Source organism: Suricata suricatta, chromosome 5 (assembly GCF_006229205.1).
Source record: "Suricata suricatta isolate VVHF042 chromosome 5, meerkat_22Aug2017_6uvM2_HiC, whole genome shotgun sequence".
Lineage (NCBI taxonomy): Eukaryota > Metazoa > Chordata > Mammalia > Carnivora > Herpestidae > Suricata > Suricata suricatta.
The window spans coordinates 48,633,419-48,705,507 of NC_043704.1; positions in this window are offsets into that span (position 1 = coordinate 48,633,419).

The window sequence follows — 72,089 nt, forward strand, 5'->3', positions numbered from 1 at the left end:
CTATAGATAGAAATCAGATCAGTGGTTAATCAGAGGCTGGGAGTACGGGGAAGAAACTGACTACAAAGGAGCATGATAGAATTTTCTGGGGTGATGACAATGCTTTATATCATGACAAAAATTGAGAAAATAAAAATGTTTATGAGATTGGATGAAACAAGGATAGACAAATAGAAAACAGAGACATTTTTCAGTGTGTTTAAATTTTGAAGGAAAGATGAAAGTTGCCTCTCCTCTAGTTACTTTTTTTACAGAGAGGGAGCATGCATGCAGGGGAGAGGACCAGAGGGAGAGAGAGAGAGACAATCCTAAGTAAGCTCCATGTTCAGCACAGAGTCTGACACAAGGCTCAGCCCCACTACTGTGAGACCGTGACCTGAGCTGAAAATCAAGAGTTGGATGCCCAACTGACTGAACCACCCAGACGCCTCATCTATCGTCTAGATTAAGCTATAACTATAGAAGAATATTTTCTTATTAGCTAAAGTAGTGTTAAAATGAGTCACATTTAGGTTTAGTGTACAGGATAGAACAACAGGTATTCCAAGAAAGGGGTACTCTGAAAAGTCAGACCTGCCCAAGATGATGTTTGAGATTCTCTCTCTAAGATACAACAGGTGAGTTGTTCCCAGACAGCCAATGAAAACTATTTCTTCTGTTTGATAAGAACTTAGTTACTTTTAATATGTTGATCTGAAGATTACTTAATGATTAGGTATATTAATAACGGTTAGGGAATTTCTTAAAGAATATGGTTATAATCATGTTACCTTAAAAAAAAAAGAGAAAGACACTGAGAAAGTCAAAATTTTTTTACATTTGAATGTAGATAAAAGCACTTAATCATTGAAAGTTGCTTCCCTATTTTGTTATACTGCAATAAAACACTGAAGCAAGATGACAAAATGGAACCTAAAAGCAATATACCCCCGCTTTTAATGAATGGCTCCAAGGAACAAAGTCACTTTAGGAGTGAGCACACTGTCGCCTTGAAGGAGAAGAGCTAGTGAGGATGAGGGGGTCCTCCACTTCCTGGGACAGAGTGGAAAAAGGATTCTAAAACAGCTGGTCTCTAGTCACAGTTGTGACCCCTCTAGTGGCAAGCTGCCTGTTTGAATGATGGTTTCAGATTTGTCTCAATGTTTTGGCCTTCCCTGACTTTTTTTGTCAAAGCATCCCTCAGAAGTAGAGTCTGCTTCAAAAGCCTGAATGCTTTGCTTAATTAAGTTTCTTCATTAACAGTTGATAAACGAGAGGTAGGGAATGAGCTGTTTTTACTGCTAAAACAGCCCTTCCTTGGCAACTACAATAAGATGCTCTGGGAAGGTCAAGTCCATGGTATCTTGAACCTGCATGAAAACAGGAGGCCACATGGAGCGTTGTAATTCCTTGAATGATGATAGATATTATTAAAAAAGACGGGATCTAGAATGGAATTTGGTTTGGGAAGAGGGGGTATGCAAGAAGACTGCTTATCCCTTGTGACCTATATCATCCAAGAGACACAGATATCGACTGGCCAAGGAACAGGCCAACCGGATAAAAACTGCTTACCCAATTTTATGTTTTGTTACATGCTTTGTTAATAAGGTCTTAGCAACTGATGTTAAGTGTCTGCGATTCTTCTTTGTAATCATTTTATAAACAATGATGTTTTTGAAGGGAGTAAATGAGTTCAGCTGAAGCATTAAACACAGACATTAAAGGAGCATACCATAGGTCAGATATAGCTTGAGCATTTATTACACTGTAGTATCCTGTTTAGTTCATCTATTTCTTTTGCTAGGTTATAGACTCCACATGAACAGTAACCATTATTCTTCTTTATATCTTTATTCCTTCCATTATAGCATTAGGTGCTTATAATGTTTTTCCTATAAGAGATAAGAAATTTCACGAATGCCTATCCTGGAGATATAATTACATTAAGAATGCTGTGGCACAGACTTTAGCATGAGGTCAAAGCTAAGGCCAAAGGCCAAGGAGACAAGACCCTGGCCTTATATAAGTTTGTCGCAGGAAGCCCATTTGTTCCTCAGGGGAATTCAGGGATGTAGGACAGCTACAGGCTGAATCTTGATCTACTTCTCTTTAAGCTATCTTGGGCACAGGTCGACTCTCCTAAATGATTGCAGAACCAATACAAACTCACCCTTGGCCTCAGACCAATCCTGAAATGGCCTCTGGAATGAAAGTCAAGGCCATCTATTAAGGCCTCAGAAGATCGGGTCTTTAAACTGCTCTAAACTATCAAACATTTTCTATGACTATTTTAAAAGGATATTCGTTTATATATTGTTTCCAATCTTCTTTGGTTAGCATTTACACCCAGTTTTTTTGTAATGGATCTAAAATTACCCTCCATAATTTATTTCCAGTTATCTTTTGCCTACAGGCAAAACTACATTTCCAAAGTCATGTGCCAATAAATAAAATTATCTGTATTTGTCACTCTATTTTTATTCCACATAAATCATCCTTTAAATTGTGATAAAAAGTCACTCACTCCCTAAGCTAATTATCTATTGTTGTAAAATAAATTAATCCAAAGCCTAGAGGCTTAAGCAACAAGCATTTATTATCCACATTGTTGCTATGGATCAAGAAGGAACTCGTTATAATTCAGAATTTCTCATGAGATGCAGTCAAGAGATTGACCAGAATTGCAATCATCTGAAGGCTTGACTGGGCTGGAGGATACGCTTCAGGAGGGTGCATTCATATGGCTAGCAAATTAGTGCTGGCTATGAGGAGGAAGAATCAGCTCTTTACCACGTGGAACTCTCCACAAGACTTTTCCAGACTGAGTGATCCATGGGAAAAAACAAGGTGTGAACTGCATTGTCTTTTATTACCTAGCCTCAGAAGTCACACATCTTTACTTCACTTTTTATCTATGCTAATGGAACACAGGCCAGCCATGATTCAGTGTGTGAGGGGATTCTATAAAGGCATGAATAACAGGGGTGAGGATCATTGAGGGTCATTTGAATACTATACATCCACATTTAATTTTTTGCACCACAACAAAACCAATTGCATAAAATGAACTATGTTCATATCTTAGTTGTGAATTTTGAGATTTTTCATGAACCATCTCAGAGCCCTTTCTGTGTATTCTATGCACATAGTAGTAAACCTTCCAGCCACTCACTTGATACATCTTAATTCTAACTTGGTATAAGACATCTGTCTAGATTTTTGGTTCTTAACTTTTACTGACTTTTAGACTTCTTTCAGGATCTCAATGTCCAAGGACCAATACCCTCTAAAGAGTATATACCCATAAGTACACTACTTTACATACAACTTCACAAGTTTTATGGATTCCCAGAGCTAAGAAAAGAAACTCTAACCTGAAAGCTACATACACAGTGTTTTCAGCTAGCTGCTAAACATAAATGTCATAACTAATGTTCAGTAATAGGAGCTGGATAACAATCTATGTAAGTCAAAATAACAAAGCACTTTTATAAAGTATCAAATTCATCTTTAGTTTCACAACTGTATTATTCTTTATTGACCCAGTAAACTGTTCATACTTTATAGTGGGATTTCTTAAGTTTGGGTTACACTTAACAGATGCTTCAGGCTAATATTAAGCATTAACTTTAACGTACATATACACAAGTGAATAACTCTCACCAATATGTCATAATGTCACCAAAAACTTTCCAGCCCCAGTTTTAAACAAACAAGGTTACATTAATGGTGCATGCTGTTCAGAGCTCCAGCCAGGTATGGGAAAGGTGGTTTCTAGGTATAAAAGCAGACAGAAGTTCATCACAAGAACTAGAGCCCTTACTATGCCAAACTATAATTTTTTGCAGCCTTGTATCATATACTGAACAATGAAAACCACAGATTTCTTCAAGTTTATAGAACTATAGTAAGCTAGCTAAATTCCTCTTATCCACTTTTTTCAAATTAGCGTCTCAGTGCTTGGTGCTGTTTATATAAAAAGATGAGTATTATTTTTCTATACACAGATAATCTCAGCAGAACCAGCAGTGATAGTTGCTAAAACCAGACCTACTACATTGGAATCTGGTATGAGTTCAGTGAAGGCTAGGGGCTGTGAAGGGTAAGGTTGGGGAAGGTAGGCTGTACATACTTAACAGATTCACTAAGTCAGTGGTTTGCAAAAATGTGGTCCCCGGGCCAGCAGGACCAGCATCTCCTGGAAACTTGTGAGAAATGCAGATTCCCTGGGCCACCTGATCTCTGATCTACTGAGTCAGAAACTCAGGGGATAGCATCCAGCACTTTGAGTTTTAAAAGACCCCCTAGATGATTCTGATGTTCACTTGAGCTTGAACACCACTGCACTTAGTGATTCCTTGCTCCTCAATATAGCCTGAGAATTATTATCTCCAGGTTTGCTAAACAGTTATGTCTAAATAAAAAAAAGTCATAGGTTTCTTTTCCTATTTCCCTCTTCTGGGTGGATGTAGGATACAAGTACCATAAAGGAGGAAGAACTGGTGGGAGACAGACTCTAGTTTCAGTGCAGATTAATGGAGGTACATGTTCCTATCCTTAAAAAAAAAAAAAAAAAAAGAAGAAGAAGAAACAAACACTTCCACAAAATAAGAAAGTGCCTAGAAAGAAATATCCCTAAAAAGATCTTGACTCTGCTAATGCTTATCCTTTAATGTCTTTTAAATTATTTGATAATATAATTTTCAGGAAGTTTATTTAGTGTTAACGTCTGTGGTCCCTTTGTGGCCTATGAACCTCTGGCTATGAAAAGGAATGTTTGAAATGGACGTTTCTGGGACACCACAAAAACCTTACAGATGACATGTAAGCATGGGTTATGACGACTTTGGAAAACAGTACAGTCAATACTTGTTGTCTTAATTTTCTGACATAAGTGAAAACAGATGCTTGGAATGAATGGCCGATTAAGAACAAGTGTTATATAATGCAATTCAGCTGACAAATTTAGGGGATTATAAAACTAAATTGCATTCTTTGTAAAGAGCTGAGAAAGGCACCTGAAAGTATTTGAAAGAGCACTGACATGTTGATGAAACATTGTGAAACTGAGCTTTCTTGCCAAGAGTATATGGAGAAGGAATTTTGACTAACCAGGACTATGAAGTATTGTTACTTCTTTAAGTGATTCAAGAATATTTTAAATGTGTCTTTCTGGTGATTGAGTTGTAATATCAATATTTAAAATTTGAGTTACTATTTCCAAAACAAGATAATAAAAATAAGTTGTTCCAGTAAAAGACTGTAAAGACTTTTTAGCTAGATTATTCCACATAAGAGCAAATCCCTACACCACAGTAATACCAGTATGCTGAACAATCAAAAGTCAGAAGTGCATCACAACAAGTTTTACCCATTTCTAGGTCTTTCATCTATTCCATATTTATTGGTTTTCGATTTGTAACTCAAGGAGAACCAGCACGATAATACAGCATGGCACACATGTGTGCAAGTACATGCACCTGAATCTGAAAACCTAATTCTACATATGTTTTTTTCACTAGTCCTTATTACTGTAGGTCATGGTTGGAAAAGTCTAAAAGCCAGTAGAACATATAAAGTTTCCATGGCAGAGATGGTGGATGTCTTCCAAGCACAAGGGCAAAGACTTGAAAAAAACATGAAAGTGAAAAAGAGGAGGTTGTAAAGAGTGAGAGAAAAATTTGGAAGTCATCTCTTGAGTATAGCAAAGCAAAGGCAGAGTGAAGAAACAGATCAAAGAGGGAGACTGGCACATTGAAGTAGTATTTATGGTTTCAAATGCCTGCAACTCTGATCCAATGGCTAATTCAAGATCACATTTTATAAGGGCCACTTAACACAGAAACTCCATTTCATGGAAATGTTGGATAATAATGAAATGGAGAGAAACATGACATTTGAACTTAAGATCCAACTCAATGAGCCCCTGGAAAACAGCAAAGTTCTCTGCAAACTCTTCAAAATATCAAACTCCAGCAATTACAAAGGAATAAAAATTCAGGAATAAATAGAAAAGTGACCTTACAAAATATCAGTGTGATATCTGGCTTTTGTCATGCTTATGTTGTTGCCATAATTCAAGAGATGTAATAACTTATGCCATCTTCAAAACCATTTAAGAATGAACTGTGGTGTTTATATATATATAAATATAATATATATATATATAAAATAATGAACTGTGGTTGTTCAGTCTGATATACACAGAGCTTATCAGATGAATGTAAATTTGTGCTCCTTGCAACCATCCTGATGCCAAGATAAATGAGTGGAAAACCATGATATTTTCAGTCAAGTGGAACATTTAGCAAGACATAGAAACACTCACTGGTGACTTGAAACAATTATGGAGTGTGCACTGTTTTTTAAAGGGGTGATTTCTACTGTACCCGAAGAGATGGGGAGTCAGCTGTGAGGTGAAAATGAGGGCCAAAATGTCCTGCAGAAGGGACTGGAGGTAGAAGCCAGGAGAATGTTCTGAGGACTCCTTTAGTGTTGACAGAAGAGAGAAAGAGAAAAGGAGGGAAGTAGGAGGAAAGGAGGGGAGAGAAGGAGGCTGAAAGGAAAGGAAGATTAGGAAGAAAAAGAGAGAGCAAGAAAAAAAGTTTCATTAGGCAGCTGATCAGACCAACACAATACCTGAGTGTCAGTTAGACAGTTGGTAGCGGACATCCAGGAGGAGTTCAAGTCACACAGAACTGCATCCCAAGGATATGTGGAGATACAACTGACCAAGGGTCCCAACTTGTGTTCCCAAATCTTTCACAATAACAGGTAAATCTACTCTGAGCTGGACCTTCCAACCCCCTGCAGAAAATTGGACAAAGGAACAGGAGCAGGAGGCTGATGGCAAGATTTATGCTTTAAAAAATCCACAGTGCTGTAGTTCTTCTCATTAGTCCCTGAGTCACTGTGAGGCTGACCTACTACAGACCAGGCACAGGAAACTGATATCCAGAACTCTAGCTGCCATGGGAGGTAGAGTTTTCAAAAATGCATCTGGTCATCGCATCCCCTTTTATTTAGGTTAAGAAGGTTACTACCAAGAAAAATCCGCTAAAGTCACCCTACTGCCATTTATTAGTGGAAGCTAAAAAATAACTGTTATTTTTATTATTCCCTTTTGTCAGGGAAGCAGATCTGATTTCAGCAAGGTCAGGTCACTTGCTCAGACTCACATTCACTTCTGCCCTTTGCTCACTAGCCCCCATTGCTGTTTTCCAATATTGGCCATTTCAATGCACGATGATACCATAAACTAAACTTCAATGGAAGGACATGGCCAGTCATTTTCTCTCTAATTCTGGTTAAAAAAAATGAGTAATTAGGTAATTATTCTGTGGCAATTGGATCATTGGGGTGTTTGAAGAGGCTGAGCCAGCAGAGGGAAGGAAGGGTTCTTCTTCCAATCATCTGACCCCTTGTCCTGCACTACTGGCTGGAAAGCCTTTAACTCCATCTTGGAAAATGAAACTCTGTCCTGTATCCCCTGCTGGCATATCTGTAACAGGACTGAATTCCAGAGTTCTCTGCCAGCATGACTTTGGCAGCTGCCCCAAACCCCTCCTTCTGCTGCTCTCAGAAAAGGAAGGCCTGTTAGGTCTCGCACGCCCACACACACGTGCACACAGTGGACTCTCAGCAGGGCCCTTGGAAAATCAGAATGTTTTCTTATAAGTTAACAGAATGGAAAAATCAAAGAATGGCATTTAAGGAGAAAGGAAATCTAAAACTTCATTTGGGCTTCTTGTCAGAAGCAAAGTCCTCTAAGCTTTGCTAGCAAGGGTTTATTCTCTACTCAGAGAGAAGAGATCTTTCATTTTATTGGAAATTCAGTGGAATACATTTCAAAGATGTTTTAGATTACAAACCATTCTATGGGCTCATAAATTATCCTTAACATGAAACAGAAAGGATATGAGCTGGAATGTATGTGGTAAATGTACACAATTAAAAGAAGTATGTCCAAAAGTGATTCCTATAACTAGCACCTTCTGAATAGGAAAATTTATTGAACATTAACTCAACTCCTGTATTTTGCATTAACTGGGATTAAGGGATACTTTGTTTTTCTTGATATATTATATTAATTCATTGTTTTCTTCTTTATGTATATCACTAGTGTGTGGCAACACAGTGGAAGAGCTTAACTCCTGAAAATTTTGTGTGTTAACTAAGAATAAGGAATTAGAGCACCAACAGTTTCATCTAAAAGAAAATTACATTTCTGTACAACTTTTTCAAACTACTCAAAGGCAGGAAATGTCTTACTCATCTTTATAATCCAATATTGTTTTTTAAAATAATGATAATTGAATGACCAAATGAATACATTTAAGTCCAGTCCTTAAAAACACAACCAACCACAGTTTCTCAGATCTAGCTTCTGACATTTTGTGAAAGGAGGACTGGCACTTACGTTCTAACACCAAAAATGAATGTTAATCTAAATTTTACACATTTCCTTATTCTATGTAGTCTGAGAAGGGAGTCTCAAAAACTTTCCAAATAAGGCTTTAAAATTCCAGAACAAAGCAGCCCAAAAAATCATCTTTGAATTGATGTTAAAACTTAAATAGCAAAATAGTTTACTTCAACTTTTAAGTTTTACTCTGCACGCGTCTAGAAGGATTTATCAAGTACTTATACATACAAATTTTCAAAACTGTAGATCAGTAGTTCTGAACTCTGGTCTTATTGGAACCACCTGAGAAAAGTTTAAAACCCTCCCACCTCACACCAATCAAATCATAACTGAGTAGGGAAGCAGAACAGCACTGATACTTTTGAAAACTTTCCAGTTACTCTAATGTGCAGTGAGGGTTACAACTATCAGAATAGATGTAATAGTATTTGTACTCAGAGCTAAACTTATTTAAAAAAAAACACACACACACACATTGAATTTTTATGTCATCTGTGAAGCTTGAACTGGACCTCACCTTTATGCAAAATTAATTTCTAATCTGACCAGCAGGTGCTTGGACTAGGTAGACTTGATCTGGTTTTCTAATGCATAGACTTTCATTGTACAGTCTGTTGACTAGAGAACAATTATGAACCTTCTATGAAGGCATCACATCTTCCACCTCCTTTTCAGGATTCCTCAGGGAGGAACATTAGCTGACTTCATAGCTTGCTATACCAAAAGAGCCTAAAAACCTCAGGTAGTCTTAAGTCTCCTAAATTTCTATCAAAATCACTTGGGATACAAGTCAGGATTTTGATAGATCAGGGAAATCTACAACATATTCTAAAATTCTCACTGTGGAAGATTCTTGGTTAGGGACCCCAAACCAACATGAGCAACAGAGTAAGCCCTGATTTAGCCTTCCTGTCCACAGGACTTCAACAAAGTGACTCAGATCATGAAGTTTATCCTTCTTACCATGTACCTCTTTGACCTTGGGGACAATCCCAACACAAGAAGAGACTGTGGGATAGAGAAGAAAAAGCTGCATAGGGTATTCTAGTATTAAACATTCTATAAGTTTCTGGATACCACATTAAGAATATATCCTGCATATAACCTAAGTTTTGTGTTTTGATTCCTAGAGCATATAGAAGAATTGTTTTATTAACAACAAAAAGGATCCAAAAAAAGCTCCTTTTGTTCATCCAGTTGTCTTCGTAACATCCACCAATAGAAATATACTTTCTTGGGGCACCTGAGTGGCTCAGACAGTTGAGCATCCAACTTCAGCTCAGGTCATGATCTCACCATAGTGCTTCGAGCCCCACGTCAGGCTCTGTGCTGCCAGCTAGCTCAGAGCCTGCAGCCTGTTTTCAGATTCTGTGTCTCCCTTTCTCTCTGGCCCTCCCCTGCTCACCCTGTCTCTCTCTCTCTCAAAAGTTAATAAAACGTTAAAATATATATATATACTTTCTTCCTCCTTTCTTATTTCAACCTGATAGTAACCCCTCCATTTACTGGAGGAACCATTCACTGATGTTTCAGAAGCACATTTTTGAGGACTGTGTCATCAACTCAATAGGGGTTACTTTATTAATATTTGTACATTTTGTTAAAGGCAATTTTTGCTTTGTCTTATGTTTTCTCTTTTTGGGTGCCACATGTAAGTCTTGCAATGAAAACTGACCACATTTGGTGTACCACAGAGGACCTCACAGAGGAAATCTAGGCATTAACTAGATTCTTGCACACATAAAATTGTACCCTAATTACTTACGTTGAGTCTTTGCACTCTTAATATATTTATCTCAATTCTCAGGGATTTCCTAGAATTGACCCTAACCATGGAGGGAGACAAATTGGCAGTGTGCCTATTCCAATATCCTAGGGATATTACACTAAAGGCTGAATTCTAGGGAAAGTAGATAGTTGTTAATACTCAGACAAGTATATTCTCCAGAGTTATATTTCCTATATTCACAGTTTCAACATATCACTTACTAGCAGTATGACTCTAGTAGCCATTGGCCATTTTGTAGTGAGTAGGCTCTAAGATAACTCCCAATAACCCCTATCTCCTGGTGTTAACTCCCTTGTGTAGTCACCTATGTGACAGGGCCTGTGAGTTGTTTCTAACCAATAGAATACAAAAAAAGGTCATAGGCTTTCACTTCCATGATTATGCTATATAAAATTATAATTTTTATCATGCCTGCAAATTAATCAGGGCTTGGACACTTTGATGAAGCAAGGAGACATAATAGAAAGACCCATGTGACAAAGAATGAGGTGACCTCTAGTCAATCACCACTCTTCCTCAAGGAACTGAATTATACCAACAACAACAAAAACTTGGAAGTAGACTCTTCCCCAGTCAAGCCCTCAGATGAGACCCTAGCCCTGACCAACTCTCTGTTACAGCCTGTGAAAGACAGTGAGGAGAGGCCCCAAGTAAGCCAGACTCAGTCTTATAACCCACAGCAACTGTGAAATAATAAATATGTGTCACTTTAAGCTGATGACTTTGTGGTAATTTGTTGTGCACCAATAGTTAACTAACAAACTAGGGGCACCTGGGTGGCTCAGTCAGTTGGACGTCCGACTTCAGCTCAGGTCATGATTTCATGGTTCATGAATTGAGTGCTGCGTCAGACTCTGTGTTGACAGCTCAGAGCCTAGAACCTGCTTCAGATTTTGTGTTTCCCTTTCTCTCTGCTTTTCCCCTGCTCACACTCTGTCTCTTTTTCAAAATAAATAAATATAAAATAATATTTTAAATAGTTAACTAACAAACTCTTTAGGCTTAGTTTCTCATCTGCAAAATGTGAAAAATAATAACATATCTTCATAGGTGTGAGGACAAAACCACAGCATTAAACACCATGCCCACTGTAGAGTAATATGGTTAATTGTTATCATATTTTTAAATGTCATTTTAACAGAATGTATGTAGTGAAACCATTGGTATTCTATTTATAATATGTTCCTTCTTTAGCTGATACCATTTATTTTTACATTTTTATTTTACTATTCTGATATCTTTCATTTTAGATTGTTCTATTTATTTTTTTAATTTTACATTTATTCTTAGATCACTTTTATAAGTTCATATATTTACTTTCAACATTCTTTCTTTTACACCTACTTTTATAATGGAAGCAAGAAACAAGCAAAAGGAAAGTCTTTCTGAAGACAGTGACCCAGATAGAACAGTGGGTCTCATCTCCTGAATGACCCTCTCTTTATTGGGTACCTCATTTTTGTCTTAGAGAAATCTGCCAAGTGACATTTAACTGACAAAAACATTTTAGCTGTCTTTTCTATAATACAGTATAGATAAAGTCTCCTACTGTCAATTATTTCCCTGTGAAAGAGGGAGAGAGAGGCTAAAATTCCTTACTGTTCCATATCTCACACTCTAATACAGCAGTCTATAAAATTGAGTGAAACTAGTGGATATATATTTAACACAGGAGAACTTAATTTTTAAACCTTCGGTTTTATACATGATTGTCTTAGCACCAAAAAATTATACCCAATCAATTCCTAACATAGCGTTATTTTATAACAAGGCCTAGATCTCATTTTTACCTAACAGGTGCTCAATAAACACTGCTTAAATAGATAAATCCATAAAACTTCTAAGAAATTTTTGTAGCTGACAAAGATGCTAAAATAATTCTCCTTTGGTTTTCAAATTCTTTCTTTCCTTTTAGTAGAGGAGCCATATTTTTTCAATATACTCTTATACAGTGACACCAGTCCATAAAAATACATCACTTATTAAAAGCAGAATCCTACCCAGTAGGCTTCTTTTGGACCTCCCACTATATCCTCCCCCCCAACTTTCCGGCCCTAAGATGGAAGAGATCTTCTCCAGCCCCTTGCAAATATCAATCACCTTTTGGAGAAATGGACTAGGCCACTGGAGTGACATATGAAATTTTGTCAAAGTAAGATTGGGAAGTATCCATGGAAAGTGAGAGCCAGACCCCTGGTGAGTGTCTGGAAAAGTTTACAGAGCAAGACATAGGGGTCCCCTCTCCAAAGACAAGATTCTATTTCCTCTTTCTAATCAATCTTGGGGAGTTAGTCAGTCTTGGGCAAACAGAGACAAGGAAGACACAGTTGCATCCTGTGTGGACTTCCCAGCCCTGGCCTCTTCTCTGAGTACTTTAAGAGTGCTGAGTGCTGGCTCTTGGGGATTGCCTGTGGTCTGGCCACACAGCTCAACCTCCTCTGTTGGGAAGGCCCCTCACCTCCCAGCTGTCCTCTTCCTTGCACCAACTTGTACTAGTCTCCCAGATCTCTACTTAAGTACTTTATCCTCTCCTAATTCTTGATCCCTTCTCGCTGGGGTAGGTCCTTTTGGCTGTTCTCAAAGCTCTGCGTGCTTCTCTTCAAGTGGAGAATAATCTCACTCTATTGTAATTATCCCTTTATAACCCTATCTCCTCCATTAACTGGTCAACTCTTTAAAGACGGATGCCACACTGTGTATTCCTAGCCTCAGTGCTCTGCATACACATGGAATATAATTTGTTACTTAAATAATCTAGCATACCTTCACACAAAGCAGGGAACTGATGTTACATGAAAATTAAGGATAGATATAGTCTTTTGCCACTTGCTGTGTGACTGTGTGTCTGTGTAACTTGTGTGACTTCGGGCAAATCACTTAAATGCTCTGGGCACAATTTTATGCTCTGTAAAATAGGAATAGTAAAATACCTGCCTTATAGGGGAGGTTTGAGAATTTATATTTTCCACATTAAAAATATTTAGCCTTAAATTACCACAGGCTATATGAGCTCAAAAAATGTTATCTCATAGTTATTAATAACTATGACAGTTATTGTTATTATTACCATCTGCCCCTGCTTTATGTCCTTGAAAACAGTGATTTCTATCTACTCTGTCAGGTAAGAACCTGAGGCTAAGAGCCAGCTGCCTCTTCCCTCTGCTACATGCCAAGAGTCACACCCAAGAGTCTTATGCCTTCAGGCCATCTGATTACACTAGTATCTTGGATGTTCCTCTGTGATTTTCCTCTCACGTACCTCAGGACTGATAGTGTCCTTCTAGAAATAGTAGCCTTTGCCTCCTGGCTGATCACAATCTTCCATACACAGGAGTTTCTGCAGAGGGCTCCCATTATAAGCTTTTGTTGGCTCCCTTCACTACATATTGTTCTCTGTGGTTTTTATCCTGGCTTGGTATGCAACGGGGGAAGAAAAGTTTTGTGGTGCCAAGAATAAAGATTCCAAGAGGTAGCTGGAGCGCAGGGACTTTCAAAGGTGTCAAACAATGTGGTAATTCTTCTTAGGGCCTGTATGTTATGGTTTAATTCTCTTCCTGAAAAACAAGTTCAAGGAGTCTCTCCAGGAAGCTCTGTAAGGTTTTACCAATCCCCAGGGAAAACTGATCCTAAGGCGAAGGTGCAGCTTTCCATAGAGAAGAGCAATGTTTGATCTTGACAATCAAACATCCATTGGGTTGGCCATGGTCAGCCTAGAGTGTAGAAGAGGTCTTCTCTCATTGTCTGTAAAGTAACACTTAACTCTCTTGCCCCACCTTTCTGCCAAGAACATGCCACCTAAATTTACTGCCCTCCAAGAATTCGTCTGACTGTTTGGACACAGTCACATATTGTGGTATACCTATTTTTTAATATTGATCTACTTTTCTAAGACTCAATTAACATGATACCTCATCTCATTTAATCCTAAAACACTAGGAGATAGTTATCATTATTCCCCTTCTGTAGATGAGAAAACTGGGCTTAGCAAAGACAAATGATTTGCCAAAACACACACTCATTAAGCTGTAGAGAGAAGAGATCCATTAATAATAGTCTCTAACTTTACTCTAAGCTTCTGAAAAGTAAGAAGGACTTTTCCAATATCTTATTTCTGTAGCCAACTATGTGGCTAGGTATGCAAATAGGTATAAGACAAATAACAAATGATATCTTATTTTAAAAATTTCTTTTTCCTATAAATACCCAACTACTTACATATATAGCATACACACACACACACACACACATACACATAAATATACACATATAGCATATAAATACACACATATATATCAATTTTATATATATACACATACATATATATATAGTGTGTATGTACATAGGCTATGTTATTGGGAGAATGTGAATATTAAGATAATGGTTATGATATTTGCAGGAAGAAACTTTATTCACATGAAAGGTAGCATTCACACACACACTGCACGATGTAACTCCCAAGGTTTGGAGCAGGGAAGCGTGATTACCAGGCAGGAAACAGGGTGGAACATGGCTTTCAAGTCAGAAGCCCAGGATCCAATCCTGGTCCTTCATCAATGGGGGAAAGTCACGAAACCTCCTGCCTTTGAGTGTTTTCATTTGTAAAATAAATAGTTAACCAAGGCCGTTAGTCTCAAATATTGGCCTGTGATGAAATATTCCTTCATTTATGGTGAAAAGAGAAAAGTAAAAACAACACACTTATTTGTGTAAATTCATTTATTTTTATGAATCTGTTAAAATGGCTTGCTTTTATGAACTCTGGGGATTTTGGTTCCTCTTTGAACATCCTCACACAATTCAAGTACGTCTTCTATAATGGAACAGTGATATTAAAAATATATGTGTATTTTTACTGGTCCATAAATGTAAAGGTCTGGGAACCACTCAATTAACCATTAATGTCATCTCTAGCTTCAAAATTCTGTCCTCTTCTTAAATCACAAATGATACAACTAACTCTAAAGTGGAAGGAAGAAAAGAAAACCTTTTTATCCCTACCTTGTTCTCATTTAGCTCAGCATTCCCCCCCGAATGTGCTCTGTGCAAGACATGCTCCTAGCAAGATATGATAGCTATTTCACTAGAAAAAAGGACTCTTTATTTTAGTCAAATGAGTTTGAGAAATGATGGGTTAAAAATGTTGGGCAAGTTTCTTTACTGAGTAATTTTCAGAACCGATGAAATTCTCATATCTGGTGTGACTCCCCAAAAGAAGACAAAACAGGAAGTCTTCTTAAGTGATTGGTGGAGAGCAGATGCCTGCCCAGCCCCCCTGTGTAGGACAGTACACCTATTTCTGAACACAGCTTGAGAAAAGTGACTTCAGCTAAAAGAAAGTTCCTCTGTGGCTTCCATAATAAAGAAAAAAAACAAGGGGAGTTGCCAGTTATTTTATAATAGAATTATTTTTAACAATTTTTTAGCAATTACCAACACTATGGATATTTCTTAAAATTACAAAGGAAACCTGGATGAAAATTCTTCAGATTAAAGTGCAAGGAAGAGACAAAAGTCTTGTGGCCATTTGGGGCAACTTTTTTTTTTTTAACTATAACAAATAAAGGAAAACTGTCAAGAGATTTGTATCTAATGATTGCAACATGACAATTAAAACATTTGGAATTTGCCGAAGTCTGCAGTAACACAATTATGGCTATCATCCCTACACAGTGAATAGGAGGTAAAATAAAACCATCTGTAGGTATTGAGCCTGAGAAAACCCCAGACTTCTCTCAAATGATGTATCCTTGTTAAATATTTCAGCAGGAAGAACAATTCATTCTAAATGGTTCTGCCTCGTGATTGGTTTACTTAAACGTTTTTACAATGATAAAGGAACAACATTCTTGCTAGAAGTGAAAGATCTAGCAGTGTGTTTTTATTTTTATTTTTTTAGTTTTGTATAATTATCTGATCAGAGTTAAGAAAGATAACTTAGCCCTTTTTATTGTTTTTTACATCACCCTGTGAAATATCAACTGACCCAACCCTTCAGCCTTCACATTCTGGATTCAAGTTTCACTTATCACACTGAGGAGAGAACAGTTTTCACTTGGGACACAATGATTTTGGAACACACAACCCAGAGGGAGGACCAGGCAAGATCTTTCGGATATTCTGACACTAACACCCTTTCTTTCTGACCCTATGCACACCAGGCTTTGGACAAGACATTACCCCCAATATTTTCCATCATAACCGTATAGTAAGTTCCAGCCTGTTTTTCATAATCCTGCTGACTACAGCAGTCTGCAGCCATAAAAAGCCTTCCCTGACCTGGAGCTGGCTTAGAAAGCGCCTCTGCAAAGGAACAAAAAAAGTACATGCAACATTCACGTTCAAAGATAGGAGAGAGGCAAGCTCTTGTTTTGGTGCTGACTCAAATATTGTTTTTAGGGCGTAAATTTAGAAATTTTAATTTTCTTTTGGTGGAATTTATTAAAAAAACAAAACAAAACACTAAAATGAGAGCAATTTAGCCAGGAAAGGGGGAGTGTCCCATCCCTCTGACTAAACCCTCTTCTAAACTCCTCTGGAGAGAAGGGTCTACAAATCAGCACATGACCCTACGGTGTGCCCTGCCTGGAGTCCCTCACACCCCAAATTAGCAAGCAAGTACGTGTGAGGTTTACACCATTCAAAGTTTCAGAATTAGCTTCTTTTAAACCTAAAGCCAGTACTCCTTTAGTCTCTGGGGAGGGGAATGAAAACACCAAACAACTCTTTTTAACAGACTAGAAAACCCATCCACATATGATTCAATATACAAATATTGTAGTTGGAATCCATAGCATTCAAGCTGCTGTGAACATCTGTTAAACCTAATAAGAAGTTGGTCTTCATTTTTTGCATTCAAGAGATCCAATTGAAAGATAAATAAAAGAGGGAGGGGAAAAAGTAAAAGTTTAAGCAACTCCTTCACCCATTTAAATTTTGACTCCACAGAATAACTATTCCTCCCACCTGGTAAAATAGATCACATTTAATATCGACATTTAAAAACTAGTATCTTAAAAATTATTTTTAAAACACAAAACATCAGAGCTACTTGCCTTTTGGCAATTTCTGTGCATTTCCCAGGGCTAGTGCAATACTTCCACAGAGAAGTAGACACCCCAAGCTGGAGAGCATGTTGCATTGGCCACCTCGCCCGGGGAGTTATGCTGGTGGGTGTCCCGCAGCCCTGAAGCTGCATTTAAGCGGACTGTCTCCCAGTGACAGAGGCGGCAGCCTCACTTAGCTGTGCTGTGGGCTTACTCACGGGGGTGGAGACAAAATGACGTCACACCCTTTCCCACACACACACCAAAAAAAAAAAAAAAAAGGGCACTACAGCAAAAACATATCATCACATTTCTCTCTGTTAGGTTGTAAGTGTCTCTTCTCTCTGTGAGAGAAAAATTGAAAGTTTGGTCAATCTATATTTGTCAGAGAAAAACTATTTGGGCAATTCTTAACCATTTGATGAACAATTTTTAAAAATCCAGAGAAGGCAAACCCAAAACCATTGGAAAAAAGAAAAACTTTATTAGGAAGGAAACTGTTTTTAATTATCAACTAAAGCAATCTAATTCTTCTTTTAAATGGGAGTAAACTTGCAAAAGTACACTTTGAACCATCCTGAAGTTCCAATATTATGAGGAAATTTTAAGAGTAAGTCATTGGCTACATAGCAATTCATTATATATAAAACACATAAGTTTATGTAAATGTATATATACACACATATACATACACATACAGATATTCTAGAGATATGGATGTAGAAATAGAGAAATCACATTACTAATTAATTCCCAACTCTGGGCCAGGCTCTAGATTAGTGTCCTTACTTATGTTAATGTGTTTTAATCATCACAGTGGCTATACAGGAGATACAATGTTATTCCCATTTACCAGTGAGAAAAACTGAGGCTTAGTCTTCTGATCAAGCTCATGAATTTTAATCATTTGGGTGGGCTCTGGAACAGAACTGATACAGCTTAAATTTGGATGCTATGTGCCTATGAGCAAATTTCTCCACCTCTATCTCCTCAACATTGTTAAACAAAGTTAAACAATTCAAGGGCCTGCTCCTTGTGAGTCATTAATCTGATCAATTCACATACATCAACACATTTATACCTCAAAGTAACCTAGCAAGAAAGCATTATCATTCTCCATTTTCCAGATGGAGAAACAGGGGCTTAGAGAGGTTAAGTGAAAGGCCTGAGGCCATAGCACTAGTAGGCATCAGAGCTGGCGTTTTAATCTGGCAATTTAACTCCAGAACTTCCGCTCCTTTTTTTTTTATAAGCTTTCGTTTTATTTTAATTTTAATTTTATTTATTTTTTTGAGAGAGAGAGAGCAGGAGAGAGGGGCAGAGAGACAGCGAGAGAGGCTCTCAAGAGGCTCTCAAGAGGCTCCACGCTCAGTGCAGAGCCCGACAGGGGCTCGATCCCATGACTCTGGGATCGTGACCCAAGGGGCAGAATTCAAGTGTCAGATGCTCAGTCTACTGAGCCACCTACCCGCTCTTAATTGCTAAACTTTAAATTCTAAACTAGAGATAGTACTACCAATTTCATAAATTTGCTAGTAGGACTTTTGGACAGGACTAACCATAACACCTGGCACAAAGAAAGCATTTAATAAAGGAAAGTCAAGGAAAAAAAAAACAATAGCGACATTAATAAATCCTCCAATTAAGGAGGACTACAGTTCTAACTGCACTTGTCTACCGCTATGTATGTCCTCTCTCTCCTTTACATCTCCTGCCTCAAATATACACACATTGCTGAAATGAAAGGGTTAATCAAGGACCTGAAATGTCAGCCATACATTTATATTGACTCTGAAAATAGCTCATTTCATGGGTTTGCTGTAGCCGAACCAAAACACAAAGTGGGAAGTGGAATAATGCTAGTCAAATAAAATTCTAGTCAGAAAAAGCTACGAAAAGAAAAATTGAAGAGACAGTCCCATCTTCCAAAAAGAGCGTGAGAAGGCACATTGTTAAAGTCATTTGGAGCCAGCCAGGTCTAAGCTCTCACCATAGGAATGCTCTGGCACCGGCTACGGAAGGGATTGGGTTATTTAACAGGTCTTTTTCATCTCTAATTTCTTACTTGAATAGGCAGCTCTCTCAAACTCAAATTTGGACATTCATCCAGCTGGCACTGATGTCTTGGCTTCTATATGCCAGTGCCATCAAGTTAAGCCAGTGAGGCCACTGTGCTAGCAGGAAACGACAGGTTTTCTGAGACCGGGAAAAACACAGCAGAAATACTGAAAAGAAGGCCGGTTCTTGCAGCGGTGTGAGGGGCTGGTCCCGGGTTAGGTAATGGAATTCAAGAATCAGCCTCTGCTCTGCCCACAGACTAAGCCTGATCAACATTAGCATTAGGTATTTGTAGTTGGGAACTGACTGAGGGCTAATTAAAGAAAGGGCAATCTCCAATTATTTTGTCCGAAAAAGATGGCTGTATTACCTTAGCTAGCAGGACAATGAGCATTCAGTGAAGATGTTAAAGTATTAGAGGTTTCCTCAGACCAGAGAGGAGGAACATCCTAAAGAAACAGACCATGTCAAAGGAGGTAATACACCTTCACAAAGAACAAAAATTTTCAGTCATTTCAGAGTTGCAACCCATAGAGGACGTACACAAACACTCCAGAAGAACTCTAAATACCTTGCTATATGAGCTAAAACTTCAGGGCCATGGTCAGGTAATCAGTGGAGCATTAAGGCCCTTTTTAAGGAAGAATTATCCTCTGACTATAAGTACATTAGAGATGATGCCTATGGAGTAATTTATGCATCTCCCTTAGGCTTCTCACTTGTTACAAAAGAATGCTGACTTTAAGTCCTAGTTCCAATGCCTCTGCTGACATTTGTGTTAGTATTTATCTGTAAGTTTAAAAATGTGAAGCTCCATTACTTGTGAGATTGTAGAAGATTGAATTGTCATCAATATTCATGGACACCTTTTTCATACATTTTTTTCAAACCCATAAAATAGGGGCATCTCAGTGGCTCAGTTGGTTAAGCACCCAATTCTTGGTTTCAACTCAGGTTGTGATCTCACAGTTTGTGAGTTCAAGCCCTGCATCAGGCTCTGTACTGACAGTACAGAGTCTGCATGAGATTCTCTTTCTCCCCTTCTCTCTGTTCCTCCCATGCTTGCAATGTTTCTCTCTCTCTCTCTCTCTCTCAAAATAAACAAACAAACATTTTTTTAAACCATAAAATAAACAACACCAAGAATAAATACTGATGTAAGATATGGTCTCCAGATAATAATGATGTGTCAGTGTAAATTCATCAATTGTGACAAATGCGTAACAAACTCTGGTAAGGGATGTTGGTAATGGGGAAGGCAAAGTATATATGGTGTAACTCGACATGTGAGGGCATAGTGAGTAGGTGTATGAGAAATCTGTGTACATTCTACTCAGTTTTGCTGTGATCCTAAAACTGCTCTAAAATGTAAAATCTATTACTAAAAAAACTTTGTTGAGAGGACATTTAGGAATAACTTCTCAAAAAGCACATAAAATATAATTGTATTTTCTCTCTGTTCTGTGAAAGGATGAACCATTCCTATTTTATCATTCTATCTAGTGCCTAGAATACAATAAGAATACAGCATGATGAGTGTCAAATGAAACAGAATCTATCAATTCCTCCAAATAATGGAAATGAATCAAGCAGAGGAAACTAGACAATGACCTGGAATGCATAGGTGTTGGGGACAATTCTCCAAGGGACCCTCATGTTTCTGATTTCCTGTGTTCCAGACTATCTTTTCAAAGGTGTTTGTATAGCAAACAGCTTTGGAAGATAGAAGTTTGTTTACGTCCCATGTAATAAAAGGGAAGGTCTCTCTCTGGGGCAAAGGGAACACATGCTCATATGCTATTATCAAAGCTTCAGTTTCTCTAAGCTGACGGTTTCTGTGGCATGTGTAGGAATCACCTGTACCTCTGTGCCTTGCTCTATGGATAATCTGAGCTCCTAGAATGGGAACAAATGCTGATGTTTGGCTAATGCTACTTCTGTGAGTAAATAAACTGTTCTTTGTCTTTGACCCTGACTCTTGTGTCTCCTGTAAGCACTGAACTGTGAAGGTTACCTTACACATAGTGTAAAATCTCAACCCTTCACAATTCCTGACAATAAGATCAGCCCACTTCAAAATATTTTTTTAGATCATCTTTGGTATAATGGCATCACCAACATTCAAGTCTGCTAGAAGAATCAGCTATGAGATTCTCTGTGGTGCATAAGTAGGAGCATTGTTGGATATTGCTTATTAAATCATATAGTATCCTCTTTATAAAACCCTGGAGAAAAACCTCTCTTCTTTATGTACAAAAAAAAAATAGGCTAATTTTTCCTGAGCAACTGTATTTGTTTTGTGACACCATGACCAGGTGTCTCATTCTGTGGTGACTGATAGAAAACCGGAGCCAATGTGTCCCCCACCCTACTAAGCGTATAGGTCTCTGTGGTTTGCGTGTTCTGGCATCATTCGGGCTTTGTTTTTCGTCCCCACCCTTATTTATTGCTTATTTTACTTGGAATCTTAATTTATGGGGTTTCATAAGTTGCTTTCGTGGTTTTTTTTTTTGAACAAACACAGGAGTTGTGTCAAAATATGTGAAATGAGAATCTGAGAACCTGTTCTCTGCTTTCCTTTTCTACACAACAGTAAGCCTGAGGGAATTTTGGTACAGTGATTGGATAGCATTTGCAGAAGTAGACAAAAGACAGGAGGACATCCAGAATGCTACTCTAAACATACGTCATATGTTTCATTCATTTCACATTTGGCCTTTGAAGCATTTGGTATTAATTTCATTATTTCAAATGGAACTTCCACTAAAACTCATAAATCTTTCTAATCTTGGATGTAAACTCAGTGGAGTCATTTTACCTATTATTTCATAATTTTAATCTCTTGTACATAAGGTCCTACACTAGGACATGTTAAAAGGCTGCTATGTATCTACAATTAATGATATGTAAAGAGATGTGGTTTTCTATGGATGTTAATAAAATAATTTTTTATTATGACTCATACTTAAAGGAAGCATGCCAGTGTTCCATATTTTTAGCCCAAATGTTGTTGCTGTGATTACTGTACTGAATGAGATCCATGATTCAATTGTATAAGTATCCTGCTCCAATGGTGGAACATGTGACCAGAACATGAAGTTCTCTTCCACATGCTCTTTACGGCACTGGGAAATACTACCTCTTAAATGCCTAAGTTTATAGGTCATTTTTCAGTCTGTCTATAGGCATCTGGACCTCTAGATTTTTGGCTTCATAACCTTGAGGTAATAAGCAACTTGTATTTATAAAAGAATATAAAGAATCCTTTCTTTCTATTAAGCTGGAAATGAGTTTAAGACCTAAGTCATAGATTTCTGAGCTGTACGGTTTGCTTTTCTTCTTCTGTCTAAATTCTTTTTTTTATTATTGAAGTGTAGTTGACATATATTAGTTTCATGTCCACAACATAGTGATTTGACCGTTCTATACATTATTCAAGGCTCACCACATTAAGTGTAGTCACCATATGTCACCATACCATGTAATCACAGTATTATTGACTATATTCTCTCTACTATGCTTTTCATCTCCATAACCTATTTTATAAATGGAAGTTTGGACCTATTAATCCCCTGCCCTCAACCCTCTACCCACCTCTCCTCTGGCAACTGTTAGTTTCTTCTCTGTATTTAAAATTCTGACTTTTGTTTATTTGCTTTGTTTTTTAGATTCCACAGAACTCTTTCTCATTAGTGGTTTCCGTAGGTGTGGGGGGATAAATACCCAGTTCTAGAATTACTATATCATATGGAATTCCTATCTTTAATTTTTTGAGAACCCTCCAGACTGTTTTCCACCTCATTAGAATGGATTTACATTCCCACCAATAGTACACAATGGTTCTCTTTTTTCCATATCCTCACCAACATTTGTTGATTTCTTGTCTTTTTGATAATGGCCAGATTTGATAATGGCCGAAACCAGAGAAAGAATTTTAATCTGGAGACAGGGTCAGAAGTGGGTCCTGAAAGTTGGAGAGCATGAAGGAGTCTGAGGAAGCATGGCGAATGTAGGAGACAGCAGCACATGGGGCAAGGCAGAGGACGGTGGTCCTGGGAACATACCCCCAACAGGAACTTTTGCCAGAAGGCTGACTTTTATACACTAATTACTGTGGTATATAAAAGACCTGATGTATTTTATTTTATTTCTTGAAAATGTTTATTTGAGAGAGAGTGCAAAAGAAAGACAGCAGAGAGAGGGAGAGAATCCCAAGCAGGTACCATGCCACCAGTGCAGAGCCTGATGCAGGTCTGAAACTCACAAACCGAGAGATCATGACCTAAGCTGAAATCAAGAGTCGGACACTTAATGGACTGAACCAATCAGGCTCCCCAAGACCTGATGTATTTTAACATCTGGGATGGAATAGTCCTGATAATAGTCTCTGAAACAATAGATCCCAGATCCTTTTATTATTCAATAGAAGTGACACTTGCCTAGATGCTTCCCAGGTTTGTTTGTATTGTTTTGGGACATCTAATGGTTTGCTATACCGTAAAATTGAAGTTGAAAATTACATTATATAATAATGTCTCTGATGAGAGAATAAACAGAAATAAGGAAATAAAAAGCACATCTTTGAAACAAATTTGAAGGTACTTCTCCCTTAGAGGATAGGCACCTGTGGGCTCTCTTAGCTATAGCTTCCCACTGAAATAAAGTACAGAACAAGAATCTGAAGGAAAGGACACAGTTCAAATCCAAATAGAAAAATAAATCCCAACAAAAAGGGAAAGAGGTAGTAATGAGGTTAAACTTAGAAGAATAAATTGTTCTTAGAGGTTACAACTTATAATAGTTGAATAACTTATGTATTTAAAGTAGCAATCACTGACAAGGACAAAAGGGCACAAAATTTCAATTTGTGATGTTCTGTGTTTTGGCTTTATGACACTCCAATTTTCTAATCTCTAACTCTATTCCAGCTTAAAAATAATTGTGTTAGAAGTTATGAAAATAATAATTTGAGGTGATAATTTAATACTCTAAGAATATTGAAAATTTGAGGTTGAGAATTACATCATGTAATAACATCTCTAATGAGAAAATAAACAGAAATAAGAAAATAAAAAGAAAGTATTTCTTTGATCTATACTTATACTGTTCAGTACAGTGGCCATTAGCTACAGGTGGCTACTTAAATTTAAATTAATTAAAACTAAAAATTCAGTTCATCAATCATTCTAGTGACATTTCAAGTGCTCAGTCATATGTAGCTAGTGCTTACTGTATCAGACAGCTCAGACATGAAAAATTTTCATCATTGCAGTTCTGTAATACAGCATTGATCTTGACCGTTTTGCCTAGCATTAAATTCTACTCATGAACAATAAACAACATTCATATTTTGAATCATCACTTAATGAAAGAAAGAAAGGTTAAAAGAATGAATCACACTCTTTTGGGTCTTTGTCTCTCTTTTCAAAATAAATATAATATGCTTTTACTGTCCTTTATTATTAAACTTGAATAAATATAGGAAGTTCTTCTCACACTGAGAAAATAACAAAGGACAAAGGAATTTCATCTACAAATTTCCAGCTCCTAATGTGTCAGGGACCCATCACTGAGAATGAAATCTTGTGTTTCTGGCTGGATATATCAAAGTAGTCCAGCCGTTGTTGGTGGCCAACCCAATGACTGTTCTCTGTCCTTTCTCTGATAGCACTTGCCTCCCATCATAGAAGATACCTTGGGAGGCCCATGTGAATAAGTTCTAGCCCATAAATGTAAGGGAATTTTTCCAAAGTGCTTGTAGCAAAGTTTTAGTTCTCTGATAAAAAGAAACTTAAAAGATGGCTCCTTCCCACCCCTTTTTTCCTGCTTTATTAATATTATATTATTAATTATTATTAAATGAGAAAAGAAGGCTTAGAAGTATGGCAGCCAACTTGTGACCATAAGAGAAGGATCTAGAAAAGTCTAAAAACTACCTCAACCTGGGGTCCGTATGCTATTGACCCCAGAATATTCTATCTATGCATTTTTCATAGAGAATTTATACATTAAGTAAACAACAATGTATTTATTCAAGTCACTTATGGTCAGATAATTTGATATTTACACCTCTTTGTGCCTAAATTTATTCTATAAATAGGCATAGTATTCTCTACCTCATAGGGTTGTTGTGAGGAGTAAATGGCTTACTATATGTAAAATGCTTAGAATAGTGCCTGGCCCAGAACAAGCACTCAGTTACTATTAGCTATTGGTGTTTTTGTTGTTGTTGTTGTTATTTTTGTTTTGTTGTTGTAATTACTGCAGCTAAAAGTATGTGGACACAACAGTTAATGAAGTGTACTCCACTATGCAGGCCTGATCTTCAGCAAAGACATCAATTCAGAAGATGTGAAGTGTATAGAAAAGATTTAACCACCTTCTCTGAAAGCTCCTTTCCCAAGCATTTATTATGTTACTGAAGTCTGGAGCATTAAATTAAACTATTATTTAAATAATCACATTTTCAAAAAAAAGAAAGGAAGCTTCCACAAATATGAAAGAATGCATGTAACAATATTTACAATATTACTAGTAATAGTAAGGTAGTGGAAACAATCCTCATAACTGCTAATAAATTTAACTGATGTGGGTATATGATGGAGTACTCTGCAGTCACAATAAAAACATGAAATATTCCTACAAATAAATAAATACATTTTCAAAAGCTGTATTTTCAATAGAATCTTAAATGTTAGCTGCCCCACAAAAGCTTAGTTTCACTCCCCTAAATCTAGTACCTTAAAAATATTTAAATAGTTCAAAGTTGTATGTCAATGTCTAAAATACCCTCAAAAAGAATGTGGGTATACTATTCCTCAAAGCAATTTCTTCTCTACTATATTTTATTATATTTTTAAATTTTTTCCAACAGCTTTATTAAGGTAGACTTGACATAAAATAAATTGCACAAAATTATACAATTTGATGAATTTTGACATGTTTTCACCTGGGAAACCCTCACTGCAGTCAAGATAACAAACCTACCAATCACATACAAAAGAATTCTTATATCTGTTTTCAATCTCACCCTCTTTCCTCTGCACACCTCTCACCCCATTCCTCACACCCATAGGTTGGCTTTCTATTATAATACTCTGGGTGCAGTTTTGAGAGTGTTACATAAATTGAATCACACAGCATGTACTCTATTTTTGGCTGGATTCTTACTCAGCAAAATTATACTGAAAGTCACCATGTTGTCACATGGATCAGTCGTTAGTCCATTCTTTTTTATTGCTGAGTAGTATTCCATTGCGTAGATATACTAGAATTGTTAATCTATTTACCAGTTGACGGACATTGGGTTGTTTCCAATTTTAGCTATTACAATTAAGGCAGCATACAAGTTTTTGTAAAGATATATGATTTCATTTCTCTTGAATAAATATCCAGGAATGGGATAGATAGATAATATAGTAGATTTTCATTTAAATTTTAAGAAATTGTCAAACTCTTCCAAAGTAGATGTACAACTATACATTCACACAACAGTTCCAGTTCCCCATATTCTTGCTGACACAGACATGTCAGACTTTTTAATTTTAGTCATTCTTTTTTTTTTTTTTACTGTTTTATTATTTTAGAGAGAGAGAGATGGCTTGAGCAGGGGAGGGTCAGAGAGAGAGGGAGACACGGAATCTGAAGACAGGCTCCAGGGTCTGACATAGCTGTCAGCACAGAGCCCGATGCAGGGCTTGAACCCATGAACCACGAGAACATGACCTGAGTTGAAGCCGGACGCTCAACCAACTGAGCCATCCAGGCACCCCCTAATTTTAGTCATTCTAATAGGTATGTTGTAGTGTCTCATTTTGATTTTCATTCACATTTCCCTAATGATAAATGATACTGTACATATTTTCATGCGTTTATTTGTCATCTGTTTGTTTTTGTGTGTGTGTGGTGTCTGTCTGAAACCTTTTGCTGACTTTTTATAGTAGTAGGATTGTTTGTTTTCTTATTATTGAGTTTTGTAAGTTCTTATAAACAAAAATCCCTTATCAGATATATACTTTGCAAATATTTTCTCCCTATCCATAGCTTGTTTTACCATTCTTTTAACAGTATCTTTTGAAATACAAAAGTTTTTCTTTGTACAATTTTCTGTTAAAGACTGTATTATCGGTGTCATAGCTAAACCCTCTTTGCCAAATTGAAGGTAGCAATGACTTCATAGCTTTAGGTTTTACATTTAATCTGTGATCCATTTTGAGTTGATTTTCTGCATATGATGAAAGGTATGGATTTGGTTCATTTCTTCGAACACAGAGATCCAATTGTTCCAGTGTCATTTGTTGAAAAGACAGTTTTTCTACTAAATTGACCTTATGCCTTCATCAAAAAGCATTTGTTCATATATACGTAGGTAGATTCTGAGTGGTCAAATGTGTTGTCATCAAGTTATTCATAATATTTCCATATTACCCTTCTGAGATCTGTAGAATCTGCAGTGATGTTGCCTCTCTCATTCCAAATACTGATTTGTGTCTTCTCTTTTCTACTCAAATAAAATTTAAATATGTTGCATTTTTATTTTTATTCAGTTAAAAATATATCTATTTTACTTTTGTTTCTTCTTTGCTCATGGGTTATTTAGAAGTATGTTATTTTGTTTCCAATATTTGGGGGATTTTCCAGGAATCTTTCTGTTATTAATTTTAACTTAATTCCATTGTAGTTGAGAAATTAAATCACATGAATCCTCTTGTATTTATTGAAAATGATTTTAGGGTCTAGAATAAGGTCTATCTTTGTGCTCTTGAAAAGAATATATATTCTTATATTGTTCAGTGAAATACTCTGAAATATTCTGTTGTAATTCAAATAGGAAACTAACAGGAAAGTGGTGGCCAGAATGAGACTATCAAGACACAATTTAACATCTGTTTAATTAGATGATGATGACGATGATAGTGATGATAATGATGGTGATTGTGATAAATAACAACCATATTTTACAGAATGTTCAATACTTTTTTTCTCCTAAAACTTATCCTCCTACTTTTATTTCTAGAAGAGCTAGTCTCTGTCTCATTACACTTGCAAAACTCATTCACAAATGAACCAACAAAAATCCTTAAAACCAAAAACCCTAAATGATCTTATTATTCCTCTAGCATTACCCTGGGAGTGCTCATTTTTTTTTTCTTTTCTGTTTTTTTATTTAGTTTTGAGAGACAGAGAAAGACAGCACAAGCAGGGAAGGGTCAGAGAGAGAGGGAGACAGAATCTGAAACAGGCTCCAAGCTCTGAGCTAGCTGTCAGCACAGAGCCTGATGTGGGGCTCGAACCTACAGACCATGAGATCATGGGACCTGAGTGGAAGCCAGAAGCTTAACCGACTGAGCCACCCAGATGCCCCAAGGGAGTGCTCAATTTTTAAATTGTTTCCCATTCCATACATTTTTTTACACTGTCTCATCCTCACCAAGAGCTCTTGAAAGTTTGAGGTGGAGAAGGCATAACTCAAATAATTTAAGAGACTTGCCCAAGAAACAGAGTGAGTCAATCATACAGGTCAGAGGGTTCACAAACTTTAGTGTATAATAATTAGAGAGATTAAAACATAAAATTTCTTTTCTCACTCACTATCTTATATCTGAAATTATGTTTTAGAGACTTATTTTGGCTGATAGAAAAAATGTGACAATCTCTTAGAGGGAGATAGTATATTACCAGCCATTACCCCTTAGAGATCATGAAGACATTAGGACAGATTGGAGGATAGAGAAAGAGAAGACTAGGTTCTTGAGAGGATTGGGAAGAAGTTGGAAAAGTATACAGGAAGTTAAAACTAGAATCATCCTAAGGATTTGAGTGGAATCCAGACCTACATGAATCCAAAGGACATCAAAGTAGGAAGAGACCTTGTTTTCCCACCCCCTTCTCTTTTAAATTCATCCATTTATCCAACTATCCATACCTACTAGCTTACCTTCAGTTCCATATTCTTTTTCTTGCCTCAACCACAAGAATTTAAGAAATGAGGGAATATGGGCAAGAAACCACCTAATTATCCCTAAGTTATCAAAAATTCAAGAAAACCTGTGGATGAAGACAAACTTTCTGTAGTTCAGCTTTTCATGGTCCCACCTGACATAGTAAAATCAGTTGTCCTTAGACCACAGGCTATTTGTTCATCACCAAACAGAGTCTCAGGTATAGTGAAGGAAGAGAATAGAACCATTTAAAGAATTTATTCTCAATTACTATCCCAGGCCAATGTTGAGAACATCTTTTCCCCTGACAACTTGCTGAAGTGATGAAAGAAAGAAAAAAAGAAAGAAAGAAAGAAGAAAGAAAGAAAGAAAGAAAGAAAGAAAGAAAGAAAGAAAGAAAGAAGAAAAAAAGTAAAAAAGAAAATAACAGCCTTCTTTGAAATTATGATTCACTGCAAACATCTGACATTAATTCCAGGAACAAGGGCTTGAAATATAAAGACACAGAGAAAGCAACAGGGAGGGTCTGATAGTCAATGGGATGAGATGTGGCAAGATATATCATCAACTGTCACTGCCTGGACATAAAATTGGTGCCCTTTGACTTGTGAAATGACCCATTCCCAGCACCAGTGCTCAGGCAGAACACTAAATTTTGTCAAAGAATGCCAGTCACATGAGATGATGCTGACAGGACTGAATTATTCTCAGAAGACTGGAATTGCTTATTCCAAATGACTCAACTCATTCACCAGCACAGGATGTACCATATTGAAAAATCCCCTCAAAACAATCTGGTCACCAGTCTAAGACTTGGGGCACCATTACCAGATTTCATGCATCTAGAGTCTTGCTCTGTTATCTAGATGGTCATTTCTAGTCATGTAATACGGTTGCAGGATACAAGGTTAAAATACAAAATCAATCACTTTCCTATATGCCAGGAAGAACAGGGGGAAATTGAAATTAAAAACATAACACAACTTACATTAGCAGCCCCCAAAATTAAAAAATGTAATATCTATATGAGGAAAGCTATAAAACTCTGAAGAACAAAATCAAAGTATTAAAAAAATGGAGAAATATTCCATGTTCATGATAAAATATTCAAAACTGTCAGATGTCCATTTTTCCCAACTTGATCTATAGATTTGGTGCAATTCTAATCAAAATCCCACCAAGCTATTTTGTATATATCAACAAACTGATTCTAAATTTATGTGAAGAAGTAGAAAACCCAGAATTATCAATACAATATTGAAGGAGAAGAACAAAGTTGAAAGACTGACCCTACTAGACTTTAAGACTACTGTAAAGCTATAGTAATCAAAATGGTACAAACATATGGTGAAAGAATAGACAAACATATCAAGGACTCAAAAATATACCCATATAAATATGGTCAATTGATCTTGGACAAAAAGAACGAAGTCACTACAATGGAGCAAATATTTTCTTTTCAACATGTGATGTCAAAACTAGACATATACATACAAAAAGAAAAAAGAACAAAAAGAAAGGAAGAAAGGAAGGAAGGAAGAAAGAAAGAAAGGAATCTAGACATTTATACCTTTCACAAAAATTAACTCAAAATAAATTGCAGACCTAACTGTAAAATGAAAAACTATAAAAACACATAGCAGAACACATAGGAGAAAACCTAGATGACCTTGGATAAGGTGATGACTTCTTAGATAGAACACCAAAGGCACCATCCATGAAAGGAAGAACTGATAAGCTGAACTTCATTAAAATGAAGAGGAGAATTGCAGTTTTCCTTTTCCTCTGTGAAAGAATATTTCAAGACAATAAGAATAAGAATATAAGAATAAGTCTCCCACAGACTGGGAGAAAAAATTTACAAAAAAAAACACACCTGAAAAAAGACAGTTGTCCAAAATATACAAAGACCTTAAAATATATGTGTATTTTAAAACTAAACAATAAGAAAACAAACAACCTGATTTTAAAAATGGACCAAAGACTTTAAGAAACACTTGACTAAAGAAGACATACAAATAGAAAATAAGCATATGAAAAGATGCTCTATATCATAAGTCATCAAGGAAATGCAAATTAAAACAACCTTGATAGGGGCACCTGGGTGGCTCAGTGGGTTGAGCGGCTGGCTTCGGCTCAGGTCATGATCTCGCGGTTAGTGGGTTCGAGCCCCGCGCCGGGCTCTGGAGTCTGCTTGAGATTCTGTGTCTCCCTGTCTCAATCTGACCCTCCCCTGCTCGCGCTATCTTGCTCTGTCTCTCAAAAATAAATAAAAAACATTAAAAAAAAAAACCAACCTTGATATACCACATATCTTCCGGAATGGCAAAAATCCAGAACACTGATAACACTAAATGCTGGCAAGGATATGGAAGAATAAGAAATCTCACTCACTGATGGTGGGAATGTAAAATGATACAACCACTTCGGGAGACAGTTTAATGATTTTTACAGATCTGAACATACTCTTACCATGTGAGTGAGCAATCAGGCTCCTTGGTATTTACCCAAAGGGGCTGAAAACTAAGTCCACACAAAAAACCTGTACAAGATTGTTTATAGCAGATTTATTCATAATTGTCAAAGCTAGGAATTAACTAAGATGTGCTTTAGTAGATGAATGGATAAGCTGTGGTACATCTAGACAAGAGAATATTACTCAATGCTAAAAAAGAAATGAGTTATCAAGCCATGAAAAGACCTGGACAAAACTTAAATTCATATTACTACATGAAAGAAATGAATCTGAAAAGGCTACATACTGTATGTTTGTAATTGTATGACATTCTAGAGAAGGCAAAACTATGGGGACAGTAAAAAAAATCAGTGGTTGCCAGGTTTGGTGGGTGGGAACAAAGGGATAAATATGCAGAGACAGAGGATTTGGGGGGAAAGTGAAACCACTTTGTATGATACTTTAATGATGGACACATATCACCGAACCTGCAGAATGTGCAATGCCAAGAGTGAATTGATGATGTGTCAGTGCAGGTTTATCTATTGTAACAAATGTACTGTTCTGGTGAGGGATGTTGATAATGGGAGAGTCTTTGCATATGTAGGGTCAGGAGGTGTATGGAAGATATCTGTACATGGCCCTTAATTTTGCTGTAAACCTAAAATTGCTCTGAAAAAATAGTCTTAATTTTAAAGGTACTTCAGCTAAAATTACAAAAAGAATATCGATCCTTTGGGGGAAAAGAAGAAAAAAAGCAGAACTCTTCCTTGCAATAGATTGTGTAGACTGGTATATTTCATTTATTTGACTGCATTTATGAGGAGCCCAAGGTATGCCAAGCATTGTAAAGTATTGGGGCCACAGAGAAGAGATTATTCCTTGCCATGGAGGAAAGCTCTCCAGTGGTTACTAAAGAGTGTTCTTAGTCTTATGAGTAGTGGTAACACAAGAACATATGGAAACCCTGGAAAGTCCCTTATCCCCACCTAGCCTGGTGGATGCAAGAAAGGTTTCCCAGAGGTGATAGTTTCTGGCCAATTTCAAATGGCAAATGGGAGCTACAAAACCACAGATATTTTTTACTTTCTTCATAGTTTTGCCTTTTCCAGAATGTTAATTCAAATCATACAGTATCTAGTCTTTTCAACTTGGTTTCTTTCACTCCACAATATGGGTTCATCCATGTGTTTTCATGGTTTGATAGAGCTATCTTTCTATTTTTAGCACTCATACTATTTCACTGCCAACATGTACCATAGTTTATTTATCCATTCATTTGCTGAAAAACATCTTGGCAAGCAAGGCAAGGACAATGTCTTAGCATCTAAGAAAGTAAGAATTACTTCTTCATGATGGCAGTTTGATTCATCAATAAATAAACATTTGATAAGTCAATAAAATGCAAATGATATAAAATGGAAAAGTCAGTGACAAAGGAACAGTTTATTTAGAAACAAAAACTAAGTGTTGTTTCTATGGCTGCTATAACAATTACCACAAACATAGGGGCTTAAAACAATATAAGTTTTAATATCTTACAGTTCTGCATTTCAGAGGTCTGACACAGGTTTTCCTGAACTAAAATCAAGGTGTTAGCAGAGTGGCATCCCTTTCCGGAAGCTCGTGGAGAGAATCTATATCCTCCCCTTTTCCAGCTTCCAGAGCCTGTATTGCTTGGCTCATGGCCTCTTTCCTCCATCTTAAAAGTTAGCAACAAATTATTTCTCTGACCTTGCTTCCATCATCCCCTCTCTTTCTCTGACTTTTCTTTGGCCTTCCTCTTCCATTTTTAAGGATCTTTGTGATTACTTTGGCCTACCTGGGTAATTAAGGGTGTTCTCCCTATTTTAAAATAAATTGATTAGTAAACAATTCTATGTGCAAACTTAATATCTCTTTGCCATGTAACCTAAACTATTCACAGGTTGTGGTAATTAGGAAGTGACCACCTTTGAAATATCCCCAGAGATGTGAAGTTTCTCCAAGATCACTATAACAAGGTGATTCAAAGGACATAAGGAATATGTGGATACAGTTTATAAATAAATACCTCAGGGGTGCCTGGGTGGCTAGTCAGTTAAGTGTCTGACTATTGATTTGAGTTCAGATCATGATCTCATGGTCACAAGATGGAGTCCTGCATCAGTCTTAGTGCTGGGCGTGGAGCCTGCTTAAGATTTTCTTTCTCTCTCTCTCCCTCTGCCTCTCTACCCCACTAACATGCATCTCTCTCCCTCAAATAAATAAATAGATAGATAGATAGATAGATAGATAGATAGATAGATAGATACTTTAACCTAGGGAGGTTGAAAGAGTTAAAAAGACAAAGCAGCAAAGATAAACAGAGAGATTTAGTTGAAATATTTTCAAACCTATTATCTGTTAGTTGTACCTGAGGAAGCCTGGCACATATGCACAGTTGTATACAAGGAGTCTTAATGTCAGGTCTTAATGTCTTAATGTCTTAATGACAGGTCTGCTGGATTAATCTTACTATCTTGAATGCACGGCTTCTACCGTGGCCTTGTCACAGCTTCACCTAAACCAGTGGAACATCTTCTCCATACTAAGAAATAGCTCATTATGTTTCTCTAGCAATAGTTATCAGAGTCTAAAATGTACATACCCTTTGACTTAATAATCTATATTGAAAAACATATGCCAAGATAAAGATCCAGAATATCAAGATCATTTAAACATCTTCATGAAAAGTAAAATATAGACAATAGCATTAATAAGGTGAAACATAAAAAAAGGGGTTGGTTATGTAAATCGAGGCACAATCTAATGAACCAATGTAATTTGGTCATCAAAATCCACATAACAATGGCTACATGAGAAATCCTAAAATGCAAAGGGTAAAAAAATGCAGTTTATAAAATGTTAGTATATAGACACATTATGTTTAAGATATGTATAAAGTTAAAAGACTAGAGGGATATAAATACAAAGCAATTGTCGTTGTGTGATAGAACCATAGAGATACTTTTTCTTGTTTTTTTCTTTAATTTTAAATATTTATTTATGATAAGCAAGTATCTCTTGTGCAATGATTGCTGCACTCAGAGTGTATCCCCCCAAATTCAAATATTGAAATCCTAACAGTCAAGGATGTTGGTATTAGGAGCTGGGATTTTTGGGAAGTGCTTAGGTCCGAGGATGGAGCCCTCATGAATGGGATGAGAGCCTTACAAAAGAAGTTCCAGAAGTTTTCACCAAGTGAGGACACAGCAAGTAGTCTGTGACTCAGAAGAGAACCCTCACCAAACCATGATGACCCCTTGAGCTTGAACTCCCAGCTGAGAAATAAATTCCTGTTGTTTATAAGCCACCCAACCTTAGATATTTTGTTACAGCAGCTGGGATGGACTAACTTAATATGAAAATGTTCTAGAAATAATTTATTATTTCTAACCATCCCAATAGTCAGTAGCAGTAGGTAACAGAGGCTAGTTAGCAGGAGGGGGTAGATGTGAATCCAGTAGATAATCAGGTCCCCCACCGTTCTTGCCCAAGTGTGTATGCACAACACATAGGCCACATCAATACACACAGTAGTGTGTATATTGGCTCACATGCCCAACACAACAGGATAAAAGAAATCACCAACCAGTTATCATGTCCATATCAATTATATAGCCTGAGGCCCAATTGCTATATTGTCCTGAGAATTATTGGCTTCAGACACTACGCTGAGGGCTGGTGCCAAAGTAGGCCTCATTCAGAGCAGAGGGGCTGATGGTGGCCTTTCTAGGAAAGCCCCGCACCAAGTCCGCTGCAGCCTTTCAATAATTATTTGCTGAACAAGAGGCTACAATCCATTCCTCTTTGTTATGTTGCATCACTCACAATGCAATAACTGAGATACGGGATTCATTGGTCTCCAACTGCCAACTCCCAAGTGGAAAAGCAGCAAAGAGAAGGGAGAGGCAGTGTCCTCTACTATCGTCACCTCTGTGTGTGGGGGGGGGGGGTTGGGTATGTGATGTGTGTGTGTAGCCTCTCCCCATTCTTGCACCACTGTTGCTGTTTTCTAAATTGTTGCCAGTTTTCTGTCTCTTTCACCTCAAATCCAACAAGAATTCCCTAAATCCCATAGCCCTCGTCTGTTTTCTTTCCCTGATCTGGTCTTGTTGTCTGTTCCACTCACTCGTACTTAGTGCTTGTTTTCTGTTTATCTTTCCAGTTTAAGTATTTATTTGTATTTCCATACTTATCTACATAATTGATATGTGATACACTTAGGTAACGAATTATGACTTTCAGAGTAATAAAGAATAACTTTTGGGGCACCTGAGAGGCTCAGTTGGTTGAGTGTCCGACTTCAGCTCAGGTCATGATCTTACAGTTCGTGGGTTCCAGCACCGCGTTGGGCTCTGTGCTGACAGCTCAGAGCCTGGAGCCTGCTTTTGATTCTGTGTGTCCTTTTCTCTCTGCCCTTCCCCTGCTCATGATCTGTCTGTCTGTCTGTCTGTTTCTCTCTCTCTCTCTCTCTCTCTCTCTAAGATAAATGAATGTTAAAAAAAATAAAAATAAAAATAAATTAAAAAAAGAATAACTTTTGGGGCACCTGGGTGGCTCAGTAGGTTAAGTGTCCAACTTCAGCTCAGGTCATGATCTTACCGGTCTGTGGGTGGGACCCCGCCTTAGGCTCTGTGCTGACAGCTCAGAGCCTGGAGCCTGCTTTGGATTCTGTGTCTCCCTCTCTCTGCCCCTCCCCTGCTCTGCCCTATTCTCTCTCTCTCACCCTCTCTCTCAAAACTAACTCTAAAAAAATTTTTTTAAGAGAATAACTTTCTTTACATGATTTTTGTCTCATTTACTTCATGCATGAAAGAAACAATGGGTCAAAAAGGAAAAATATGTTTAATGTGGAATCAGCCCAGTGATGACCATAAAACATATAATTAGGATCAGAGTCAGACCACTGCCCAGTGGAAAGTCCTGGCCTTCATCTCAATCTACTGGAAAACATACGCATTTAGTTTAGGGCTTTGTTTAAATGCGAATTTGCTTGGGAGGGGAAATTGTTAGGCTATTTTTACCCAGTGTGAGTGGACTAGTAATAATTTCTTCACAACCATTTTACTAGGAAGGAAAAACAAAAAAATATAAGGATTCCATCTTGGAAGCCCCAGGGAAGGCAGCATCAAGGTAAGAAATGGCACAGGAAAAGGAAGCAGACAGAAGCAATGAAAGTGCACATAAAAAATGACACTATTTTGCTTGTAGCTGGTCTTAAACATGCTTATAAACACAGGAACATGTCATTTGCCAAATCAAGGGTTATGCATTTTAATCCAGCATCCCAACTTGGTGATCAGGAAATCACAATCTAGCTGGAAAAAAGAGTGTGAGAGACAGAGAGAGAGAATTTCAAAATATATATATCCCATTGACTGGAAGTGACAGGAGAAAATGTACTTTCCTTCTCTATCCCCAAAGCATGAAACCTGAGGCATCTTAAACTAAGAATGATTACAGAGCACATGACTTTTTACTCATAAGACATCTTGGAAGAAACTGGGGCTATACTTTTGGCTCTAAGCTGTAGATGAAGCAGGAAATGTTAAAATATTCTGGACTCCTTCACAAAGGCTCTTAGTCTAAAACTGAATAAGAAACTCTTTTGGAAAAGATGGGGGATTAACAGGTGTGGGTTTTAAGTGTGTGCATTCTCCTTAGGTGACTCTTGGAAATGTCCCCATGGCTCTGTCTTTGAGCGACAGAAGGAGATGAAGCCTTAGGCAGGCCGATACACAGATACAAAGATACTTATGTTGTCAGGGGCAAAAAGGAAACCGTGAGTCACATAGAAAAGAAGGATTAAGTGTTTTAATGACTTTTCTGCTTTTTCCTGGAATTCTAACTAGGAAAAAAGAGAGCAGCTTTTCTTTTCTTAATGCAACAAATATTATTTTTTCAGTTTAGAGATGAAGAACATGTTTGTATGTACAAAGCTAAGTGATTTTTTTTCCAATTTACACTTTTCCTCCTGTTTCATTTAGGTCAAACAACATGCTTCCAGGAGATGAATTGCTACATCTTCAGACTTAAAAAACCTAGAGCACTTCAGCTTACACAACTGAACTTTAGAACATTTCTGTGCCTTTAGAGGCAAGGGTATGCTTCTGTTAAACATGAGTTATAATGATTCTGTACTCCTGAAAAATATAGCAGTTTATTTAAAATAAAAATTCTCACCTTGGTTTCCCTTAAGTTTACCAAATTTACTGAATTGTATCCAAAGTGTTACATTATCAGCAAAGTATGTGGCAGATGGTGAGAGAAAAGCAGGAAAAAATTCTCACATCAACCCTTATCCACCTTCCAGCTTAAAGTACTTCACTTATTATTTTTACTGGAAGATACACAGTGGTGCTTAAATAAAAATGTTCATTAATGTGTACCTCAAGGAACGTGTTTCTATTACTGTATTGGATTATCAAAATATGGGTGACAGGGTTAATGGACATGACATCAAGCTCACACAAAAGGTTTTAAACTTTTATATATGAAACTGAGTCTATTGTTTAATCTTCAAACTCATCTCCTAGTTAGGTAGAGAGTGAACCATATATTCTAAAATAATTAAGTCCTGGGGTTTCCTCCACTTAGGGGTCTTCATAGTTTTACTTATTTATTTTTATTTTTCATTTTAGAGAGAGAGAGCACACCTATGACAGGGGTGAGGGGCAGAGGGAGAGAGAAGGAGAGAGGGAAAGAGGGAGAGAGAGGGAGAGAGGGAAAGAGGGAGAGGGAGAGAGAGGGAGAGGGAGGGAGGGAGGGAAAGAGGGAGGGAGGGAGAGAGAGAGAGAGAGAGAGAGAGAGAGAGAGAGAATCTTAAGCAGTCTCCACTTAGAGTGGAGCCTAAAGTGGGGCTCAATCCATGATCCTGGATCATGACCTAAACTGAAATAAAGAGTCAGATGCTCAACTGACTGAGCCACCCAAGCACCCCTTTATAGTTTTAAATGATCCGGAAATCAATGTCTCTCTGGGGTGGCTGATGGTTGGAGTGGCCACCTCTTCTGTATAAACACCTTGAGCACCTCTATGACTTGTACATTTTCTCAGATTTGGAATTTGGCCAATAAGAGATAAACTTGTCCAAACAAAATAGCTATTAAGGAAGTGGAGTTGGAATCACATCTTCCTTAAAAAAAAAAACAAAACAAAAAACAAACTTGAAACTTTAAGTTCTGGGGGGGAAAAAGGGAAGGTTTCACTTTTCAGAGTGACTGAGTGGTTTTCCCATTCCTCCTTCAACAATGATGAATAATATATCACATTATATGGATTATATCAACTGTACTTATTATTTTAATGACTGAACCCCCTCCCCCATCTCCTTGTGAGCAGAAACTGTCTTCTCATCTTTATATCCCCACTACCTGCCATGATACTTGGAGACCTGAGACCTTTGTTAACTACAAATGGATATCACAATGGTGAGAATAACTGGAATTAATAACTGGAATTAATAACAAGGGAGAGCTTGAGAGTGAGCATTTGTCTGTATTCCTAAGACTGTTCAGAGAAGAGGACACTCATCAATATAACCATTCCAGGTCTTTGGAAAGAAACACTACATATTTAACATCTTGGAGAAGTTTAAAAAGAAACAAAAGAGCTATCTAATCATTACAGACTACAAAATGCCATGAGTGGGGCACCTGGGTGGCTCAGTCGGTTAAGCATCCGGCTTCGGCTCAGGTCATGATGTCACGGTTCGTGGGTTCGAGCCCCACATCGGGCTCTGTGCTGACAGCTAGCTCAGAGCCTGGAGCCTGCTTCAGATTCTGTGTCTCCCTCTCTCTCTGACCCTCCCCTGTTCCCACTGTCTCTCTCTGTCTCTCAAAAATAAATAAAGAACATTAAAAAAAATTAAAATGCCATGAACTTCCTGAGAGCCACATCACTATCAGAGCTGTTTAACAGAGGTGTCATAACCAATTACAGATGATGTTGTAAATGTATTCAGTGAACACTAGACTTTTGATTTTGTTCCAAATCAAGAGTTAATTCTTGATCTCTCAAATAGAGTTGGTCTATTCATATGGCCACAATAATTTGTTGAGTACAGCCCATCATGATGGTCAGTATCCTTGATCTGGCTCTATAGTCACAGCTGAGAAGGCTTTAGGTGGTTTTGTTTTCTAAGACAATTTTTCCAGTAGAAGAAAACAAGGGGTTCTAAGACAACTTAGCTTGACTGTAAGATCAGGTACATCGTTGATAAATTGTAGGTTAAATTTATAGCACCAATTAGTCCTTTGTAGGTTAGATTAGGGTTACATGAATTTTATGAGAACTTAATAATGCCCAGCAACCAAATAACATTGTTCAAGAAGTACCAGTCAAAATGTGGAGAACTAAGTATACTTAGTGGCCCCGCTGCCTCCAGTCTTGTTCTGCCTGAGCCATTTTCTTCTCTCATGCAAAAATGACCATTCTCAAACATAAAACTAAACCTATAAACAACACCCCTCTCCATACGTTTAGTGGCATCCAATCACCTGCGAAAGGAAGTCTAAATGGCCCTGAAAGATCTTCCCTTTGACTAATTCTTGGCCTCAGTCCTTCACACTCCCTCTTCTGCTCTATGTTCAGGCAGTTTAACAATTTACAGCCTCCACTGGTGACACGCTGCTCTCATCACTTCAGATCAGTGATCCTCCACAGGGAGTAATGTTATCCTTGGGGGACATTTAACAAGGGCTGAAAACATTTTTGGCTATCACAGCTCATGAGATGCTGCTGGCATCTAGTGGGTAGAAGCCGGAGATGCTGCTAAACATCCTACAGTGCAAAGAACAATCCGTCACATCAAAGAATTAAGTAGCCCAAAATGTCAATTGTGCCTTTGCTGAGAAACTTTGCTTTAGATAAATGAATGATAGTGCACTGTAGCAAAAAAGCTTGAGGGAAGTCCCTTTAAAATACTGTCTTCAAAAGGAGGTTGGCAAACTACAGCCCACAGTCCAAATCTGGCCCACCCCCTGTTTTTGTAAGTAAATTGGATCAGCACACAGCCTGTATATTTGTTTATGTATTGCCATCTTGTCTCTAGCACTTTTGCCACAGAGATGAGTAGTAGTGACAGAGACCATACGGCCTACAAACTAAAATATTTTCTATCTGGCTCTTTACCGAAAAATATGTTAACTCCTGCTGTACAACAACTCTACAGTTCCACTCCTAAGACTAAAGAAAATGTAGTATACAATTGAGATTTGTATACTATTTTAGAACAGAAACTATAGGCATAGGGTAACAACTGGACATCTAACTAGTCTTCTGGGAAAAGCATTTCCTGTGAACTAAGAATGAGCTTTGCTGGCAAGATATCATTAAAAAGAGAAGTCCAGGGCTTGGAAGGGATGGGTTGGGGTGGGAGAGGTGAAGTGGGGTAAGAAGAGCTTAGTCATCAGATATTACTATTTCCTCCCTAAGAATCTTTCCACTCAGTATAATCTGAACACAGCCTAATGTTTCTTTAGAGGCAGACAGATCCTATCACTTCTCAGCTTCAGGCACTTGTTAAATTTGCAAGGAGAAACGGGTAGGGGTAGAGAAGCATATGGCTATTATGAGGAAAACAGCTAATCAAAGCAGCCTTTGGCAGCCTCACTCTGGCTCCCCCGAAGTAAAACCTTGCTTTGTGGTTGGATCTTTCTTTAACATTAGCAGATTGCTAATAAAATGAGGAACAAGCCAAAGATACAAAAGACATGTGACACTTGAAACATTTGCTAGGGTTTCCCCACATGGTTAGTGTTGGCACCTGTAACAGTTGAAAACACAGGTATGTTTCAGACACACAAAATGCTAACTTAATGCATAAGCTCTTTTTTTTTAATAATAAACATTAGTTTACTGTGTTTATAGAGAAGGAAATTGATTCCTTATAACTACTGTGTACCCACATGCACATGCATGTCACACGAGGTATTTAGAGTTAGGGCACCTTCCCAGGAGCTGTAGGAGGGGAGATGAGCTTTCATGGTTCCTCAAGTGGGGCATATTTTCCCTGGGGGCAGATGTGGGGGAGAGGGGAAGCTTCTCCTATAATGAGGACACACACATGAGGCAAACCAAAATCAGAATTTCCCCAGATATCTCTGAAAAAAATAATGTGTGCAAGCAGCTAGAGAGTTGGGGTTTACAAAATAAAATAGCAATTCTCCTGAGGTCAAATGCCTATGTCAGCAATATGATATACAAGGACAATGTAAAACCAAATAGCACTTTTGTGAAAATTATTTTAAACAGTGCTTTCTTGGGGGGCAGAGTGTAGTTCTGAAAACATGAGATGAAGTCTTGGTGCAGCAATAATATTGGGAAACTGAATCTGAGATTCTTACATTAAGCCCAAGATCCTAAATGGGAGCTTTTCCTAAGGGAAAAAGAAGGAAACGAAAGGGAAGGGGAGGGGAGGGGAGGGGAGGGGAGGGAAGGAAAAGAAAGGAAAGGAAAGGAAAGGAAAGGAAAGGAAAGGAAAGGAAAGGAAAGGAAAGGAAAGGAAAGGGAAGGAAAAGAAAAGAAAAGAAAACTTACAGGGCACCTCAGTACCTCAGTCAGTTTAGCATCCAACTTTAGCTCAGGTCATAATCTCAACCATTTCTGAGTCTGAGCGCTGCAAGGTCACGTGCCGCATTGGGCTCTGTACTGACAGCTCAGAGCCTAGAGCCTGCTTTGGATTCTGTATCTCTATCTGCCCCTCACCTGCTCATGTTCTCTCTCTCTCTCAAAAATAAACACTTAAAAATTGTAATAAAAATATCTTTAAAAAACCTTAAAACTGCATCAAGTAAATATATGTGACCATGAAAAAAATTTAATTATTAGTTTAAAATCCTCACCAGTTAAAAGAAAAAAGACAAATAAGATTATTTAAGGTGAATTATATGAAACTTCCAAAGAACAAATCATCTCAGGCTCTTCTAGAGGAGAGAAAATGAGGAACATGCTCCAATGCATTCTGAGGCAAACAGAACTTTTATGCCAAAACTAGTAACAAATAACTTGTAAAAAGAAAGTTACAGGCAAATTTCAGAAACACAGTTGCACAGATTATAAACAAAATTTTAACAAGCCAAACACAGTAGTTAAAAAAATACATATAACATCATGACTGAGTTGAGAGTTTCACAGGAATTTAAAGGTGGGGTAATAGAGAATCTGTAGATGTTCTTCACCATATTAACATTATTGAAGAAAAACAATGTGATCTCAGCTTTGCAGGAAAATAAAAGCACTTGATAAAAATCAATACAAATTCCTAACAAAAGATTTTGTGTATTTGCTTTTAAGCATGTTTTTTTTTTCCACATGGAGCCAAGAGTCCCAAAGCAGACAGACATGAACACAGAAATTTGAAATGTTATGTTACTTTGAAGATCAATGGGGAAAGTAGGAAAGTACTTAATAAACAGTGAGGAGTGAAATGATTCTCCCTCAGGAAAAGAAAATGAACTAAATCTCTCACATCACACCATGCACAAAATCAATCCTAGATGAGAAAAACAGCAAAGAAGTGGCAACATTTTAAGATGTTTAGAAGAAAATTTGAGAGAATATAACCTCAGTGTAGGGAAGGTCATCTTAAGACATAAAAAGCACTAGTCATGAAAAAATGTTAACAAATTCACCCATGTTAAAATTAAGAACTTCTATTCATCAAAAGATCGCATAAGCAAAGTGAAAAGACAAGTCACATACTAGAAGGTTTTTAACTTCAATATATACAAAAGACAAAGGCCAAATAACCAAAATATATAAAAGCTCTTACATATCAGGAAAAGAAAAACACCACATTAGAAAAAGGGACATCAGTCCTAAATAGTTACTTCACAAAGAGAAAGGATAAATGGTCAATATACATACCATGTATGCCTGACCTCTTTGGCATCACAATTTGCATTGTCTTGGTTACTAATAAAATGCCATTTTATAACCATTAGATTAGCAAAAATCGCAAATCCTGGAATTAAGTACTGGCTGATATGTGGAAACTACACAGTCACCTGGGGAAAAAACTGGGCATTATCTACCTTCTAATGTTGAATAGTAGCATAGAGTATGACCTAGCAACTCCGTATCCACCCCCAAAGTCAAGTAAAAGAATGTTCATAGTAGCAAAAGCATAATTTTTAAGAAAAGAAACAATGTAAAAATTCATCAAGGAAGAGACATTTTCATATATCCTCAAAAAGGCATATCTTACAATAGTGAATATGAGTAAATTATAATTATGTGTAGTAACACCACAGAATTGCAAAGTTAAATGACAAAAGCAAGTTGAAAAATATTATATTGAGAATGGTAGCATTTGAGTAAAGCTGAAGGAACAAAATTTAACAGTATATTCTTAGGGATTACATATATATAAAAATTTCCCAAAAAAGAAGGATGTGATAGATAAAAATAAACTTCATAATAGTAGTTACCATGTACTGGAAGCAAGAGAAAACAATATTATAATGTTTCTAGTTCTTCATGAATGTTCATTATTTTTCTTTAGAAGTTATATATGTCACCTATTGTTTTGTATGTATAAAATATAATATAATAAATATTGTAATGTGAACACATTGATGTAGACAAAGTTCAGAAAGAGATGTCTGAAAACAGGTCTAGCATTAAACACATGTGTTAATTTTAAGTAAACCAATTAAAGATGAGTTTCATTCCAGCAATAATAATAGCAAGCTGCTTTGCCTAATGTAGTCATCAGGGAATACCTCACCTGAAAACTATGGGCCAGTAAGATTAGGTTGCTTCCTTCGTACTTAGAAAAATCACTAAAACAACGTGTCTGAAACAAGTTGACATCTTATTAGAAAACATCTAGAAATGAAAAAAAAAAGCCTGTCATGAAAAGTAAGTATTTTTTTAGTCTCTCACAGTCAAAATAGGGGTGAATGAGAATGTGGACAACCACATTGGGTCCATATGCCTGTCCTCACAGGGAAATGAAGATTCAGTCCTTTGTAGGGAGGGCAGGGGTCTCCAGATTGGGGAAAATGTGTCACTAAGTCACATCAGTGCAATGATGTAAAACTTCTTTACTCAGATCCCCTGTTTATCAAGAATTGTTCTGACTGAAATTTTATTTGCTTTTTCCAAGTAGTTTTTCTTGCCATGTTCCCTCAAGTAAGTGATAGAATTATGAGGCTACTTCAGTTTTTTCTTTTTTCTTCATTAAAAAAAATGTTTATTTATTATTTTTGAGAGACAGGGAGCACGTACGCAAGCAGGGGAGGAGCAGAGAGGGGGAGACAGAGGATCCAAAGCAGGCTCTGCTGACAGCAGTGAGCCCAATGTGGGGTTTGAACTCAGAACTGTAAGATCATGACCTGAGCCAAAGTCAGAGACTCAATCAACTCAGGCACCAGGCAACTCAGATGCCCCTCAGTCTTTTTTTGTATATATGTGTACATGCAGGTGTGCTTAAATCACACACACACTTGCTGATATCAAAAGCCAGTCCTTTGAGTCTAGGCATTCTGAGTCAGCTTTCTCTGGACATCAACACCCTTGCTCCAAGCTGAGGAAACCATACAAAAAAACATCGCAACAACACCTTCTACTTGCAACTAAAGGACTGCAGACAATCTAGGACAATGTCTGTCTAAATGTTCCCTGAAATTGTGTGCAAATAGGAAGTCAGTTTTGGGCATCAACTACCTATTTGACCAAAGGACAAGGTTTTAAGCACTGTGAGCTACACAAGCATGCTCTCCAGCTGATAGGGAGGCTGCTTTCAAATGAACATTTGGATGAAGAAACTTCGCCCCTCTGCTTTCTTATGGAAACAGATTTGTTGTGGTAGAGTCTGGAGACGGGGTGGCTTCAGCTATAAGATTATCCCTAAATCTTACCAAGTTCTACATACTGTAGCCATGTTGTTGTGGCCTTTCTTAGGACACACTCTCCTGGCACAGGATCAATGTCCTTTATGGACAGAGTCTCTGGATCTCAAAGATGAGCTCCGGGTATGGTCTACCTACTCATTTCAGAGAGTTAGACTTCACTTCAGTAAGTTGGTCATTGGTAATAGACAACACTGCTGAAAAGAGCATTATAAAAGAGAAATGAAACAAGAGTGCAATTTAAAACACTGATTCTTGCTTTTATTGATTGTTCAGTGCCATGGTTACCAACAGTTGACTTTAGAACACAGAGAGTTTTAAAAGTGAATATGAAGAATTATTTTAGAATCAACTAAATAGGGCATCTTGCCTACTTGGATAATTGAGTGGATGACTTTTATATTGCTCTAAAAATTGACATTCATATTTTTCATTCTCAGTGAAATGCATGTAACTATTTATAAAGGGGGAGAGAAAGGGAGCAAATTCAAATGAGCAAACAGAGCCAAATGAAAACAATAAATCCTTCAGCTAGAATTTGGGATTATAGTTTCCCTCATCCAGATGACAGATTGTTGAAACAGAGAGATCCTGGTAACGTTTTCCTCATGCTTCGCTGAAGAAACGTAAGGCCCAGAACAGTGAACTGGAAGCCTGGGCTTAACCAGAGGGACCCTGCTACACACTCAGGATTTTCTAGTCTTTCATTTTATGTTAAAAATCTAAATGCTTTTTTCCTACTTGGTCTTTAATATATCCATAGGAAAGCAGAAAGACAGGATTCACTGGTTTTGTCTCTATGTGTAGCTTACAAAACCATCAGAAATAAAAAAAATCAACGTCACCTCACCTCCTCCTTATCTTAGAATACAATTGAAGCAGTAGGAAAATGCGGCATGTTCATTGAGGGTTTTGAGTGCTCCCAGGCAGAGGGTAGGAGCTTACCCAATTAACGAACAGACAAATATGAAAAGAGAAATAAAATGTAACTAGATTTAACAGGGAAGAAAATCACGCAAATCTTAACTTATAGATTGCTTTATGCAACTAACTAATTGAAGTCTTCCTACAGATGCTACCAGAAAAGCAAGGAAATAACAGCATCACATTACTTCATAGAAAAATAGCTCAGTTTTTTTAATTATCAGAGACCCAGGATTCAGCTTCCAAAGAAGAATATATTCTTCCCAAATCCTTGAGGATCAATGTCTCAGAAACCAAAGAAACGAGTACTCAGAGCAATGACACAGAATAAAATAAAAGAAATATTCCATTTTAGAACACACCAGGGTGAGAAATCCACAGTTATGAAAAACTTTTCTTTTTAACAAAATGAGAAACATCAGGTATTAGTCATGAAGTATAGAACTGAGTGGGTCCCTGGACGCCTGGGTGGCTCAGTCAGTTAAACATCCAACTTTGGCTCAGGTCATGATCTCATGGTTTGTAGGTTTGAGCCCCACGTGGGGCTCTGTGCTGACAGCTCAGAGCCTGGAGCCTTCTGTGTCTCCCTCTCTCTCTGCCCCTCCCTCACTCACACTCCATCTCTCTCTGTCTCTCAAAAATGAATAAAATATTAAAAAAAGAAAGAAAGAAAAAAGAACTGAGTAGGTCCTTAAATCTTAGTAAGATTCATTGAACTTGGAAATCAAGTTGGATATTATGCTTAGTTATTGACCATAATAACTAAAACAATGACAGACTTGGGACACCTGGGTGGCTCAGTTAGTTAAGCATCCCACTTCAGCTCAGGTCATGAACTCACAGGTCCATGAGTTCGAGCCCTACATTGGTCTCTGTGCTGACAGCTCAGAGCCTGGAGCCTGCTTCAGGTTATGTCTCCCTCTTTCTCTGCTCCTTCTCCACTCACATTCTCTCTGTGTCTCTGTCTCTGTCTGTCTGTCTGTCTCTCTCAAAAATAAATAAACATTTTAAAAAGTGACAAACTTGTACCAAAAGGTTGGACTGTCCTAATCTACTTGATTATACAGATGTACACATGCGAGCATGCACACACACACACACACACACACACACACACACACACACACAAGCTGAGAATGTGACTGTGGTTTGTGTGAGCACTAGCCATTGCTAACCTGGAGGTATAATAACTTTGTGGTAATCAGAGATCATCTTGGCTCCAGGAAGTAGCTGTTCATAAACTTCCACCTGGATTTACAAAGTACTTGAATCGTAACAAACAAACTGATCTCAATTTCTCAGGGGCTAACTACTCATATCATCTTTCTTTCTTTCTATAATAGTCTACTTTGGGCCTTTCCTACCTTTTAGCACCTCCTTTGATATTCTAAAATAGATGGCTGAAATTCCAATCAAGCCTCTACCTGCCAGTTGGCAAGGCAAGAAAATTGAAATAGTACAAACTAATTTTTACAGTAGTTATATATAAATGAACTTCAATTATCCACATACATGGTTTACTACATCACTCATGACCCCACTGTTTATTTTCCAGCCATTATCCTTACAACCCATAATGTCTACACTATTCTACCCCTGGGCGAAAGCAAGGACTATTAGGGTCATTCTTTATTGCCTAGACCAGGGTACCCAGCCAGCTCCAGTTTCCTTATCTGGGTAAAGCCATGGGATTTAGAGCAGCCTAGTGAAGGCTTCATGATCTCTAGCCTGTCTAGAGTAAAGGATGATTGGCTCCAAGTCAGCACATAGCTGGGACTGCCATGTTCCCTCCAGCAAAGTACAGCAAGAAAAGTACTGCCCTGGGCACCTGAGACCCAGATTCTGGCCCTGTCTCCGCTACTCTCACATCGCCACAGAAGTTGTATAACCTCACCGAGTCTCACGTCTCTCTGAGTTTTGATTTGGACTCTAGCTAACATCTCTCCAGTGATAGCCTTCTTTGAGTCCTTCCCTCCTCTAGCTCTATGCTTTCACTAACTAAAACTTGGAAAAGTTCAAGATTCATTGTTTGGAGGCTTAATGGCTGTTGCAACCTCTGCCAAGCTGGGAATCACCTCCAGCTGTTACTCCAGCTTTAGCCCTCCAGGGAGACAGTTGGAATGTTTTTTAATAAACAGGGCTAGCCCTTGGCTAAGCAGAAAATAGGTGTAATCTTTGTTTTACGTGCCTCCCAACTTCCTTTACAGAATACCCTTCATGCCAGACAAGTCTCTCGCATCCCATGGAACTCAGCGCTCAGCCGTCAACTAAGCCACAGGCAGATGATGGCTGATATTCACTAAGCAAGGATTGCAGAAACTGTTGGAACAGAAGATGCTTAGACAATAAAAAATATTTTAAAGCATCCCTGCATCTGCCCCTCACTTAGTCATCCCCATCTCTCCCACCCTTCCAGTTACTCAGGCTCAAGTTTTAAGTGCCGCCCTTGGTTCTTCTTTCCTTTTTACACTTTCCATCTAATCCATCAGCAAATCCCATCTCCACCTTGATGTATATCCAAAATCCAACTATTCTTTACCACTCCTATTATTATTACTCTAGTTTAAATATCTGAGTGGTAGTATACAGAGGAAAATAAAAGAATAAAGAGAAACAGGCTGGGTTTAATGTGGTAGTCAGTAGACAGTAGAAAGAACTTTTTTTTTTTTGCTAAAGAATGCCATATGGAGGTATATTTTATTAATATAACTTTACAGCTAGTACTGAGGGGAACATATTTCTCATCTAGCTTTGGTTACAGCCTCCTAACCAGTCTCTTGCTTCTGCATATGCCTCCCAAAAGCCCATTCCCCCGTAACAGCCAGAGTAATCCTATTAAAAGGTAAATAAAATTATGCTTAAAACTCCCCCATGGCTTCCCAGCTCTCTAGGATTCAAGGACAGAATCTCAGTATGGTATTACTGGACCCTACCACCTCTCTGACCTTCCTCCTACTCTTCCTCACTTGCCCAGCCCCAGCTCCCTTGCCATTTTTAGATACACCAGAGGTGCTGCTTAGGACCTTCATTCTTGTCATCACCCTCACATGGAAATCCATCACATCAGCACCCCACGAGACCATCTCCCTCTCTATCTTCAAATATGACCAAATCTGTCTTGTGGAGACTTTTGCAGACCACCTTGCATAAAAATGTGCGCACGCACACACACACACACACACACACACACACACACACACACACACACACAGACCCTCTGTGTCCCCTTGCCCTTTTCTATGTGTTATTCCATTTATCAGTACCTGACATCCTATATACTTATTATATTTTACTCTCCCTCCTCCCTGCTCTACACCAGAGCAGAGCTGTGTCTTGTTTACTGTTGGGCTTCTGCTGCTGGCATACTGCCTGCCATATCCTGAGCACTCATATATTGGTGAGATAAATAGGCTGAGGGATGGGTGAATCACTCTCCAGCACAGGAAGATACATGTTAGTCCGTCCAGCTACTCTTCACAGCACACCTACTACCATATTCTAGCAAGGTCGCATCTAAATGATATCCAACCCTGCAGGAACAGACTTTGATTCATTGTCTTCTTACAATAAAGCACTATATTGCTAGAAATCTTCCACATATGAGATTTCCCCTTTTTTCCTTGCTTCATTATCTTTTGGTCCAAATGCATAAAACCACCTTGACTGATGCATCACTATGATCATACAATCTTTCATTCACTCTGTTTATCAAAATAGTTTTCTAGAAAAAGCTTTAAGAAGGGGAGGTTTTCAAGTGTCCACACTTAGATTTTGATTATCTGAGACAATGGATGCCAATTCAAGGACAAACGAATGAGTGAGTGTAGACTGAGAGAAGAGTGAAGGGAACTAGAATTCAGTGAGTGTCTACTAGGAGCAAGTGCTATGAACTTGATAAGTGTTATCTTGATAAAGCTATGGTATTAACGTAAGTGTTCACATGAAGGTAACAGAGAGTCCATTATGTCAATGAAGGGACTGAAGCTGGGAGAGGTTAAAATTTTTAGTTTAAATGAAAAATTTTAAAGTTTAGATGAAAGAATTGAGATTCTGACTCTGATCTGAACCCAAAACCCATCCTCTTTCAATACCAAAGACAAGACATTCACACCATTAATCTTCCTTTCTTCCCCTCACTCAGCAGATCACAACTAATTCTCTGGCTAAGGATTATTTGAGGGTTCACCCTAGAGAGTGTTCTAATGAGTCATTCCCACGCACAAACACTACAGCCTCTGAAACCAAGCCTATCTAACATGCAAATATGATTTATCACTTTTTTCAAGGAAATGTACTTTAGCTTAGGAAAACATTCAAGTACAGATGAAGACATAGCTACAAATTTAATTCCATATAAATTTAAAACCTTTAAAACTATTGTTCTAGACTAGCTTCCTGAAATAATAAAAGAACGGATTTCCAAATATTGTGTAGTCCCTTTTAGTTTCTTATCTCCGTAGACATTTCAGAAGCCCAGCCTTTCACTCAAGCAATACTTGGGGTACCCTGTGCTATAAACTGGGGACACAACCATGAACAGCAAGTACTGTACTGCTCCTGTGAAACTTACTATCTAGTGTGGCAGGTAGACAAATATGCAATTGAGTGTTTGATTACTTTTTGGCTAAATTCTATTAACCAGACCAGAGTTGGGTGATTATAGAACCAATAATAATTTTTATGGTGGTCATAAAAGACTTCCATGGGAAAGTCATGTTTGAGCTGAGAGCTAAAGAATGAAGGAGCATCTCTGAGATGGAGGAATTAGGAAGTAGTGTCTTGGGTCAGTTTTATAGCAAAGAGAGCAGAATGGGACAAAGCTGTGAACTGGGGAGGAGCTTGACCACTTGAGGAATTAAAAGAGAGGCAGTATGACTGGAAGCTGGGTTTGCAGAGTAAGAACAGGAGACTCCAATAGGATGAGCTTCCAACATGGCGAGAGACCAGGTCTAGTAGAGCCTGTGAAGGATCCTGTAATGGACCCCTAAAACAATGGGAAACCCTTCAGGCAGGGGTGATACATTCAGATTTACATTTTGAAGAGATCACTCTGGATATAGTGTAGACAATGGCTTAGTGGGGTGGAGACTCATCAGATATGGGAGCGGGGTTACTGACACATATAAGGGGGCCAGTGAGGATGTAAAGGAGTAACTATAAGTAGTAAAGAATTTGCAGAAAAGTTGATGTATTTGGGGTATGTTTATAAGGCAGGATAAACAGAACTTTGTGATGGGTTGGATATAAAGGATAAGAGAGGGAGATGTAAAAAAAAAAAAAAAAAACGAACTCCCAGTTTTCTGGTAGATGCAGTTGGGTAAATGGCAATAGTGTATTTGGGGGAGGAAACCCAGCAGGAATATATTTGGGGGAGGTACATGAAGAGAATGAATTCAATATTGGACTTAGATCTGAGTTGTCCATAAGAATCCCAAAGGGATGTTGAGTGAGTAGTTGGCTATTCAAGGGCTAGAGCTTAGATGAGCTATCTGAACTTGACATTTAAATGTAGAAATAGACTCAATCAATTAGAGAAAGAACACAAGGTGTTAAGGGAATGGAGTCATGACAAATTAAAACATTTAAAGGTCAGGTAGAAAAGGAATGGACTAACAAGGAAACATAACAGGATTCCTATCACATGATGCCTTCATATTACAACTCCCCTTGAAAATGCCAGTGAGGTTGTTTACATGGCACCACTGAAGTAGGGCATAGCCAGGAAGTCAGAGCAGGCAATGTTTTCAACATTTCTCTGATAGACAGAATCAAGACAGTCTTTGTGAATTGGCCAAAATAAAAGTTGTTTGTGTACCCACTTACAATTACATGTGGCATTGAGTTTCTTTTGATCCTTTTTCCTTCCAAAACAATATTTTTATTTTTAAATATTTCAACCCCAATTTTACTATCTATTTCTACTCTTCTTTACACTAATGGAGGTCTGATTAATTGGTTTAAATTGTCAAAGTCATTAACCCTTTTAATTGTAGCTTGTTTTAAACAAAACAGATACTTTCCATAATCTCATTGCCCTCCTTTTCTTCGCAGACAGTACACCTATTCAGAATTTTTTCCCTTCTCCTATTTGACAAACAAGTTTCCATGTTTTTGCTATTGCACATAGCTGCAATAATTATTTCCAATATATGCTACGGTTTCTCTAGAGTATTGACCTTTAAGTGCCAATTACTGGTCAAAGAATATATACATCTTTGAGTTTACTAGTTATTGCTAAGTCACACTCCAAAAGGCCACCAGTAATGCTTGAATTCACATGTTTTCATTTTATCACCAACACTTGATATATCACATTTTTCATTTTTGCCCCTCCGATGGACATAAAATAGTTTCATTGCAGACCTAAACATCACTTCATCTTTCCTTAGTTTTTCCTGTGTTGCTAGATTTTTTAAAAAGTATGTATCTTTCCAATCCTAATAGTTTATCTAACTTTCAATCATTTGCATACATCCCCCAAATATTCTTATATGCTCTAAGTAGAAGTGGGGCACATTCTATGAAAACATATGTATTTGAGCTTTAATCAAGTTCTTCAGCTGACTCCAATATGCTCCCCTCTCCCCGACTTTGATTTAGAATAAAATGTATGGCCAAATTTCATTCTTTTTATCACAGAATAATATTTCATTATATATATGTATACACACACACACACACACACACACACACTACACACACACACATACACACACCATATTCTTTATCCACTCATCAGTCAATGGGCATTTGCAACAATATGAATGTAACTAAAGTGTATTATGCTGAGCAAAATGTCAGAGAAAAACAAATATCATATAATTTCACTGATATGTAGAATTTAAGAAACAAAAGAGATGAACCTAGGGGAAGGGAAGGAAAAATAAGATAAAAACAGACAGGGAGGCAAACCATGAGAGATTCTTAAAGACAGAGATTGAACTGAGGGTTGCTGGAGGGGAGGGAGGGGCTAAATGGATGATGTGCATTAAGGAGGGTACTTGTTGGGGTGAGCACTGGATGTTGTATACAAGTGATGAATCAGTAGGTTCTACTTCTGAAATCAATAATACACTGTATGGTTCTTTTTATTTTGTTTTTTAAATTTTTTTAACATTTATTTATTTTTGAGAGACAGAGAGAAATCATGAGCAGAGGAGGGGCAGAGAGAAAGGGACACACAGAATCAGAAACAGGCTCCAGGCTCTGAGCTGTCAGCACAGAGCCTGACGCAGGGCTCAAACCCATGAACTGTGAGACCATGACCTAAGCCAAAGTCGGATGCTCAACCGACTGAGCCACCCAGGCCCCCCAACAATAAACCCTATGTTAACTAACCTGAATTTAAATAAATAAATATTAAAAATAAAATAAAATAACAGAAACATTTACTCTTTTTTGTCTAATTGTGAGCACTTATTGCCTACCATTGAGTCTACTAGGAGTGATATACAAAGAGAGAAGCCACAAACTCCGCTCTCAGTGAAAGCCCTGTCTAAAGGTGAAGGTGAAGGAAAAGGATCCAACAAACACACCACAGGATTTTAAGAGAATAGAAATACTGGGGTGGGATAAGCATAGGATGCTAAGGATACACAGTAGAAGAGCACTATACAGACCAGGGATGCAACGGGGCTTTGGAATGAGGTTATATCAGAGCTAGAATTTGAAGGATGAACAGGAATGCACCAGAGTGGTGAGACAAGCATCCCCAATTTTGGAAAAAGGCAAATAGAGAGCATGGCAAGTTCAAGGAATGGAAGGTATTTGAAATGCTAAGAGACAAATGTAAAGATATGGTGGAAAAAACAAACAAACAAACAAACAAACAAAAACCAAACAAACCTCAAAAAAATAAAACTTAAAAGGAAACCTAGCTACACAAAGAGTCTTATGCTATGCGAAGTGTTTTAAACTTGACCTTGCAGGTGATAGGAAACCTTCACAGACTGTTTTACAGAAAAATGATAGGATTAGGTTTTTTCCTCTCAGTAAAATCCCCTTGGGTTTCAGTGGGTAGGGTGGGCAAGGATGGTGGCAAGGAGGCCAGTGAGGTTTTTGTGGGATGGTTGATGATCCAGGTGGGAAAGGATGGTTCTTCTACCTAACAGCAGTAGGGATGGTGAGGAGAGGGAGGTTAAAAAAAATGTTCAACAGAATTTGAGAGTAAATAAAAAATGAACCTTGGGTTTGTGGTTTGAGGAGTCTAAGCATCGTGGGGTACCAAGTAAAATGGGGAATAGAAAAGGAAGAGCTTTAGAGACACAGTGTCAGAGTGGGGATAAAATTATAATAACTCCAGTTTTGTGTTTACTGAACATAGGAATAAGGGCCTGGAATCCAGGAGACAGATCTTAGCTTGAGATGTGTGTTTAGGAATTACCAACTTAAAAACATAAAGGAAAGTCATGGCAGTAGATAAGATTGCTCAGAAAGAGTATGAGGACTCTAAGAATAGAAAGGATGGAAAGAACCCCGGGAAGCAGGGTGTAGAGATTAACCAAGTAAGAGAAACTGAAAAGAGGCCTAAGTCTGTCCAGAAAAACAGGAGAAAATCCAGGAGGATATGATGCCACCAAAGGAGTCAAAAGTTTTAAATAAGAAAGAGTGACCAGTGTCAAATGGTCATGAGATCACATAGACAAGGTCATGTGGGTGGATGTTGGGTGGATTTAGACAGTTTGATCATTGGTAATCTTGGAAATACCTCTGAAATTCCCAGTATATGGATTATCCCTAAAATATAATATGGATATCCCTATAAAATATGCATATTTTAGGAGCACCTGGGTGGCTCAGTGGGTTGAGCATCTGACTTTGGCTCAGGTCACGATCTCACGGTCTGTGGGCTCAAGACCCGTGTCAAGATCTCTGCTGACAGCTCAAAGCCTGAGGTCTGCTTCTGATTCTGGGTATCTCTCTCTCTGCCCCTCCCTTGCTTGTGCTCTGTCTCTCTCTGCTTCTCAAAATAAACAAACAAACAAACAAACAAACGTCAAAATTTTTTAAAACTATGGACATTTTAAGAGTATGCCACAAAAAAAGGCTAATTATTCTCTTTAACTAAAGCTTATCACTTTAGCTCAGAGGCTCCACTTTGTCAAGTAAAAGAGGAATGGGTTAATAGATGACAGATCAGGTCCCCTCCAGCTCTCACAGGCTATTAAATAATTGCCTCAAATCATAAAATTAAAGTCACACTCTACATCATTGAGACTAACTATGAAATACATACTGGGGACCTCCTTTGACTTCAGTGACATCCTTCTCCTTCCTTCCCAAGTCTCCTCCTTGGATATCGCCCAACTCTAAACTATCCTGTGCTTCACCTTACTCTTCCTAGAAGCAGCCCACACTAACTCTAATCCCTCGTCTCCATCCCTTTGACTTCCACTTTGTGAAACTGTGGGTCAGAGGCAAACTTATATATATACTATCTCTCTGAGATATGCACACACATCTTTTGATGTTAGTCCCTACCTATTGATAATAAGAACACGATGAATACCACTGAATATTGTACGCACCAGTGAACAAGCATAACTGTGCATTTAGGATGGAACTGTGCACTTACTAACTTTGAGAAGTCAGGATTCTTGAGGGCAGGAACTGTATACAGACTAATCTTGAGAAGCCAGGTCTTAGATAGTACCCAGCAAACAACAATCACTCAAAACATTTATATTGGGTAAATGGAGGAACTGTGACTTCAGGATACTACACGGGACCTCAGCAACAATAGATCTAATACTTGAAACACAGCAAAGGGATTACAATGCTGCCAGCACCCTGCTATACCTGACACCACAGCTTCGCCTAAAGATAATAAGCACTGAAGGGCTTGACTTAACACCTTCAGGTGCCGTCTGGTTTCAGAGTCTACCAAGTCAAGGTAAGTGATGGACTCTACTCAAGTAATGATGGACTCTGGAACTTTCTCTTACCCCAACACTACATAGGATTCACTGAATTTGAACCATCTGTTGCTCACCTTCCCCTGTTTTTACTCTGATCCTTCAAGACTGAAATTCTTTTCCCCCTTTGAAAAGATGACACTCAAACTCCCAGGGCTCTTCAGAACACTTGTTAGGTTCTTTAACTTGCTCTGCAAGCATGTTATGCTAAACATTCATACACAAGGGATCTAACAATGACCATGATCTGTATTTGTGTGAACTTGCTTTTGCAAAAGCAAAGTATCTTACAAATCTAACTTAATTTTCTGATTCAAATTTAAAAGAACTTCAAAATAAATAAGCTCAAGTATGTCTATTCATGTTAGTACTAGCTAAATGTCAGATTGAATCATGATGTTGAAATGTGATTCCCTATTCTTTTATGTGTGGAATTTTAAGAACAAGTATCACTTGTATCAATCTGTCCAGTTTTCGTGTAACTTCTACCAAATTTCTTTTATTCTACATTATTTTTCTTCCTCAAAGTTCAAGTCACTCTCTTAATTTTTTTCCTCTCAAGACAAAATAATCATTAAACATAATTTTTCTAGCAGAGCACATCTGGCAACTTATTTTTTTACAGTTTTTTGTGAAGATCTATAATCAAAAATTCTCTTTGTATACTTTTCCAAAAATTTAAAAATAGATTTTTGCAGACGTTTTCAAGTAATATTTATACCACTGAATTGAGTTTAAGTAATCAAACCATTACTGGCATAGTCACAGTACTCTAATGTTTGTTAAGGTATACCACACAGAAGCATTTATATCAGTGGCATGCCCCAAAGGAAATGAAATCAAACATTCGCTGCAAACATAAACACATGAAGGTCTTATTTTCTTTATTAGATCAAGGTCAAACAAGTGGTCCCAAAAGAGTTAGGCATTGGGGAACATCTGAGGGTCAAATTTGGCATTCCCTAAAAGTTTGTGTTGAATTGAATTCAAATATCTAAAACTGGTTTTGAAAAAAAATACTGTTTCCTGCTTTTAAGTAAGAAAAGTAACTTAGAATCATAAGGCTTCTTGGATAGGTCAGTGCTTTTTCAAAAGAACATCAAAACTCTTGAGGAGTGTTTGTTTAATTAAGCAAGGTTGGCTCAACTCTACTGGGATCCTGGTTTACCAGGACATTTTTTTTTAAGCATTAATGCATAAACCAACCTTAAGCCTCATAGATAATGTTTGGTTCTTGTAATAAAGCACAAATAAAGGAAAGGGCTATTTATATGTGATCAGAGAAGAAGAGATGGCACATTTTAAGGGAAGAAGGGTAATGAACTTATTGAATTTTTACAGTGTATCAAACTTTGTGCATGGTCTAATTTAACTTCTAAAACAAGTCTGTGTTTAAATATAACTATTTCTTTATTACAGAGAAGAAAACAAGCTCAGAGAAATTAAGTAATTTGCCCAAGATTACAAAGCTGGTAAAGGGTGACTCCTTCTTGTAACCCCTACTTGGTTATAACTGAATTTACTCTAATATTCTGAGGAGTAAGGGGAACAGAGAGCCAAGGAAACCACATCATAGAAGAGTTTCATAAAGACACCTGCCTGCTGTGCACCCTCCTCTATAGCAGCACATTCACAATAGCCAAAATACAGAAGCAACCCAAGTGCCCATCGACAGATTAATGGATAAACAAAATGTGCTATACATGTACAATTGAATATTATTCAACCTAAAAAAAGAAGGAAATTCTGACACATGCTACGATATGGATAAAACTTGAGGATGTTACATTAAGTGAGATAGATAAATCAGTCACAGAAAGGCAAGTACTGTATGGGTACACTTATATGAGGTATCAAAAGTAGTGAAACTCAAAGAAACAGAAAGCACAGTGGTGGTTTCCTGGGGCTGGGTGCAGGGGGAGTGGAGAACTGAGAGTGTTTTAATGAGTATAGAGTTTCAGTTTTGCAGGATGAAAGAAAGAGTTCTGGAGATTGGACGCACAACAATGTGAATGTACTAAACACTACTCAGTCATATACTTAAAATGGTAAATTTTGCTACATATATATATTTTTTACCACAGTTTTAGGACAAAGAAAAATATCTGCCTGAGTTGAGTTTCACTCATCTTTACCAAGTCTTTCGTTTTCTTTTCTGCACAGTATTATGCTCTTTTGTAGGACAGGAATTCGGGTCAATGAGATGAAATTCCCACACTGACGCTATCTTACAATCTGTTCAAAATGGGAAAGGCAAAATGTCATCATGCTGAGATGCTGAGATGTTTGGTGGAGCAGGGAAGCCAATAAATGAATTGGTAACAATTTTGATAAGTCAGTGGGACTTTCGAATGTTGGTCATTAAGTTCTTATAGTCGAAATACAATGATAATTTTTCATGTCATTAGTCATGGTTAGATTCCATGTAGAAATAATGATAATATACATTGTATTTGAGTACTATTTTTATGATTAGCTTTGTAAGTTTTTCTTCAAAGCTTTCTCCAGTTTATGGTGGGCTTGGGGTAACTGTAGGTGGTGGTACTGTTGTGGAATTTTGTTGAATTTTGGGGGACTCTTTTTAGGTTTAATAGTCTTTTTGATTTATTGGGGGGGATGCTTGTGGTATCTGGCTATACAACAGCCATGGCTACTGAACAGCATCCTGAAGTTTGGGCGTCTAATAACACCATCCAAAAAACAAGTCTTCATTCCTCCAGTACACTAAACTTGCCATTTATTTAAAGGACACAAATTCTTAATACCATTTACATAGTCTGTCAGAGATAGGTGTCCACATCAATCAACCATTTTGAGGTCATATCCAAAGTTTGCATCTAGTACGTCTTCTAGCCGGGCACGTCAAAGGTTGAGAGAGAGGGAGGCCACTGGTATTTCATAAACTTCTATAGCACCCACTTTGTCACACCCAGTTGTAAGCACTTCACAAAAGTAAGCGCATTTAGTCCTCTCAATAACCCCAGGGAGTGCTATTATTTTGTAGCTGAGTTAAGTCAGGACTTAGAATGTTTAAGTCACTTGCCTCAGGTCACACAGCTAGTAAATGGAAGAGCAAATGGCAGAGCCAAAATTTGAACAAAAACAGCCTGGCTAAGGAGTTTATGTTATGGGGCTTGTCATTTGTATTTTCCATGGCTTCCTAGATGTTAAATTCATGCCAGGCACACCCCCATCCACACACACACATTCAGAGTCATTTTTTTAAAGTTTAAATTTCACTGCCTTCTTTCAAACCTGCCAGTGTTGCTTACTGATGTTACATATAAACTCTTTTAGAGGTAAAATAAAAAATGTAAATGGGAGCCTCAAGTTAACTGGCTCTCCTGCCCTCTCTGCCTCTACTAGGTTCACCTCTACCTGCATGAGAGTATATCCTAGTCCTCGTCCAAACCTAATCTCTTTATTACCATTTGACTCCTGACTGGGCTTCCCCTCAACTGTCCACAGAGTTTTTCTGAATTCCTTTCTTCCCCTTGGGCACAGTTGTCAAGATTCAGTTTCCTGACAGTTTATCTAAAGGCTTTCTTCATTTCTAATTTGCCTTTTAGGACGCACATTGTTTCATAGCCTACCCACATGTGCCTCAGTTCCAGAGCCTTTCATTTTCTGGCATTCATCTCTCACTGGCACATTTCCTGACCCATTATCTTTCCTCAGGCCAACCTTCCATTTCGCTGCCACCAACATCTGCAGGACATCCATCCACACAGCATGGCCTGAGGAAGCTTACCTCACACCTGCTCCCCACGACTTCATCCTGATGGCCCGAGACACACCGAGTGGCCTTGGAAACATGGACCAGCTCTATAATTTTTCTTTATGATCTTGAAGAAAGAATCGTACAAATGTTTGGGGCAGGAGGTAGATCAGTAGGTAGTAAAGTGAGCAATTTTGTCAGCTGTGCCCTCTATTTTTTAACAAAGCTTAAACAATACAAGTAACTTTAGAACTTGTAAGAGTTAAAGTAGAGGTAGGCAAGCTTTTTCTGTACAGGGCAGGGTAGCAAATATTTTAGACTTTGTGGGCCACATGGTCTCTGTCCCATTTCACAATGCCGCCATTGTGAAAAGAGCAATAGATGAACAAATAAATGGGTGTTATTCCAATAACTATTTACAAAAACAGGCAAGGGCCTCAATTCGGCCCATGAGCCTTAATTTGCTTCTTCCTCAGTGCAAGTACCAGAATCCTTTGTGAAGTTTTGCACCTTTAACATAGATTTCTGTGAAACCAGAGCCCTTCCTTATTGTTTTTTAGACTATATTTCATGAACTCTCCTCTTCACTAAAAGTAAAGTTAAACTAGGGGCACCTGGGTGGTTCAGTAGGTTAAGCATCCAAGTTTGGCTTAGGTCATGATCTCATCGGTTGTGAGTTTGAGCCCTGTGTCAGGCTCTGGGCTGACAGCTTGAGGCCTGGACCTGCTTCAGATTCTGTGTCTCCCTCTCTCTGCCCCTCCCCTGCTTGCTCTCTCTCTCTCTCTCAAAAATAAATAAGCCTTTAAAAATTTTTATAAAAATATAAGTTAAACTAAACTAAACTAAAACAAGAAACATGATCCCTCACATCATCTGGCATATTGCTTCGGGCATAAGGACTCATCTCATACGTGACAATTATGCTCTGCTAAAAACCAATAAACATCAGTGAGCACATATACTGCCTCAGTCACTTTTTATAACCACAAAGAACCTCTCTTACAAAATGTTCATGAAGGATCTCCAGACCATGTTTTGCCAAGTATAAATAATTTTGAGACAGCAAAACAAAGCTTTGTGTAGACATGTCAGTAAGTAAGCCTGAAGAGCATAAAGCACTTAGGCCTCAGGAAGCAAAGATTTGCAAATACCAGTCTCAGAGAAAGCTGTTACCATGTGGGACATTCTTGATTGCTCTGCTTTGTCCTCACAAGGCTCTAAGGGGCTCATTTATCTTATTTTTCCATTTGCTTAACAAATGTTTTTGGAGGATCTTCTATGGGCGAGACATGCTGCTAGGCACTGGGAATAAATGCAAAGACAAAGACAGAAAGATAACAGGAAAAAAAGAGGAAGAAAGACACACTGTCGGTCCTTGAAGAACTTACAGTGCAGTGTCTGCTGTCCTTCTAGAACTTCTTGCAGTGCTGGACATGTTCTTCATTCTGCACCCCCAGTACTGTAGTTACTAGCTGCCTATAGTTCTTGAGTACTTGAAATGTAGCTGGTGGGACTAGGAAACAATTTTTAATTTCATTTAATTTTACTTAATTAGGCTAGTGGCTACTGTATTGGACAGTGCTGGTCTAGTAGAAAAGATATTGGATCAAATGAATATAATATTCCCATTGTGCTATGTGCTAAGAAACATAAGGTACTGAGTGTTCTGAAAACTAATAATAGGAGAATCTGACCAATTCAGGAAGGTCAAGGACATCTTGTCTAAGTAGCAGGAGAGAAGAAATTTGAAAGAGGAATAGGGGACAACCAGATAGAGTGGGGTATCAAGAAGGCAATCCAGACAATGAGAGTAAAAGAAATGATATAATGTAATAGTATGGCAGCAGCAGAGGGTTAGGGGCCAGACCTTACAGGGCATTACAGACCACATAAGGGATTTGGGTGTGTAACCTAAGTACAGGTTATAAGCAATCAGAAGTTGAGGGTTTAAGTGTGTGTGAAGTGACTGCCTTGGCAACTTTGAAAAGCTCCCTCTGGTTGTAGTATACAGAACACTGAAGGATGCAAGAGAAAGAGCTGAGAGATCAGTACACTGCCTACTGCAATGGTCCAGGTAACTAATGAGGGTATGTGGCTTGAACTCAGATGGATTTGTGGGATATGTAGAAAGTAAAATTGACATATACTGAAAGAAAACTGGATATGAGAAATAAGATCTTGGAATTGGATGATAATTCTTCCTCCAGGCAGATAAAGGTGCCAATGAACAAGAAGAAAACATGGTGAGAGGAGTAGCTCTAGAGAGAGGATGTTGTTGGCTGGGTCTTCAACATGTTAAGTTTGAGGAGCACAGAGACATCCAAATGGCCTATTGAATAGACAGGAGCTCAGGGGAGAAATAAGGGTTGAAGATAGAAATTAGTGCGCCATTAGAGAACAGCCCCCTTTTGCCCCTTGATAACGTCAAACATTTTGGCAAGTTGTCACAGTGCTTGTTAACTAATCCAGAACAGGCAGTATGTACAAATAAAATATACCCAATGCAATGCAATAATTACAAAAGTAGTATAAATGGGAGGAAGTAGCCAATGGTGAAAAAAATGTTGACAATGTTCATTTATTAAAGCTTCATAAGAAAGTAAAACTATCTAAAGAGATGGGGAATAGGGAGTGAGAAATTCACACACAGTGGGTGCTTTATAGAGTTACAAAGGAAGAAAAGAATAGAAGGGTTCAATTCAACCTGAACTCTCAGAGAACCCAAGTGAACTGAAAGAGAACCCTGTAGCTTGGGTATAACAGATGGAAACAAATATATCAGGAATGGGGACAAGAGGGAGTGATACGTAATTAACAGGTGAACAGTTTATTTTTTAAAGACCCTTTCAAAGATTTGTTTTTTTATTTATTTTTAATTTTTTTCAATGTTTATTTTTGAGAGACAAAGGGTGAACAGGGGAGGGGCAGAGAGAGAGGAAGACACAGAATCTGAAGCTGGGTCCAGGCTCTAAGATGTCAGCACAGAGCCTGACATGGGATTTGAACTCACAAATTGTGAGATCATGACCTGAGCCAAAGTCAGATGCTTAACCAAAAGCCCCAAGATTTATTTATTTTTGAGATAGTAGAAGCAGGGAAGGGGCAGAAAGAGAGAGGGGGACAGAAGATCTGAAGCCGGTTCTGCACCAACGGCAGCAAGCCCGAGGCAGGGCTTGAACTCACAAACCATGAAATCATGATCTGAGCCAAAGTCAGATGTTCAACTGACTGAACCCCCCAGGGTCCCTGTGATGGACATTTTAAAATTAATTTGTTCAGTTTCTGCTTATGGGTGACAATTATATTTGAATATAGGTGAGTTGAATATTTAATCAAAGATAATTTCACAGTATAATTGACAATCAAACTGGAAAGTTGTTCAAGTCTTTCATGTTCTTCCCATACACAGTGGCCATCTTACCAGCATGCCACCTCTTAAATTGGTAAAAAGATTTATCAGTTTCAAACAATCTGCTCTCAGTTAACCATATCAGCAATTGCATTTGTCTTCCATTAGCTGAGATCAGTTTCTTCCATTTAAAAGCCCTCCTACTGGACTATAGTCTAGCGGAGAAATAAATTCAGAAAATGGTTATAATTGCTCTAGTCAATAGTTTCATAAGTTGCCCTGAAAATCACAACACTAAGAACACAAATCTCCATTTGCCTCCAAATAAATACTGTGTTGACTATAGTTACGATTCTTGGAAATGTGTTCAGACTGTTTCAGGACATAAAAGGAACTGAGTTTAAATCTAATCGGAATATCAGCAAACATCCAGGTATTTCAAGCCAAAGCATTGTACACTTTCATTCTACCAACACCAGGCCAGTCCCATCCCTCACCACCCTTCCTACCAAGAGGCAGATGCAAAGAGGAGTGTAGCATACATGCTTTCCAGTCCAACCTTTTATACTTTTACTGTATCTATGAAAACAAAACCAATATATAGCATTGCTTTGGGCTTAATTTATGTAAATGCTATTGGATAGCATGAATCATTCTAAAACTTGCTTTTTCATCCACCTTTGATTTTAAGATTTCTCTATGTTGATATGTATAGTTCTAGTTTGTTTTGATTGCTATTAATTTTCCAAATATAAATAATCTACATTTTATTCATTCCCCTCTTGATTGGTATTAAATATCTTCTAGTCTTTCACTATTACAAAAATATCACGATGAAGATATTTTACAAATCTTCCTATATACATGAGTAAGAGGTTCTAGATCAACCTAGATCATTCTAAATCTAGGTCAAGAGAGTTGTAGCCCATCATTTCACTAGACATTGGCAAATGTCGCAAAGTGATGGGAACTGTTAACACTTAGCAGAAGTGAGGAAGATCTTTTTTACACACATCTGACTTGATATTTGCTAAATGGATATGACATGGTATCTCACTTTAATCTTTCTTCCTGATTACTATATTACTAGTTAAGTTAAATGTCCTTTTTATATCTATTTTCTATTTGGTTTGTCTCTTCTTTGAACTGCTTTCTTATCCTCTGTTCATTTTTACACTCACTTGTCACTTTCTCCAGAGTTCTTCTTATATCATACATTTCTATAGGTAAGGTAATCCAAATATAAAGCTATCCCTCCCAGGGTTCCAAATGAGAAGATACAAAAATTTTGTACAACTTTAACATAAAAATGTGTATGTATAAGGGTAAATTCATGAAATGTCTATATGTCATGTTTGATATTAATGTTATTTCTTAAAAAATTTTTACTCACATTTCTAAGAAGGATGTCCAATATCACTTGTCATTATTGAGCCACTTTTTGCATCATGTACAGTTTTCTAAAGCAGATCATCTCCACTTCTATTCAGATAAATTTTGAATCTGTTTTTAGTATACTCACAAGACTTTGTTCCAAGCTACCAAATATCATTTGCTATTCAGGATCTTCACAATATGATCATGCATTGTATTGCTTTTTGTGCCATCTGTCTTCTATTTCTACTTTCATATTCACTCCCCTTACTTCTCCACCCTACTTTCTGGAAAGCGGACTTGTATGGACCATATGCCCACATCCCTTGGTCTCAGGATTCCTGCTCAGCCTCTGGGAAGTCTAATAGGAGATGAGAGAGAGGGAAGAGAGGGAAGTTTGGGTTATTCTCTGGCCCTTTCTCTTAAACATTAGCTCAGTCTGGTTGCATCACTGGACAGAAGCCACCCTACTTCTCTTGACTTTCTTTTATGTCTAGAAATCAGTCCCTTCCCTTGCAATACCTCCGCAGACCTAGAAGGCGGCAGAGTGCTGAGCCTGGTAGCTCTGGTTCCTGCACTTTTCCTTGCAACTCCCTTATTTCCCACCACTCTTTATAATTAGTCTTTTGATTAATAAATCATCCTTGAATTGTCCTAATTTGAATGTGCCACCAATTTCCCATTAATAAACTGATTCATCTTGATATTTCAAAAAATAATCTTTAGAAAGCTTGCTTCCTATAACACCTAACCCTTACAATTTCAGGTCATTTCCCAGGAGTCAATCATCTATATTAACCTTATTTATATCACTTTGTTTATTTTGTCGTTTTGACCAACTTCAATCTGTCTCTTGTACAAACATGCACAGGTATCACTGACTGGGTGGTTTTAGGCTGCCATACGTTTTAGAAAAGCTCTCCTTTTTGAGCAGTCATTTTTGAGAAATAAACATTGTCTTATATTTCATCATTTATAGTATTCTGGATCCTAATCTTTGTGTTGAAAATCACTTCTTCTCATCTATCACTTGATTCTCAAAGTTTATTTATTTTTGAAGTAGCGAGAGAGAGACAAAGCATGAGCTGGGGAGGGGTAGAGATAGAGGGAGACACAGAATCTGAAGCAGGCTCCAAGTTCTGAGCTGTCAGGATGGAGCCCAAAGGGAGGCTTGAACCCACGAGCATGGGGTCATGACCTGACCCAAGGTCAGATGCCTAGCCAACTGAGTCACCTAGGTGCCCCCGTTACTTGACTACTAAATTTGTTTGTGCTGTGCTTTGTTGAAATAGATTTAATTTAGACAGATTTGTCTTTTATTTTGTAATTTGTGGGTTTTATCTCTTCTTTTGAAAACAATTATGTTTATTTATTATTGAGACAGAGAGAAACAGAGCAATAGTGGGGGATGGGCAGAGAGAAGAAGAAGACATAGAATCTGAAGTAGGTTCCCGGCTCTGAGCTGTCAGCACAGAGCCCGATGCAGGACTCAAACCCACAGACTGTGAGATCACGACCTGAGCTGAGGTCGGATACTTAGCCAACTGAGCAACCCAGGTGCCCCGGGTTTTATCTCTTCTTTAAGAAATTCTTCCCCATCCAAAGTTCACAGATTTTCCTTATGTTTACTTCTGAATGTTTTAAAGTTTCTTTCTTCATATTCTGATATGCAATACAAGATGGAGATCTACTTTCATATTTTTACATATGGAGAGCCAACTGGCATACCCATCTACTCAATAATGATATCCCCCAATGATTTGAATGCCACCACTATTCAGGATTTGGTATGCACGCAGATTGTCTCTCAGCTGTGTATTCTACTGCATTGTGAATTCCCGCACCTATTCTACACCACGGTTCTACAATGAGTCATGGTGTCTAGCAGAACAGATGTACTCATGCATTCTGTTCAAAATTCTTGATTATTTCTGGACTTGGTACTGCTAAAATAGATTTCTTCTCCAAAGAATAAAATCTGAACAATATCCCTTGGAATTGACCACTTTTGCTTCCAATTGAACTTTAGAATCTAACCATCCTATTACATGAAAAATCCCACTGGGATTGTGTGTGAGTTTGCATTAACTTTATAAATTAATTTTAGAGAAACAAAGAATTCTTGCTTTCACTTCAATTTTTCCCATATATTCTATAGCAGAGTGCTGGGGGGAGCACTTTCCTTATCAGCTACAGCTTGGAAGACATCTCTAAGATAGCATTTGGAAAGGTATCACTGGTCCAACAGAGTAGAAAATACTGAAGTCATTGGTCATTTATTGATCCACTTGCTCAGCACATTTTGTGAGTGCCAGGTATGTTAATATGCTTTGTCTCCAGTAAGACAAAGATTTTTCTCTTGGTTTAAGATATCCAATAAGAACACATATGAACATTTTAAAAACAAATTGTGTCACATTTCCCTCCGATTTACAATAGAAAGAAAAAAACAAACAAGAATCAAATTGCTTCAATAGTTAAATTAAAATCCTTATCCTTCCTGTAAACTGGTTTTGGAAATAACACCCCAGTTCATTTGAAATTGTTCAAATTTCCCATAACTTGAGGAAACAGCTTTTCTCTTTAGTGTGGTTCTCTACAACTGTAGTGGATGAAGCCTCTAAATTTGACTACCAGGTAGAACCAGTAAAGGAAACTTATTGTACTTAGGTGGTTTTTTTTATCTGATTACATGAAGAATATGCAATATTTAATAGCTATTTTTAAAATATTGACATTCCTAAAACTTATACATTTAAAAAGTATTCAAAGATTACACATTTAATCAAAGTTCAAAGTATCTCAGGAGAATTATTATTTGTTTTTCAACTATGTAGAACAAATAAAGTAAAACATTTAAAATACATTACATTAAATACTTTTAAATATATTAGAAAGGTTAAACACAGACAAAACTACCTTCTGAGGACTTATATAAAGTCCCAGTAGAATCTCAAATGATAATAAACAGCAACAAATTAGCAATTTAAGTCAGAATGAAAATATTGTTAGCACCTCAGTCTTTAACAATCTCCAGACATCCACGATATACTTTATTAATGTATCTGTAAGAAGTTAGTTGCTTCATTCAATTATTTATTAATATCACGAGTCATGGAGGGTACACACTGCCACAAATTCTGCTATCATTCAGAAAATGTAGCAAAGTAGCTAATAATTTAAAATCTAGCCTCTTTGTTAAATTAAACGGTGGCTTATTGAAGCTAAATTAATTAATATGCCTTTAGCTGAGTTCTCCCCAATTAGAATTATTCCCTGATTTTTAAATCAACAAAGAAAATTGGTATCATTGTTCTCCATGTTCATATCAGTATAGTATGTGTCCAAAAGTTTGTTTGGAAAAATTCTGACCAATTTAAGCTTCATGGGGCAGATTTACCCACCATAATACATGGTTTGTTCTAGACTCATCACAGAAGCATCAAATGAATTCACAAAACAAATGTCAAAGAACAAAATAATTGACAAGCAGTTGCAACTTTAACAAAATTTGAAATCTAAAACCCTATCTCAAAATTTAGAGCTATGAAGCTATTTTACATATTTAGTCCAACTTTGATATCAGCTTCTTATAATTCTTCCCACGTCTAGTTTTCATTTAGGCTGCTTTTTTGTTTGTTTCAAAGAACAACAGCTGGGAGTAATCACAGCTGAAACTCTCAACCCTCCTTCCCTGTTGCCGGCCTGGTCTTCCCAAGGGCACATCTGGGCCTGGGATGGGACCTTTTTATAGTTTTCTCAAGAGCATGTGACTAATACATTTCATGTGTTTAATTAAAAGCTTTTTTGTGTGCACCATGTGCAGTGAGGACCTCATGTGTTTCCAAGATCACATGTCTAAACTATAACACTGTGAACCTTTAATGTCTCACTCTGAAATCAAATTCATGAAATCAGAATGAATGGGTGGTTAGAAATGAATAGTTATAAATTAAGGATGTGCCCTAGAACATTACCATCGGCAGATCTGCTCAAATCAGTGTATAAATCTCCCCACCTAGAACAAGAAAGGTCCAGACAACATCTACTCCAGTTTCCCCACTGTACAGATGAAGAAACCAAAGTACAAAGAGATGATATGATACACCCAAGATTATACAGTTTGTTAGTAACTGACCCAGGACTAGAACTCAGGTCTCCTAACTTGTCTCAAGGGTTCTTCTCATTATACATTAACAATGTTTTTGAAATTTTAAAGCCAGAGTTAAGGAAAGCAAATTGTGTCCCTACCATTATTAGGCACTGTGCAATACTTGGAATTATAAAGATAAATAAGTTAGAAATCCTGCTCTCACAAGGTTTACACTCAAGGGGGACAAATGTAACAGATAAATAACTACCCACTGCAGTAACTGCTGATGTACATTAGCAAAGGGCTGAGAAACCCCAAGGACAGAGCAACTTCTTACCTGTGAATTGACATTTTCTTAGGTCTTGAAGGGTGAGTAGAAACTTGCCAGCAAAGAAGGGCTGTTCCAGGCAGAGAATAAGCAAAGGAGGACAACAGGGCCTTAAAGGGTCTGGTGTGTTCCTGGAACTGAACTATACAGAAGAAAATAGTAAAGAATGAGTTTGACACGATTGATTAAGTCAAGGCTAAGAAGTTTCAGTTTGGTAATTTTAGCCACTTGAATTTAATAGATTTTCAAATCACATAGTATTATTGAATAATCTTTTTGAAAACTGGCATTGATTAAATGCTCAACTATTTTAAAGACATACTAGATTGGAAAGAGATGAAGCTCAGGGCCATGAGTTGGGAATTGGTTACTGCTCATTCCAAGAAGCAAAAGATTGAACTGGTAGATTCAGAAGGGGTTTATAAATAGAACAGAAGAAAGAAAAGACTGGATAAAACACTGAGGTTTCTGACTTGAGAAGCTCAGTGATTTCATCAACCAAGATTAAGAATAAAAAATATGTTAATTCTAAGAGTAAGAGAATGAGAATTTCATTTAAGAACTCTGCAATTAGGGTATAAAAATCTAGGAAAAGCTTACTTTGTTCTATGAAGGAAGTTCAAAAATATTCTGTGCAGTGTGAATGATCCAGTTCTATAATTGATAATAGATTACCTTTCTGACCAGTGATTACAGTTGTGACCCTAGAAATAAAAGCATTATTAGTTTAAATAACCATTTACTCATAGTTGACTATACATGAAAACATAACTATAACTAACAAATTTTGAGAGTGGCTATTCCCTAAGTACAATCTTTTATCAGTGGCATCTAAATAAAAACATTATTATTAATGAAGATAGCAGAGTTCAGTTTCAAATACCCTTTACTGAATGCCTACTAGGTACAAAAATTACACCTCATTATCAGGAAATGCAAAGAAAAATAAGGCATAGTTCAAATGATGAATAGCCTGAAGTGTGAATAATACCAAACATAAGTTTCCAAAACACAGAAAAAAATGTCCTCGAGGTAAGGGAAGAACTCTTGGGGGAAAAGATACTTTTGCTGACTCATGCATGGAGCAGGAAGAGAATTAGTGTTGACAATAACAAATGAGAAAAGGCATTCAAGGCTGGTCATTCTAGGAGAATAGTACAAAAAAAAAATGCATGGACAAGGAAAAGAATTAAAATACTCAGAGAACATCACAGTGCCCAATGTAATTGTAACTTAAAGTATCTGAAAGTAAATGGTTTAAGTTGTGGCTCGAATGATAAATTGAAGTCAGCTATGAAGGCCTTCAAAATGAATGAGGTCTAGACCTGGCAGAGACAACAAAACTTTGGGTAAAATAGGTAAGTATCATAGGGTTTTTCTCGGGCTCTGATATGGAAGCCCTTGCCTCCTACATGACTGGGTTGCATTATTCATGTTGCAGAGACCAGCCTATGACTAAGCCTCGCACAAGACTGCCTTTATTTTTATTGCCACACTTTATTTTCCATTTGACCCTCACCAAATTAGAAATATTACAAAACCTGGCTCCATGTACAAAATACATGGATTTCTCAAAGCAGTCTGATATTCAAAATAAAGTTAGTAATGATTATTAAGTTAATAAAATTAGTAACAAGAGCCAGTATTTGGACCACTCTCTCTATATGAAGAGTGTGCTAATTGTGTTATTTGCTGGTTTGTCTCTACAATAGTCCTTCCAGAAGGGTACATTATCATATCAATTTTACTACTGAGAAAGGTTTAGATCTTTCCACTGTTGAGTATCTTGAGAATGAGGTAACCAATATGAAAGCCCAGGACTGCCAGACAGAAAAGCTCTGCTCTTTCCTTATTCCACACTTTGCATTACTCCTCTATAACACAACAACTTTTAAGGCATTTTTCTTCTAAAACTCATTTTGTATAACCCTCTGTAATCCAAGATAGTTGTGGTTTATAAAGACATGTAGGTGGAGCTATACTGCACCTTTTAATGTGATATCTCTAAAAGGAAGGCGTGAAATAAAGGAAGAGGAAAAGAAACCAGTACATTTGAGACTGTTACTTCTCAAGTACTATCCTGGTCAAAGAACTGCAGTTGTTCTCCAGTGATTCAGCAATAAACTCCCTCTGAGTCAGTGAATTTAGCTGCAAGACAGAAGATCTAGCAGAGCCATTCTAAACCAATGATTCAATGACCTTGGAAATCTGGCTAGTTAGATATCTAATAAAAATAACCTTCTTCAGTTTAACATAGGAGAAATTTACTCCACACTCAAATGAATTGTACAGGGGACTTAGAGAAATTCTAAATTGCTTTTTCCAAAGCTGGGCAGATTTCTTCTCTTTCAAGAATGAGTAAAGCAACACAAAATAGGAAAGAAAGGAAGTCCCTTAGGGATACAGGGCATACACATAAAACGATTTACTGTAAGAAATTGAAGATATTTTTAGAAATTATCTACTTTGTATTTTTAATAAAATTAAAAGAAAACAGATTTTTTGAAACATAAGTCAAGAAATAAGTTTAAAGTAGAATAAACTAGAATAAAAGCTAAGCTTTAAATTCAAAAGGAATTGACTGCCATAAGAAAAGAATGTAAGAGAAATCTTGTATTCGCTTTACCAATTTCCTTGCCAAAAACAATTATAAAAGGTAAATCAAAGGCATTTTTTAAAGTTAAAAAGCATCAGAGGAGGCATTAGAGGAGAACTAAGACAATTAGGAGTTGGGGGGAAAAGACTTCACAAAAAAGAGGGTCAGATTAAGATGAACCCGATTTGATGACTAGCTTTTCCCTCAGAGATATTGGTAA